At 35.9% G+C, this 72,089-nt stretch overlaps 3 protein-coding genes across 6 annotated transcripts in view; 1 reads left to right on the top strand and 2 right to left on the bottom strand.

Annotated features, from left to right (window-relative positions):
- The window catches only part of LOC126693069 (syntaxin-132-like), a 14,032-nt gene extending 5,011 nt beyond the window's left edge, over window positions 1–9,021 (top strand). For all 3 annotated transcript variants that reach the window (XM_050388933.1, XM_050388935.1, XM_050388934.1), the window contains exons 5-14: window positions 2,236–2,284; window positions 3,091–3,179; window positions 3,266–3,339; window positions 5,931–5,973; window positions 6,065–6,125; window positions 6,236–6,261; window positions 6,345–6,422; window positions 6,528–6,608; window positions 8,528–8,593; window positions 8,733–9,021. In XM_050388933.1, coding sequence (XP_050244890.1) covers window positions 2,236–2,284; window positions 3,091–3,179; window positions 3,266–3,339; window positions 5,931–5,973; window positions 6,065–6,125; window positions 6,236–6,261; window positions 6,345–6,422; window positions 6,528–6,608; window positions 8,528–8,593; window positions 8,733–8,906 — 741 coding nt within the window. In that variant the 3' untranslated portion in view covers window positions 8,907–9,021. The remainder of the gene's footprint in view (window positions 1–2,235; window positions 2,285–3,090; window positions 3,180–3,265; window positions 3,340–5,930; window positions 5,974–6,064; window positions 6,126–6,235; window positions 6,262–6,344; window positions 6,423–6,527; window positions 6,609–8,527; window positions 8,594–8,732) is intronic.
- A 7,062-nt stretch (window positions 9,022–16,083) lies between these two features.
- Window positions 16,084–31,818, bottom strand: LOC126693068 (protein EMBRYO SAC DEVELOPMENT ARREST 30). The gene is made up of 11 exons (XM_050388932.1): window positions 31,656–31,818; window positions 31,262–31,491; window positions 31,064–31,157; window positions 30,775–30,845; window positions 30,605–30,693; window positions 30,266–30,509; window positions 27,672–27,784; window positions 27,291–27,381; window positions 26,877–27,005; window positions 18,173–18,726; window positions 16,084–17,160 (listed from the first exon to the last, which is right to left on the bottom strand). Exons 2-11 carry the CDS (start codon window positions 31,436–31,438, stop codon window positions 16,710–16,712), a joined length of 2,013 nt encoding a protein of 670 aa, XP_050244889.1. The 5' UTR covers window positions 31,439–31,491; window positions 31,656–31,818; the 3' UTR covers window positions 16,084–16,709.
- Window positions 31,819–61,358: 29,540 nt separating this feature from the next.
- Window positions 61,359–68,882, bottom strand: LOC126693066 (binding partner of ACD11 1). Of its 2 annotated transcripts, none has more exons than XM_050388928.1 (8): window positions 68,680–68,882; window positions 68,483–68,586; window positions 68,235–68,316; window positions 65,051–65,122; window positions 64,914–64,976; window positions 63,861–64,204; window positions 62,709–62,832; window positions 61,359–61,694 (listed from the first exon to the last, which is right to left on the bottom strand). In XM_050388928.1, exons 1-8 carry the CDS (start codon window positions 68,683–68,685, stop codon window positions 61,674–61,676), a joined length of 816 nt encoding a protein of 271 aa, XP_050244885.1. In that variant the 5' UTR covers window positions 68,686–68,882; the 3' UTR covers window positions 61,359–61,673. The 2 variants fall into 2 exon arrangements, with proteins under 2 accessions (XP_050244885.1, XP_050244886.1); XM_050388929.1 differs by having other exon boundaries at window positions 63,861–64,201.
- Between the last annotated feature and the right edge of the window lie 3,207 nt (window positions 68,883–72,089).

Here is a 72,089-nt window from a genome sequence, read left to right as displayed (position 1 = left end):
GACAACTCTCTTAAATTATTTATTCATACAAAGTTGCCCTTTGCCCATAGGAAGTCTTAAGATGTAAAGCCCAAACCACCCAGGTCAGGTCTGATCTTTCCTTTCTCTTGTGGGCATGACTCAATTTGCTATTTAATTATTTTTCGACATAATTTCATTGTTGTTGGTTAACTGCTGGTTTGTCAATAATTTTCCCTTGATTAAAGAAAAATTATAGTACTTACTAACAATTTTTCTTTGATCATCTTGAAAAAGAAAAAAACAAAAAGAAAATATCAATCAACAACCAAAAGCAAACTGACCCACATCAACTCTAAACCAGTACCCATACCCACAGACCACATCTCACCTTGCCCAAAACTGACAACCCACCCATGCCACACCAAAACTCTGGCCTTACTTTTATCGCCAACTCGGTCTGATTCTCAGACAAAGACGGAACCCCACAGTCACTGGTGGTTCAAGATTTCTGAAGTCATGGTTGACTCCCCTGGCCCAACTGCCATGTCAACACCAATATTTATACCGGAAAATCTTCTCATGTGTCATTGTCGAGTTGTGTTGAAACTACCACAATGCGCCATTGCAAGGTTCACCACGGCACAAATCTATCGGTCTCATCAATCGCTCTTCAGGTAGTGTTTTGGCAGCTGCCTTGCTCGCCATAGCCTTTAATTTCCACCTGTGCCAATTCAAGCATAGCTTGTATTGAGGTCCATCGCAAAGGACCTGTGACTATCACATCAACACCAATCTTCTGCTGCTTGATTTCTTTTAAACAATAATAAATAAATAACAAATAGGAAGGCCCAAGGCCCAACTGGACGACAAGTGATCTTGGTATGCCCATATGACTTTCTGTATACACAACCCATTATTTTGACATGTGTTTGCCCAAGAAGTCCAATCACAAGATGATTAGTCCAGCAGGCATGATTCAGGACTGCACCTAGCAACATCCAATCTATAGCCCACATCAACAAGTTCAGGTATTGATAACAATTCTTTGTTGGAGTTCATTATACTAGTACACAATGGTGATATGAGAGGCACCTTTGCTTGGTGGTTATGGATTTTCAACATTTGGTTACATGAGATGGACCAATTCTTTGAACAAATAGATTTATCAAATAACAAGAGGATTGGGTTTGCCAAAATAAAACGCAATGGATTACCGGAACGAGATTGAGAACCTTTGCCTTTTGGACAAGCCTGCTCTTACTTATCGGGAAGAAATAAAAGAAAAACTTAAAGTGGAATATCTACCAGTCTTATCAAATGAAATATACTCCCAATCTCATCAAGCTGATTTTTTAGATAAAAGAAACAGTCAGAGACAAGGGAACAAATAGTTAGTAGCACAATTTGAATAAGATAAAATCAGTGTTTGCATAGTTTCTAGTTCTAAGTCTTAGTCTACCATGGAACCAACCCTAGGGAATTTACTAAAGCTGTCCAAGACTTGTCTGCAAAGATCCTCCCAAAGGACAATAGGTAACAATTAAATTACTGATTCCCACACAGGAGACAACTCTGGTAATGAGAACTTGGTGATGAAGGAACATCAAGTGCCTACCACCAAAACATAAGCTGGAGAAGTACACATGCTGACAGATGTTTCTGTAATGCTATAGCAACATAAAGAGTATACCACAAACTCGAAAACAACAAGATGGGATATTTGAATTGTGTGAAGTGGACATAGCCTATTGGGGAGTCACTACTTGATGAAAAGAAATTTATCCAAGAGAGAAAACAATTAAAGGATACACGTGATGTGAAAATTGAGTTTGATGCATATGCTACTAACCAGTCCTCCATGGACCATGAGGAAGAAAAGTTTGATACAATGGTTCTTTCTGTGTATGTATGTATTCTTTTATAAAAGACAAATGGAGGTATTTCAAAAGTAAACAAAATCTTGTATTGCATTGTAATTTCCTCTTCACATAATAGAAAATTGTATGCGGTTTAACTGAGCCTAATGTTTAAAATAGTAAATTATCATTTTATAGTTTTATAGCACATGATAATAGAAGTTACGTAGGGGTAGGGCATTAATGAGAAAATTTGAATCAGCATTAGTTGTAATATCTGATGAGCATCGTATCTTATCCAAAAGAATGCTTAGATGATTAGATGGTGCTACATTCTGAAAATGTTTTCTTTCATGACAAAAAAAAAATCAGGTAAAATGTGCTTATGCTCTTATATTCTTGCAAATCTTGTCTGCAGGATGCACATGAAGAGTCCAAGGCTGTGACTAAGGCTCCTGCGATGAAAGGTAATCTCTACTTGTTGCATTTTTGTTGATATTCATGCAAAGTTTGAGTGTTTCATAATTAGGTATGCATTGTTTTATTTTTACTTGCCACATCTATGCTATACCCCAAAGGACTAGTCATGATTAGGATTTTTGATACCTAATGGACTAGTCATTATTTGAGGACTCTGAACGGTGGATCCTTAACATAAAGTCCCTTTTTCTTCCATACTCTCCTTGAATGGAGCTAATTCTTACCTTCTTTCTCTTCCTTATCCCTCCCTGTTCTAGTTGATCATTGTAATTTGGGTACTTAATTTTTGCCGCTGTAGTACATTTCCAGTGCTATTCTTTAATAAAATGTTCTTACGTTATTTATCCCCAAAAAAAAAAAAAAAAAAAAGTGATACTAGAGGTCTATTTGATATTTACCTTAACCCTAGGGGATCTTTTTGTGTTTTTCCCTTGTTGCTTAGAATAAGCTATGTTTGGATACTTTATTGTGGTTAGCACAAAGCCCAAGTTAATTGATAAACTAGCAATGTGAAGTCAGGTTTGTGGTGTGCATTGATTTTACTTATCAGAAAGATCATATTTTTCATTATTTTATTAATGATTTTCAAGCAGTATCTACTATGTTTTTTGAAGTCAAGGCGGAAATTATTTGAAGTTAGCGATTCTTAGTTTGAGGAAATATGGAATAATTGATTTACTTATAAAAAGGGGATTTATTGTTTTTGAGAATCCATTTTTTCCTTAACCTACTTATCTTTTATTTTTGTTTTTCTTAACTCAATAATTATGATGGTTCCTGTCCTTATGTGTAGCAATCAAGCAGCGAATGGAGAAAGATATTGATGAAGTTGGAAAAGTTTCCCGTTACATAAAATCAAAAATTGAAGGACTCGACAAAGAGGTTACACTGTTTGTTGCTTTTGTTGGTTTTAAGTGCATGGGTTGCTCATGTGATGTCCTCACGCCTCCTCTTTCTTTGTGGTCCAGAATTTAACAAATAGGCAGAAGCCTGGTTGTGGAAAAGGAACAGCTGTAGACCGAACGAGAATGGCAACAACTATGTAAGTTACACTCAAATTTAGCCTCTCTCTCTCTCTCTCTCTCTCTTTTCTTTTTCTTTGTGAGCTATGCTATGATGAGACTTGTCAAAAAGGGGAAAACAATTTTGAACTGCATTGTTAGGAGATCACCAATGTTTGCCCCCAAAACATGCTTGGTAGAGACAGTTATGTTTAATTGGCTTCTTTTTTTTTTTTTTCATTATTTTTATATTATGCAAGGTACAGGTCTTGCAACTTTATGACACCTGCAGGTAGTTGAAACCATCTGATTGGTAGGTTATTCTTGGGGATCTCTCAAGTCTCAACAGATAAAATACCTTAAGTTTCAATTATTTCACCAAGGACATAGGTTTTGCTTGTTCTGTTTGTGAAGTGTTTTTGGTTTTTTTAAATCTGTTGTATGAACTTAACCCCTCCTACTCCTCTCCAAAAAACAAATCCTTTAAGTTAAATTGGATGTCCATACCAAGATTCTTATTCTATGGTTGGATCTCTCTTACTTTCTGCAGTTTTTATTCAAAATAAAAATGTGTTTTTGGTTTCAATAGAATTTTGCTCTGAAGTCTGAACTGGTCTGGATGAAAGTTCTTACAATGCACTGTGTCAAATCAAATGAGCATTCACATAAGCTGTTAATCACATGATCTATTTAATAGTTTTGTTACTTCTTTAAATGATTTAATAAGTCATGTGATTAAAATACATGTGGATGGTCTTATGAACTGCCATGTAATGGGTTGGAGGAGATACTTCCAACCTGATTTGGAGAAAAACTATCCTTTTTGTTTCTATTTGTTTTAGCTTAAAATGCCAACTTATTTATACTGCCAGCTTATGAAAAAAATTTTATGCTTAACTTGTTCTAGGCACTGCTGTACTTTTACACAACTTATTTTTTTTAATAATAAGGGTGGCAAACTTACTTTGTTAAAGAGTACTCTTTCGAGCCTTCCTACCTTTTTATTATCCTTGTTCACTATTCCTCAAGTAGTGACGGCTAGATTGGAAAGGATTTAGAAGAATTTCCTTTGGGGGACTATTAAGGAAATTTTTAAACATTCTTTAGTTGAGTGGGACAAGGTTTGTTTACCAGTGGAGGTAGTTGGCTTGGGATACGGAGGGTTGGGTTGTTTAACCAAGCCTTGCTCTATAAGTGGTTATGGTGTTTTGGGAAGGAAGTTAACAGGTTATGGTGTCAAGTTATAGCAACCAAATATGGAGTGGGTCGTGGGAGCTAGTGTACTAGGGATATTAGAGGAACCCATGGTTGTGGTATGTGGAAGAATATTAGAGTAGGTGCTGAGAGTTTCTTTGGCAGGTGTATGTAGTGGGGAACGGCCATCATATTCGTTTTTGGTACAACCCCTAGAGTGGGCCTACTCTAACGGATCTCTATCCAAATCTTTTTGCCTGCTCTGTCTAAAGAAGCTTGGATTTTTGATTTGGTTGTTTCTGCTACAAAAGGGGGTAATAGGAGCTAGAATTTACAATTCTACCTAGCTTTTCACAACTGGGAGTTGCCAAGGGGTGACAGAGATGATACCTTGACTTGGAAGTTGAATCGGTCTGGTGTTTTTTTATGTCCATTCTTTTTATAATTTTTTGTCTATTTTGTCTGGCCCTCCTACAGTTTCTTTCCCTTGGAAGAGCATTTGAAGTATAAAGGTACCTAATAGAGTGTCTTTTATTTTTTTAATGGACGGTTGCTTGGGGTAGAATTCTTACCATTGGTAATCTTGTTCTAAGAGGTTTATCTTTGGGTAATTGGTGTTGCTTGTGTCATTGTGATAAGGAAACTGTGGATCATTTTTTGCTCCATTGTAAGTATGCTTCTGCTTTGTGGTGTGAAGTTTTTTTGATGTTTGGGATCCAATGGTTGATATCGAAGATAGTAGCCTCTCTTCTTTTTGGATGGTGGAATTGGCTAGGGAAGCACTTTTCTAAAATTTGGAATATGGTTTCAACTTGTCTTATGTGGTTAATTTGGTAGGAACAGAATACTCATACTATTGAAGATACTGTGAGATTTGCAGATGTTTTGAAGTCTTTGCTAATTGGAACTTTGGTTCAGTAGTCTAGAATTTGGGGTTTTACACAATGTATCTCCATTTATGATTTTCTACTTCTGTTCGTATCTCTTGTATTTGTTATAAGCACAAAGTTTTCGCCATCGTGAACATGCTGTTCTTTTTATGCAATAAAACTTTGATTACCTATCCAAAAAAAAAAAACCAATAAAATTAAGCTCATCCAAACACACTGTGATCAGTAAAACGAAAGTAACAAGATAATTATTAGAGTTTGACTAGTAAATTTGATACATAAATATTGAAAAAGAACATTCCAAATGTGAATCCCTAAATTGATTCCAATAGGACCACCCTATAGATGATATGAATAAAATAATGTGCAACTGTTGGATAAGTCAATGAAAGAGTCATTTGTTGTCTTTCTGTTTGAATTTTGCATGATTTATTTTCATGGGGTTGGAATCTTTTTATTCACCATCTTTGATATAATTTCTTGTCTCAATGGATTCTATTAATCAAGACAACCAAATATGACTTCTTGTCTGTGATATTTTGTTACAGTTCCTTGAAAAAGAAGTTGAAGGATAAGATGGCTGAATTTCAGGTTGGTGATCAGACATTTTCGTTGGATGGTATGTTTCCCTTTTATTGTTTTTATGCAATCTCAAATTTACAGTTCTTAAAAATGTATGCAGACTTTACGGGAAGCTATCCATAAAGAATATTGCGAGGTTGTTGAGAGGCGTGTCTTTACAGGTTTGAACCTTCATTTGTTACTGATCAATGGCCATATATCTGCTGTTTGATTTGCATCTTCCATGAAAAGGAGTTAACCTCTTTGAATCTCTTGGTGTCATGATTGTCAGTAACGGGCACAAGAGCTGATGAAGAGGTGACATTTGTTCCATTCTTGAAAATTCCTAGTAAACCTATAACCTTTTTAGGTCTTTTCCTGATTACTTGAACAATGATCAGACAATTGAGAGATTGATTGAGACTGGAGACAGTGAACAAATTTTCCAGAAGGCAATTCAGGAACAAGGGCGAGGCCAGGTTAGTCACTCCTTTTACTTCAAATTTAACAGTAAGTTTCTATGTGAAGATAAATTCGTTTAAATTGGCCACGCCTTGTTTTGTATTCTTTGGTTGTGTTTGCAGATAATGGCCACAGTGGCAGAAATTCATGAGCGTCATGATGCAGTTAGAGAAGTGGAGAGGAAGCTTCTCGACTTACAACAGGTATTATTCATTTTTTGCATTGATCTGTATCAGCGTATTAATTTATATTATTCCACTGCCATGCAGCCCAGATTTCAATGCCAATATGGTTAAATGGGAAAATTTTTGTGACCTAAATAACAATTTACTTTTTGAATTTTGCTTTATTGGGGTTCTCTACCATCTCTACATTGTCAATGATGAGTTTCTTATGCTCATGCAAACCTGAGTTTAGTCAAAGTAGCTCTTGAGCTTAGTGTTTTGTCATATTGTCATCAAGCCCTACCTGGTGGTCAAAAACAGTCATATAGCCTTATTTGACTTTCCAGTCAAACTAGATTGTGAAGCCAAAGTGTTAAAGAGGCTCTTTAGGCAAAGTTAGTGGCCTAAAAACAATCAATCAGGATTTACAGTCATTAAAGAGACTTGAGTTGATTAAAGACATACTACATTTTAAATTCTGTTGTCCAAGTGATAGCAAGCAAGAGCAAAGGCTTGTGGGTGTCCCCTCCAGTCTAGAATTAAGGCCTCAGAATCATTAGCTAATAGGCTTTGTCTCATGCCTTTATTCATTCATGATTCAATGGCTTGGTGTCTTAGGCATAAAAGAGATACATCAATCTTTTTGCCAATACACTCAAGGGCCATAGGTATGGACACAATTAAGGATCTAGCTCTTCCAGAGTGGTTTCTCATTGATGGCTCAGGCCCCCCTGGTAGGAGAAGAGTCAAACAAGGTGGTGCAGACAATAGAGTTTGAAAAAACACAAGATTAAATACCAAAATATTTAAGAACTGTGGTCTAATTTCGATATGATGCTTTTTGGCACATTTCATAAGCTATGTTAGTTATTATTGAATCTTAGTATTAAGAATTATTTTTTTGGAAGCAAAGTTAACTTGGGTCTTTGTTGATAACTATCAATGTTTGTGGGTACATCACCTTGAAACTAAGGGGTGAAAAAACCTAGGACTTCCTTGAGCTGCACCATCATATCATCTATGTTTTTTTGCATGTCTAGGCAGGGCATGGGCTGTCCTATTTCCAGTTCGTAGTACATGTTGAATACTCCATCTGCGTAATGACTGCCTAGTGTTATTTTTATCTTTCTTTATTTCACACTCCATTTATTGTTTTAACACCAAAAAACCCATCAAATATATTCAAGATTCAATCTTTTCTTTACCTAAACCCTTAAACATCAAACCTTATTCAAACGCCTCAAGATATCATCAACAAATCTAATTTAGTGCTGAATCCCTAAAGATCCTTCATCACAAGACCCACCAGAGAGAGAGAGAAAGAGGAACAAAAAAAAGGCGTGTGTACTTCAGCTGTCTAGGTTAGTAATGACTGAGTCAAAGAGTCAATAATAAAGTTGTGCAAGCTTATAGTCACATGGGGAATGTGCGTAGCAGTATTGTTACGCATCTCTACTTGCTTATGAAATAGGAGACTGGAGTCCAAATTCATTCTCAGTCTCGTCAAGGAATCATATAGCTTACTAAAACACAAATTATGTTTTTGTATTGAAGTCATCTGGCAAAGGCTTTCATTGCTTTCTTGGGTATTTTGTAGTATGAGACCTGCTGTGTAATGGATAATGAGCTTTTGTCCAAGTCCAAGAGTAGTGATCCTTTTTAGCACTACTCAATCTTCTTCAAAGTTTATGTTAATTTATTCCTTTCTTTGTTGGCAACTCAAGATTTTTTTTTTTTTTTTAAATTAAATGGGAGGTAACTCAAGTTTTATGATTAGTTGAGAGGAAAGATTATTGCCAGTTTTTAAATATAAGTAGATATGGACCATCTTTTGAAATGCAATAAAATGTAGAAAATCTGTCTATTTGTGCTTATGTTGGGCTTAGCGATTATGGTTTATGTTTGTGGTTTGTAGCAGAATTTCAGATGATAGGTTTATTGAATTCTGTGAAGTACAGATATTTCTGGATATGGCGGTCTTGGTGGATGCACAAGGGGAAATGCTTGACAACATAGAGTCACAGGTAATTGAATTATTCTCTCAAAAAATTATTCTTCCATGGATTTCTTTGAGGAGTTGACAGTTTAAAGCAACATGGAGTGACATTGTTTGGGCAGATAACATAATTAACCATGTATGTATGTCTTCACTCTCCTTTTCAGGTCTCAAGTGCAGTAGATCATGTGCAGCAAGGGAATACTGCCCTCCAAAAGGCCAAGAAGCTACAGAAGAACTCCAGGAAATGGATGTGCATTGCAATTATCATCCTTCTTATCATTGTTGCAATCATTGTTGTGGCCGTAATCAAGCCGTGGAGTAGCAACAAGGGTGCTTAGTGCTTTATCATTTGAATGTATAAATGTATGAGTTGCATACCATAGATAACTTTTTGAAGAGCACCCAGGCGACCCAACATTTTCATCTAATTATTTGCAGTCCATGCTTCAAACCTGCTTCTTGTCATCCATCTATTTTATAATTGATCAAGTGTGTATTAGTTTTAATTAAAAATGTAAAATGTTATGCCCTATATATATATATATATATATATATATAGTATTGATTTTTATTGTGAAAAGATGACTTTCCTAAGGTCAAAAAGGTTATTTGTCCAGTGAAAGGTATTGTGTTGTTTCAATTTGGCATGACTACAGAAATAAAATTCCTGCCAGTTACGTGACAATACTAGGATGATCCCTAGCTTCAGGGCAAGAGAACTGAGTAGGGGCTAGAACGAATTGCGCTGGCTGAATTATGACCTTAAAAAACAAAAATTGGGGATATTTTTGCTATGAATTTATGAAAAGAAAATTGTTTATTTCTCCTTAATGGAGAATTGGTGTCTTATATTTTAACACTACCAAGTCTCTGTAATTCTTTGCGTAGTTGGTGAGCTCAACAACTCACGTGCTTCCTTTGGGTACGACCAAAGGCGATGGCCAGTAGGGGTGTGTAGAAAACTCACCGACCCGCCAAACTTGACCTAACCTAACCTGATCTACCAGGTTGGTGGGTTGGGTTGGGTTACAAAAAAATTTTTTATAGCGGGTCGAATTGGATTTGGGTCATAAAATTACAAATCCGTCACACTTGACCTGACCCGACCCATCCATATTTAATATATATTTAAAATATATTATATATTTAATAATTTAAAAAAAAAAATCAATTGTAGGGCACTTATATATATATATATATATTTAATAATTTAAAAAAAAAAAAAAACAGTTGTAGAGCAGCATTTTCTCGGTTCCTCCTACTAATACTAATTTAATATATATATATATATATATAATATATTATATAATTAATTAAAAATTTTAAATAATCGATTCTTTCTATATTATATAAAAGCCAATTAGTTCACACAAATTCTAATAAATTACTATTCTTGTTTAGTCATTAGTGTTTATTGTCTTTAAGAAGTTACATTGATACTAATCTTTAGGTTTTTTTAATATATTAATATTAATATTTTTTTTCTATTCAATTTAATAATAATAATAAAATTTTCAAATCCATGGGTTCAACCCGACCCATGTGGGTTGGGTTGGGTTGAATTTTTTTTGACCCACTATAGTGGGTTGGGTCAAAAAATTCCCTCAACCCGACCCAACCTGATCCATGCATACCCCTAATGGCAAGTGTATTTCACCAAAAGTCTTGGTAAGTGTCTTTCACCAAAAGTAATAGGTAAGTTTGAGTTTGGGAATTAACATTTTCAATAAATTAGAGGTAAGATTGTATATCATTATTACATTTCTCAGACTTTGCAAAAGTTGAAATTTTGTGCACTAAGTATGACCACCGAGTCAATGTTGTGTGGTGTGCCCCCATCTCCTTTTTATTTTATTGTGTGTGTAAAACTGTAAATACTTACTGCCATTCCGAAATCTTATTAAATAATTGGTTGTGCTACTTTATTATGGTATACTTGGATGAAATAAGCTGAATCAACAAATAGGATACGTTCTATCACTTCAATATCCCCAAACCTAGTTGACAATGCATTGCAATGCAACTTGACATGTTTGAACCCGATGATTGGTGAGCCTTGATAACGGTTTTATATAATACTTCCTCCGTTCCAATTTGTTTGTCCTCTATTCTATTGTCATGTTTCTAAAATTGAAAGTCATTAATTTACTAATGTTTCTATTATGCCCCTACTTTATTTCCAAAACCATTTGAAAAGAAAACCAACAAATATTGGGTTTTTTAATTTTGATTAAAAAGACAAACTAGAATTTGTATTTGAAGTAATCCAAAACTGCTTGGAGCCAATACCCAATGGTTTTTGTATTGTGGTAGTTGTAGATTTTTCAAATTTGATTAAGAGGATAAGTTACAATTTGTGCTGTGTAATTTCAAAAATGCTAATACTAGTAAGGAGCAAATTTTTGTGCCTGTAATTTCGAATTTAATATTCCAATGTTTTGATAAATTTATTCAATGGTAGTTTTGGAAATTTATACTTTTTTTAAGGCAGACAAAACAATAAATAATGTTCCCTTAAAAAGTTTGATTTTTGAAATAAGACAAACAAATTTGGACGAAGTGAATAGCAATTTTCTTCAAGATTACTAGTTTTATGCCTATTCGATGTACAAAGTGATTTAAATTATATTATAAATATAATTGTTAAGGATCTTATAGCTCAATTGGAACTTTTCAAGGTTCAAATCAAATCTCCCTTCCCCAATGTAACTATCGAATAAAAAATAATAATTAATGTAAATTAAGAAAATATTTTACTAGTATCATAGAAACTTAGAATAAATTAACAATCGTAATAATTAATAAACCACGTGATTAAATTATATAATTGTTTGATCCAATATAAAAGTATAATAGTAGACGGTATAATTGTTTGATTTGAATTACAACTGAATTTGTGTTAATTGTTTAAGAATGATGCTATATACGCCACAATTTTTATTTATCTAGTCAGACATTTTCTAGCTGAAGAGTAGCTATCAATTCTTGGTCTTTCGTATTACGCAATGGTACATATCCTCCTTGTAGCTCACTTCTCAATGGGAAAACTTGTTTTTATTCGATTTAGACAATCACTCACTCTATAATTTGCATCTTTTGTTAAATTCTTGGGTGCAATGTTGTAAATAAGTGGCTTAGAAAGAAAGAAAAGTTATTCTAAGGGAGGCTATTCAAATCGGCGTGAATTACAAATAAAATGTCTAGTGATACATGAAAAATGCGAAGAAAGTAAGGGAGTCAATCTCGTACCAAAGGCTGTACCAATTTGGCCAATGAAACAATATATTTCGGTATTGGTCAATACCGGTGTACCGTTTCGGGTTTACCGTTATTTTTTATATTTATAAATATATATATATATGTATGTATGTATGTGTGTGTATATTATAACAAATATAAAAGTTTACCATAAAACATTATCTCAATTCAGAACAAATTTATAGTTTTAGACTTTAGCTTCAATTAAAAGAAAAAAAGAAAAAAATATATAAAAAATAGAAAGCTTAATTGTTCATTGTATACTAAGAAAACAAATAATACTAATAAGTTACCATTCTGTCCTTACAAAAATTCAAAAATTACAAAACTAAAAATAAAAAATAAAAAACTTTTTCTGTACCGGTCAGTATTGCCCAAAATTGACCGGTACGGCCAGTATTTAAACCGGTATAAAATGTTGGTGTTTCAATATTGATATACATACCGGTATGGTACATACCGGCCAGTACCGGTACAGTATTAACTATATTGGAAGCGAGACAAAATATGTCATTGACAATCTGTCCAAAAGGCGCCAAAGAGTAGCTGCTGTTCTTCAAAACCTTGATTAAAATTTCTGAATCTCCCTCAAGGACAATGTTATCAAACCCTAGCTCCAACGATAGTTCAACGGCCCTTCGTGCTGCTAATGCTTCTACTTCAATGACCGTGGATGATAGCTGAATGAGCTCAGATATTGACCATCACCAATCTGTCCAAAAAAAGTTGGCTCTTTTAAAAGAGCCAACTTTTTTTTATTTGTGGCATAGTATTGCACTAAACAAACCAACTATTGTGGAACAAACAATGATGAAAACTATATATCTATAGCATAAGAAAAAAATAAAAGTAAATTCTTTTATTATATATCTAATTTAAAAAATATAAATAAATCCAACGCTCAAATGAAGAAAAATTTGACAATAATAAATCGAATATATGTCTATCTAAAAAAGCAACAAATGACTTACCATTCCCTTAAAAATAATAAAATAATAATAAAAAATGACATGCCATCATACATAAATACCATTTTTTTTTTTTTTTTTCATTTTGTAGCCAGACTAAAATGACACCCAATATAGTATTGATTACTTTACACTATACTATTAAGTAAGAAAACCACTTAGCATCCCGGACTTGCTCCTCAAGTACACTTAATAATTTCTTGCATTTTGACATTTACAACTTATATTTTCAAGGAGATAGAAAAATTCATCCACGTATTAAAATAGGATTACAAGAAATAATAACGAATAATTCTCTATATAATAATTAATATTTTTATAATACTGTCTACTTATAATATTTACAAAATTTATAAATAAAAAACCGAGCAACTAGTAAAGGAAAAAGATTGATAAGAACAAGAGATAGGTTTTATTGAACAAAATCTATTGATGTTTACCGATCAAAGTATCAAACAATGCATTTGCACTATCTTTTATGTCACCGCCAAAATCAAATATCGTACTAAGTTAGAGTGAGTCATTGGTATCCATGAATCATGATATTGTGCCACTAAATCAATTGATTAACTGCAATCAAAATCATAAAACTTTCTGCCATTAGGTGTAAGTGGGTGCTGTAATCTAAGAAAGAAAAAGAAATGCTCAGAAAGTTGCAAACATAAACCAATAATAATTATGGTTGAACTAAAGCCAAGTAGAAAGACTTGAATTTTGATCAAAATTAGAGGATACAATTTGTAATTTAGCCTTTTCTTTTTAATTGTTACACCTTTTTTTTCTTTCTCAAATTCCTAATCATGAAAGTTAGGCTACAAGATATTTGAGAAACTACTTCAACAATTTTTTTTAAAAAGAAAACTTTAATAATTTTATTGGTTAGTAAATTCTCCCATTTTACATTAAATTTATTGGCCGCTAAAGAAAATCCTTATCTCACTTTACATTAATTACAACTAACATCATCCACTTAAAAAAAAAAAAAAAAATTATTGTCAAAACTTTCTATTCATCCTAATATATGGTTTATGTGTTTGTCAGTGAGATTTATGTATTTACCGGGTACTAAAATATATAGGAGTGTGTTGAGACCTAGCACTAAAAATTAAACACTAAAATAGCATTAAAGTCATTATTTTGTGTGTGAGGATGTTCTTTTGTGTGTGTGTGTGTGTGTGCGCGCGCGCGCGCGCTAGATGACTAGATCTTATTACACTACTATTTGTTTTATTGATCAACTAATGTATATATCTCATTGACAAATGCATAAATCCCAAATTATGATAAAATGGAGGAAAAAAATTCATGTGGTTAACCCAATCTAATCTGTCAAGGATCCATAGCCAACCGTAAATTTTGAAATTAAAGTTTTGTTGTTATTTGAAATTTTTACGTTTAAAAAAAAAATAGAAAAACCTTTGAGCATATGCGTAGAGAGTGCAATGAGACTAATTGTAATTTATTTAGATTATCATGTCGCAAATTCTAAATTTTCATATCATGGAATGGCTTTTAGTCGGTGCTGCAATACTTTCCTAAAAAATTATCTTATATTGGATTATCACTTAGGTTTGCAAAAGTAATAGGTATGGTTGTCTTTTTGCATTCTTTTTTGTGAATTATAGGGCTTCAATTTTTCAACAAAAGAACCTTTTGATCACTTAAAAGTATAAACTTAGTGTGTGTTTGGGTTCCGCGTTGCGTTTCTGAAGCTGCGTTTCTGTTGTTTTTTTTTTTTTTTTTTTTTTTTTTTTTTTTTTTTTTCACGCATTTTGTTTTGGAGTAATGCGGTTACTGTTCATTGAATAGTAACCGCAAATGTTGACTTTTCACATGAACAATGTATATATACACTGTTCACATACCCACAAATTACACTTTTCAATAACTTTTTCATTAAAAATGGGTCCCACGGTACTATTCACATATTTAAAAATTATTTTGCTACAGTGTTTTCCGTTTTCAGTTTTCAGTTTCAGCAAAATAAGTTCTATCCAAATAGACCCTTAATACAATAGAAATAAACTAAATTATAGACACCTAATTTTATAACCTTCAAACGAGACAGTATCAAAAAAACCTTAGTCTCACATTGATTGTGGTGATGTGTGTTTGTGGGCTCATATACCGCTCCACGGTACAAACTGCCGAATGCAATTTTTGTACTGGCATGTGGTGTTGAGTTCCATTTTCCCCCTCCCCTATATTGTTGTGAGCAAAAAAAAAAAAAAAAAAAAAAAAAAAAACCTTCAAATGGGACAAGATGGTTTTTTCAAAATGAAATCTACCTTGATCTTATTGTTTTTTTTTTTAATGAAAATCTACCTTGCTCTTACAAACATATCTTTTAAAAATCAAATAAAAGTAATAGATGGTTGGGAGATTCCTTATCCATCTTAGTGTCCAATTTTAAAAATACTTGGACAAAAGAAACATTATTACATTGCAGCTACCCTTCTGGATAAATCATGGGGAAAAAAAAACCTAATTTACTGTCTAATTTTCTTGGATTTGGTGATATTCTAATAGAATTACAAAAATCATCAAAGAACAATTTATGGTTATATTGGAGAGCCACTAATCCAAGAAGATGCTAATTTTATGCTAAGTCCATATGGAAACACATATTTACCACTCACAACCTGCCACGTAGTGAATTATGACAAAAATTGTGTCATTTTATGTGTCCCTAACATTACTCCAAAGCATAATCTGCCCCCCACACCTTCCCCCCTCTTTTTTTCCCTCTATTTTCTTGTTTCTTCAATTGCTATGTTTCTTCAGTTGCTAAATTATAGTAGGGTCAAAGTCAAGAATTATCTTCCTAATAATCTGAAACTCTTCTTCTTTGTTCCTCTTATTCTTCTTCCAACCATTTAATTTTTGTATTAAAATCAACTGGCTTTTAAAAGAAAACAATACTCTGACTCTTGTGGCTTCTAGATTGAGATTCGATGCAATTGCTAAATGCTTTAGCAATTGTACCGTGTAATTCACCCCAACCCCCTCATAATTTTTTTTTTTTTTACTCATTTTTTATATATAATGGTTAAGATTTAAAGTAGCTTTTTGCAACTTTACATCCCAAACATTCATACCAATTGCATCAAGTGCAGTACTCCTCTCTCAAATAAGTCAGAACACAGCTTGGCCAAAACTGTTATATTACTGTTGATTGGATTTTATTCTGTTTCTGTTTTTACAGTATCTACTTTCTAGGGACGTAAATTTTGTACTTGAAAAAGTTATGCTGCAAATACAAGTTATACATTGAACCTGGACTACTTGCTGAGCAACAATGGGAGCTTTATACTGTTGTAAATTGTCATGCCATAAAAACTATTATAAAAATTTCAATACAACAAATACACAACGTTACTTTCAGATAAAACTGACTGGACATAATCCCATATCAACACAACTGGGAGAGAGAGTGCGTGTGTGTGTGTGTGTGTGTGTGTAACAACTGGAATAAGAAAATCAGTATGCCGTTTTCCTTTCTGTTGTGTGCTTCAAAAATTATTACAGAACTATCCAACCCCCAAACTTCCCCTGTGAAGATCTTCAGAAGTAACACATTTTGTTTGTGCTACAAATTGTTATCAGCTTGCCCTAACTTCACCAATCCTTCACCCAATCATCAACTTTGAAAGATTTTTAATGTATGAAGGTATGAATATATTTTTGTTTTCATGTTGCAAGAGATCCATTGAATCTACATAAAAGAATAATTTGAATGCTAATTTCCCTCAAAAGTTTTTATCTGGAATAGTGAAATGAAAAAGAAAAAAGAGAAAAAAAAAATCACTTTTGCATGTTAACCTCTACCTCCAAAACTTATATCCAGAAGAAATCGCCGGGAATGGCATCAGAAATGGTAAAAAGGAAGATTAAATCATCTGCATGTCCAATTTTTTAGTCATTTGGATCCATTTCCTCATCCTGATCCCAGGCCAGAGTGACATTAATTTTGCCACCACTTTCATAAGATTCTGGTTGTTTATCTAGATCATCTTCATATTCCAGGGATTCATTTTCATCCAATTTACCTCCTTCCTCAGCTGACTCAAGGGAAACAGTTTTTTCACCATGTTGCATCCATTTGGGGCACTCATCTTCCCCTCCATACAGAATTCGACCATCATTGCCTTTTACATGAGTTGGAACCTCAGCAGAAAATATTCTACAAGAGCATTCCGGGAGTGGGTGTGAGAGGAATAATGCTGGTTTAGACAAGGAGGACTGCCTTATGAGACCTTCCTCACCCAAGCTTTTGTTAAGATGTTCCTGCACTAGGCGTGTCCAATTATGCTTGGGATGGTACATATTGTCACGTGTAATGTTGAAAAGTTCTGCAAGAACTTTCCTGTTTCACAAACCAGATAGTGTCAGATAATAATTAAAAGCACAGACAAAGCTAACCACTTTTCTTGTATAGAAATAAATAATTGAAAGAAAGATACAAAAATCAAAAGCAAAAAACAGCTTCATAAAGTTTAGATAGCTTGAAAGCCAATTGGTTTACACAAAGAATAGTAACTACAAATTGGCCAAAGAGAAACACAAATTTCTCATATGTAGAGAGTTAAGATTAAAACTGCTAAGCCTTTTCTCACGGATAGCTAATAGCTAAGACTTTTTGCCCAGACAAAATGAACTTTCTTTCTAAAAGAAAATACTATATATAATTTTCCATGCCAATCTGAAGAGGAAGATTTATTAACAGAGAAGTCCAACAGATAAAAGACCCAAACACCCTATGAAAGAAATATAATTGGAAAACATAGTGATGCAGAGTTGCAGATAGCCCATGAAATTTGATAACAAAGTTTACATGTCCGTTTTATGTGCAAACATATATTATATTATATGCAATGCAAAACACTACAAATAGGAGCACAGATTTGCATATAACCTTATCATCAATTACGGAAATATTATTTTCAAAGCAGATACCATATAGGCAAACAGATAAACGTTAGTCAAATCTCAATTGAATACTGAAGTTACAACACAAAAACCTACATGAGTCCATGGAATTTAGAGTGTATTGTAGTTTTCCTGTTAAAAGGTGGGTGACCCCTGAGCATTAAAAACCAGGAAATGACACCAATGGACGTTCAATATTTGAACAAGTCAATTTTATGCTGTTAACTCAGGCTTTTTGCCAACTTGCCTTATGGCTTAATGGCACAATCCATCTCCCATATGAACCTGGGTTCAAATCCCCCCCCACCCCCCCCACCTTCTTGTAAGAAATAAAAATGGGCTTTTAAAAAATCTCAATGTTGTTTTAGGTCACATGTGAAGATGCTATTTCATGGAACACCTTATCAACCCATTAACCAAATCACAATATTAGTTCATGTGGATCTTACCTGTCTGGTCTGTATGTTCTAGAAGAAGCAGTCTCGTACAATCGCTGTCCCATAACTAAGCTTGAGAAATCTGGCAATCCACTGCCATCATTGTTAAAACCAGGAAAGAATGCATCTGCTTCCACAGAGACCATATAATCAAGAGCATCCCATAATAACCTGTGTGCCTGCAGTCTCAGATCCATGGGTGAAGGGTCTGGCTCTGTGTCAGTCTCTGTTATCCAACCATACCAGCCTTCTTTTTCATGTCGATAGATAGGTCTATCAGGAGGTGGAGGAAGGGGCCGAGGCCTGGGACCAGCCTTTTTCCATTCTTCTTTAAGTTTTTTCTCACTTTTGGCTGGAGGCATCTGGAAAAGATTTAGAGGAAGAGGTGTTTCAGGTCCAATCAAGTCAGATAACTCTTTCTTGCTGCAAAGGGAAGTACGATCCACTAAGTTGGCAAACATGCCATGCAGAGGGATCAGAACACGCTGACCACCAAAAGTTTCAGAACCTGCCAGGTATATTATTGTTTTAGGAGGGTAGCCCATGGCACGAAGGAGAACTCCAACCTGCAAAGGTTTTGTCAACAACATATTAAAGCGCTTTAACAAAACCTACTTAAATTATGATAAGCAAAGAGAATGCGTATGTTTGCAATAACATGGGGAGCAATCATACTCTATTACTCTGTTACTTTTGAAGAATTGAAAACCATGAAAGCCACAATTTATGCATAATATATATTTATTCTCGCCACCTTCCAACAAAGTGATAAGTTGCAAGTTCAAGTCCGGGAATCAGCCTCTCCGCAAAAGTGGAAGCTTTGTGCGCTGGGTACGACTTTTTAATAGATTATTCACCCCATCAGCCTAAAAAAATTGTTGCAATCGTTGGCTTTTCTGAGTATTGTACTTTTACATGTTCAGTATAAAATAGATAAACCAACCACTCTCTCTCCATCCATCAAAACCAAATGGTAGACCATAACATTGTTTATCTAGAAAGAATTTATATCAAAACCAAATGGTAGACCATAACATTGTTTATCTAGAAAGAATTTATGATAAATACCTACACCTGTTTGTTCCTTTTAAAAGATTTTATTAGAGTGGAGTCCTCCATTTGTCTCAATTTCCATTTCATTTTTGGGTGAACGTGCAGTTTTGGGCCTGCACTTAAGGGTGTTAGTTTGTGCTTAATATAAATTGCCAGGGCCCTTCTTGACAGTTAAAGCTTGTCAGACAATTGGTTAACCAACAAATCCAAAAGAAAATTTGTGCCTGCGATCTACATATTTGAACAACAGATAGTATTAAAAGATATGAATACAACTGGATATTGAAACAAGCAAAAAAGGAAGCTTTATAATTATCAGAAGGGAGAATGGGGGTAGATAAAGAAGGACTTCTTTCTCTATGCTTTCAATTGAGAAAAAAAAATCATTTGATTAATATAGCTCCACTCTCTAAACTGAAAGAACAAAACAAATCACACCTAAATTGACAACTGCAGGAACATTCACTTCGTAACATTATAAAGAGATTTTTCCTTTTTTTTCTAGAATATGGAGAAAGATTGAAAACTGGCATCCATAACACCACATAAAACCACCATCTTGCCACATTTTGGCATCAGATTTTTTTTATTGCCTAGATCTTTTTTAGTAGTGTTAAGGTGTAAGGGTAATATTGTCTGGTCCTTCTCATTTAGGTCTTTTATGTAAAGTACTAAGTGTCTGATCTTTCTTCTTTAGGTTCTTTCAGGTAAATTCCTTGTCCACAAGTTTCTAATAGCCACTAAATGCATGCAAGCATGAGCATAATGTAACAAACCATTCTCAGGATTGTTATTACCGAAGGGGAGATATTGACATAATTGTTGAAATTCTTTTTATATAACATTTAAATGAGCTTGTTGATTGATGTCAACATAAGTGAGGACACCAAGTACTTTAACAAGTTACTCATACCAGCTTAACCATTTTAATATTAGTGATTACGGGATTGACTCCACTATTTTCTTTTCTTTACTGTCAAAATGCAACATGAAGCACAATTGGATGATTTTACTGTTTTTAATAAGAAATAATATTTATTGAAAACAGAGGAGAGGCTTAGTACACCCAGGATGTATACACTAAACTCTCCTGTAGGATTTAAATGAAAGGAGTTCACACTCTAAAAGAAAGAGAATCTAAGTAATACAACACCAAATGCACATTACTACATCTAAAAGTATGAGACCATTCAGATAAAGATCTCAAAATGGAGATTTAAGCTCAATGGTTGAAGTCTCCACGTTTCAACGTAAAATGTTTTATGTCGGATATAAAGGAAAATTGCCTCAAACCATGAGAACTTCCAAAAAAACCTGCTAGGGATCCATTCACAAGAACAGAGAAGCGAACAGTAGATATGCAAGCCTTAATCCACCCCCTCCACTTCAAACCAAAACCCATACTATTTAACAAATAGAATAAGGCATCCCAATTTACATGATCATAGGCTTTTTCTATGTCCAACTTGCAAACTACACCCGGTGAATGACACTTCAATCTGTTGTCTAGGCACTCATTTGCCATAAGCATTGAGTGCAAAATTTGTCTACCACCAACAAAGGAATTTTGAGACTCCGAGATCAAACTGTCTAACACCACCCTCAACCTATTCACCAATACCTTAGACACAACTTGTAAACACTGCCCACCAAGCTGATAGGCAGAAAATCCTTGATATTTATAGCATTATTTTTCTTGGGAATTAAAGAGAGAAAAGAAGCATTTAGAGACCGTTCAAACACACAGTACCTGTGAAAATACTAAAATACAGCCATAACATCAACCTGTACAACCCTCCAACATTTGTGAGAAAAATTCATGGTGAAACCATCCGGACTAGGGGCCTTATCCCCCTCCATCTCTGTCAAAACCTGTCTAACTTCTTCTTTCAAGAACTCCCTCTCAAGGGACAACCTTTCATCCTCCCCAATACAATCAAAATCCAACCCAGCTGTCTTTATCCCCTCTTCTTTTCTTTTTGATTATGGAAGTATTAAGGTGGATTCTGAAGAAAACTGAGGATAGTGGAATGCTTCGTGGTTTTCATGTGGGACCAATTAACTCTATTGGGGTACGCATATCACATTTGTTGTTTGCTGATGATACCATTTTGTTTTGTGATGCTTCTAGAGAACAACTGTTGTCTATTAGGCTGGCTTTGTCTTGCTTTCAAGCTTTCACTGGCTTGAAAGTCAATGTGGGGAAGAGTGAGATTGTCCTAGTTGGGGAGGTTGGTAATATAGGTGCTTTGGCTAACATTCCCTGTTGTAGGGTGGGTGGCCTGCCTATGAAATATTTGGGAATGCCGTTGGGTACTCCGTATAAGACAACATCCATCTAGAATCCTATTTTGGAGAAGTTGGAGAAGAAACTATCAGGTTGGAAGCGTCTGTATTTGTCTAAAGGTGGTAGACTTACTCTTTTGAAGAGTACCTTTCTAGTCTTTCTTCCTACATACTACCTATCCTTATTTACCATCCTTGTAGTTGTGGCTAATAGGTTGGAACGTATTCAAAGAAATTTTTTATGGGGGCCTTCAAAGGAGTGTTTCAAACATTCTTTGGTGGCTTGGGAGAACGTGTGTTCACCTTTAGAGATGGGTAGTTTGGGGATTAGGAAGTTAGTGCATTTCAATCAAGCCCTATTAGGAAAATGGTTATGGAGGTTTGGCCAAGAAGGAACCCATCTCTGGCAGAGGGTTGTTGCCACTAAATATGGAGAGGGTCAAGGGGGGCGGAATACTAAAGTATGTAGAAGGGCCCACAAGTGTGGTCTTTGGCATAGTATTAATGACAGTTAGGAGAGATTCTCCAAACATTTGGCCCTAGTGGTGGGTGATGGCTCTCGTATTCTTTTTTGGCATGATAGGTGAATTGGGGATATCTCACTTAAAATGCTCTATCCTCAGTTATATGCGTGTTCAAATGACAAGGAAGCTTGCATTTCCAATGTATTGTGTCATTAGGAGGGTGGAAATGATAGATTTTGGAATTTGAGATTTTATAGGGACTATCACGAGAGGGAATTAGAAGCTGCCTTCTCTTTCCTTGATTTCATTCAATCTCAAATTCCTAGGGGTGTTGGGTGTGATAGTTCCCATTGGTGTCTTAATGAGAATGGTAAGTTTGATATTCGGTCCTATTACAATAAGATCCGGGGTGCTTCTATCCCTAGTTTCCCTTGGAAGGGCATTTGGAAAGTTAAGGTTCCTAAAAGAGTGGCTTTCTTCATGTGGACAGCAGCTCATGATCGGATACTTACCTTGGATAGTTTGATGCTCCGGGGTCTTTCTTTGGTGAAATGTGCTGCTGTAACAAGGAAACCGTGGATCATCTTCTCCTACACTGCCCTGTAGCTCACTCTTTGTGGGTGCAAATGTTACAAGTATTCGGGATCCAATGGGTCATACCAGGTTCTGTGGAGAGTTTGGTGTTTTGTTGGAGTCATTGGCTAGGGAAATTTACTTCGGACATATGAAATATGGTTCCTAGCTGTTTGATGTGGGTTGTTTGGATGGAAAGAAATTGACACTCTTTTAAGGCTAATCGCTTGTTCAGTTACAAGCTCTTTGCTAGAGTACTATTTTTTATTGGCCTAGGTGCTGGGGTTCTTCAAATTGTTCTTCCATCATTGAGTTTCTTACCTCCCTTAGAATTGTCCCATAAGTTGCTTTTTACTATCTTTGTTGTTATTTGTTGCTGTTTCTTGTGTTCACCATCATGAACACCTTGTATTTGCATTATTCGTTTTTTCTTCATGATTAATACTATTCTTATTATTTATCAAAAAAAATAAAGGAAAATTGCTTTATTTTTTAGGTTTTTGGTTGTGTTTGAAAATTCTCTAGAAATAATTTTACGGCGTTTGTCTCATATGAAAAAAAAAAAATCCTCTTCTTTTTTTTTTTTTTTTGCATAATTGTCAAATAGCAACTTTAATTCTCTGCTTTAAAAATATAATTTTTTTGATAAATACCACTTTAAAAATATGAACACAGAGCAACTAAAATCAACCTAAAAAATAAGCACAATTAAAATAAGATTGCAACACCAAGGGGAAAAAAAACTATCAAATACATTTACACATTCACATGCTGCAATTCTCAAGTTTTGAAGCATATCGTGGTAATTTTGAGGCACAAGAAACACCAATCAACCACAATAATCCCACACCGTCAAAGATTATCTAGAATAAGAATTTTCCCCCACACTGCAGTCCTCACAAAGAAAGAAAGTTTCAAAGGAACTCTGACCTTCCAAATAAACTTCCAAGGGAAAGACTTGCTGCCCCCATTAGAGAGCAGCCTATAGAAAGACTTGACCTCAAATTCTCCAACATATACGATCTTCAACTTCTGGCCTAATCTTGACAAAATAAAAATTCATAAAGTCATCTAGCATCACCAACTCCCAATCATGAACAGCCCACACAAAAATAATATCCCAATGCATCGACCTCATATGTCAACAAAGGTAATCAGCCACCACGGCCTCTTTATTTAGGGCAATACTGTAGAGAGTAGGAAACAAATCCATCAAAGCCCCATCACTGCACCACCAATCCTTCCAAAACCTGACCTTGTTTCCATGACCTACCTCAAAACTAATGAATCTAGAAAACACCACTCAGCCAGATCTAATGAACTTCCACTGACACACCCATATTTACAGGCCACTACACTCCTCCACAAAGCCTTCTCCGTAGCAAAACACCAAAGCACTTCCCCAAAAAAGCTCTGTTAAACAAAACCACATCTCTAATGCCCAAACCACCTTGTTCGATAGGGACGCAAATCATCTTCCAATTGACAAGATGAAATCTAAATTCCTCACCCCATTTACCCCCAAAGGAAGTCTCTCTGAATTTTCTCAATTCACCGAGCAATGCTAACATGGGCTAGAGAAAACAAAAAGAAGTAGGCATGCTAGAGAGAGTGTGATGCAGGAGATGCAAGAAGATTTTTATATAGCATTATCTATGTTTCCAAGTCAATTGTATTTTTATGTTTTAGGTCCTAGTAGTTTATTAGACTATTAGTGTTTTAATTTTTTGATCTCAATAAAACTTATTACTTATTACTTATCAAAAAAGCATTTTAATTTGGAAACAAGGTTATTTCGTAATAAGGCAATTAGGGTTTCCTATGCCAATCAAAACTAGGGTTTAGCAAGCAAACTATTGTACTTCTTTTGGAGATAGTTGATATTTTATTTAATAAAAAAATGGCATTTTGGTCTGGTGCTGGCTCTAGTTCCACCCTAGGTGCTGACTCCTAGTGGTTTTTCCGCTTGGTACTAACTCCAAGCCAGGCCTAGATGCTGACTCTTAGGTCATATCTATTTATTTTCCTGTTGTTTAATTTTGTTCTGGTTATCCTGCGTCAGAGTGCTTTTAATTAGAGTGAGACAGCCCCTTTAGGCAAATACATCTTCTCCAATCCCACCAATCTCTTTCCATCTTCCCAAAAATAGGGTTCCAAACCTTTGTCAATTTAAATTTAGCTCCCAATGGCAAACCCAAGTACTTCATGGGCAAGTGTGAAACCTTACACCCCAAAATACCAGCCAGCTCATTCATAATTAGAACTACACCTTCAGACTTATTCTTTTTTCTTTTTTTTTAAATCTCAACACAACTTTGAAACAAAGTAAAACACACTTCAAATGCAAAATTTCAGCCAGATTAGTGCCACAAAAATTACAGAATCATCAGTGAACAGAAGATGAGAGATTGTCATAGCATCATTGGTAGTACCAGCCACTTTAAAACCGACAAATACTCCCCCCAACAGCTTTATATAACAGTTTACTAAGAACCTCCATCACAATCATAAATAAGAGTGGCAACAAAGGATCACCTTGTCTCAAACCCCCTTGAACTTCCAAAGAAACTACCCTGACTTCCATTAACTAGAATCGTAAACCAAAATAGTTGTAATACAAAATGCAACCCCTTCACTTCTCCCTAAGGGTTCATTTCGTTGGGGGGATAGAAAATGGGTAGAGGATGGAAAAGTAGGGGGGATAGAAGAGATTTTAGTTTTCTCTTAGTGTGTTTGGTTGGGAGGATGGAAAAATGGAGGGGTGGAAAACTCCTTTGTTAGGTTGAGAAGAAAAGTAAAAGGATAAAAAATGTGATTTGTATAATTTACTCCCATGCCCCTATTTCATAATATAATAAATCATTTATTTTGTAATCATTAAATTAAAAAAAAAAAAAAAATTTTAGCCACCATTTAATTTAAAAATAAATTTAAAAAAAAAAAAAAAAAAAACCCTTGCCACCTGATTTAAAAAGAAAAAATTAGCAACAATGTTAACAAATAGGGACGGGTAGTTTTGGCAAGACCCCTCCTCTTCCCTATTTTCTCTCCTAAAATATCTCCAAATTGGGGGAGATAGAACTTTGTTGGGCCTAGATAGAAAACACTTGGGCCCCACCAAAATCACCTTCCCTTTCTAGGGTAATTTGTTCATTATAGAGGCTTTCATAAGACATTTTTGTCATTTTAGATGTTTCAAGGGTATTTTGGTGATTTTTGGAGGTTCAGGTGACATCTAGGAGGTTGAGGGTATTTGATTATTTTGGAAAATTTTAGAATATTTTTGTCATTTTATAAATTTCTAGGGTATTTTTGGTCATTTTAGATGTTTCAAGGATTTCTTGGTCTTTCTAGAGGTTTCAATGGCATCTTGGAGGGTTTTTTTCTTTATTATTATTTTGGAATATTTCAGTCACTTCAGAGGTTCCTGTTCTCTTGAGGCTGAAAATGTTTAATACTCTTTTGAAAGCGTAAATCATTTTTAGTACCAAAAAGAGTGTTTTTCCTAGTTAATGGAAAATGATTTTGATTTGACTAAGTTTTTCAACCGCCTCACACACCCAAAAATGAATAAAAAATAAAAAATTCCAGAATATGTTTTATGCCGAAAAAACAGGCCTAAAGGTGTTATTGTTCCACCCTCACCATATTCCCCACATTAGACATATGGGAACCATATTCAAAGCGACGGAGCTTCCATGTTCACCAAACCTATTCCTCCATCCAACTAATATCTCAACAACCCTCCTAGGCATCACCCACTAAACCCCAAACATTGAAAACAGGAATAAAAGATCTCAACTCCTGGAAAACAACACAATGCAATAATAAATGATCCACAATTTCACCACTACATTTACGCATGCAACTCCAATCCACCAACATTATTCCTCTCCACATTAGATTGCCCCTGTTAAAATGTTTCCCCAAGTTACCGTCCACACAAAAAACCCACCCTTTTACAACTGGATGATTTTATTTTCATAAAAATCCAAGAACCCTTAATTGGTTACCATAAATAAATGTCAAAAAGCTAATCCATTGCATGTTACATTTACAATATGCCTAATATTTCAAAATTATCATCTGCGTGGAATTTTAAAAAAATAAAATAAAAAGATCATCATCTATGAAACTTTCTTTGCCTAGGATGCTTAAGGACATTGGTTGTTGGGACACAAGTCAAGTGCAAACACTAATTTAAACCATGAAATAATGTGTGAGCTTGTACTTTGGATTAAGTCCAAAGTCAAATCTTATTTTGAGAGGCTATGAAACTTCAATAAGGACCTAAAATGAGTTCTTGGAATAATCAGGAGTATTTTTAATACAAAGCATACCTCTTCAGGCATGAGGGGGCATGAACCATTTTCTCTACGCAAGTGAGAGTCCACGCTTAGTTCCTCATTAACAATTCCTCGCTTGATCATCTGTGCCCTCCGATATTGAATCAATTCAGTGTGAACATCCTACAAGAGTACAAAGTTAACAAGATAAATATGGGAATATGTTTAGTTTTTCTGAATCACAAACGAGGTAGAGATGCATAAGAAATACATAAAAATATTTTTCCCATAAAAAAAATAAAATAAAATAAAAAAAGTCCAAATAATGAATTTCTTATCTAATTTATGAACAAGGAAAATTTTAAACAATACATAGACTTGGGAGTAGAAAATGGAACTTTGACTCTCAGCAACGATACATAAGAAAAGAAACATCCAATCCAGGAGAAAAAGGCTAAAACAGCTAACCTGAAATAGTTCGGCACAACCATGATACGCTAAGGTGTCTCTTAGTAAGCCAGGATGAAAAGCTAGGAAAGGTTGGCCCCATCCTCGCAACCTGTGGAGAAGTACACAATCATATTCCTGAACTGCAGGCAAATAATTTCTGAGACCTGTGTAGTTATGGGAGAATATGCACAATCACAATAATAATTTCTGAGCAACCTTTGATTGAAAACCCTCTGCTAGCAAGCTAATGCATTTTTCGCACACATAACATTATCATGTTATTTCCCCATAACAGCAAAGGCCAGAACAAGTTTTAATGTAAAAAAATTGCAGTCTTCTATAGGTCAATATTAACTCCAAGGCATAAAAGTCAAAGCAGTTTTGAAGGTGGCAAGATACCTCTCCACCATCTGACGTCCAAGAATCTGAATATCTGACCGGAATTGAAGTGCATGGAAGGCAACCCTGCACCTAAGCCTTTGAAACTCAGCCATGCTAGGTGGAAGTATGGACTGAAAAGAAGATGAAGATTGCTTGAAGTAGATTCTTGTAGCTCAATAATGAAGACAGTTAAACAACCAACAACATAGCAATGAAAAACATTAAAAGCATGCTCTCAGACAACCCCACCCCACCCCCCAAAAAAGAGGCATGCATTCTTGACTTCCTAACCCAAATTGGTCAATCGCCGTGACATCCATAAGGCTAGGGACCCGTGAAACTCAATAGAGGTAAAAATGATAAATAATCAAACAAGATTATGACAAAGCAATGAATACAACATCCTCATAACCAACTGAAGGAAAGACTTTTCATTCACTTTTTATTTTTACAAGTTTAACATTATATCTTTTTAGTTCAGCTAAAGCAATATCCAAGAGAGACAATAAAAGGTTAATCAAATACTGGAAATTGCCCAAAAATGCATCACCTGTGTTGAGAGACAGAGAGAGGAAAACATTGAAGTTCATGAAAATCAATTCTATCTTAAACAATCACATAACTTCACTTTCTATCATTTTTTCTCCATAATATCAACAGCAATGAGGAGCATAAAACATCATCTTAGATGTCGAAAATTCAATTAGTGCCATTAGGTGCCTCCTCTCTACATCTCTTATATATATAGTTCAAGATACAATTGGTGTAACTAATTCCTAAATGGCTAGCAATTATATTAATATTTTGACAATATTATTTTTTATAAATAAGTAATACTTTATTAATTAAAAAGGAAAGTAACACAAAAAACCAAAGCACACAGGCAGTGTGCTAAGGACAGAACAAAAAAACTAGAGTGCTTGAAAATTACAACAACCAATCAAAGCAGCTAGACAATCAATAATAAAAAGACCTGAAGCACTTGTCCACTCAAAAAGAGTCTGGAGAAAGAGCCACTTCAGGTCATGAATTGATCTCTCATCTCCTACAAAAGTACGAGCATTCCTTTCTCTCCAAATACTCCACATGAGGCAATGAGGAATCATGGCCCAAATAAAGAAAACGCCAAGCTCCACAACTCTCTAGCTACAATATTTTGACAATCTTATCGTTGGATCACACATTCTCTTTGTACAAAACACACATAGCTAATTTCATATTACTCAGATGTCATATACCATGCAACCCATACATCAAAAAAAATTTGTTTCATATATTTTTTTTAAATAAAACTAAATTTTAAACATTTTATAGATGAGATAGTTCTTAATCTACCATCTTGATATTTTGTAATCATTAAGAGTACAAAGAGACAATATAATCCAATGGTGGGTTTGTTAAAAAAATCATCCAAGTTAAAGTTTTTTAGACAAGTAGAGTTATAGCAGGTAACTCGAACCAAAACTATAATTTCAAGTAATTGACATGTTCTAATGCTTCTTTTTAAACTTGTTCCATTCAAGCCTGGTTATCCCAAGACCCAATGTAAGTTTTTCTATTTTGAATTGCTCTCCTGCCGTGATCAAATGAGAATGTATCATGGGATTGAAGTGAGGGGACAGGGATGGCCATATTTCTGGGAGAAAACTCCAGGAAAATCTGATTATTGAATCAAGTTGGCAAAAGAATACACAGGCTGCAATCTAACCTTCCCTCTAGTTTATTGATCATTTCTTTTCCCCAGCAAGTCCCTGCAGTCTTTATCATACTAAACTAGAAATGGTGAAAGAACAAAATTTACCCTATTTAGATATCAATGAAGAGTTACACTAACATCAAGAATATCAGCATTTTTCATTGGTAAGTTACTCATGTGGCCAGTGGATTCCAAACCCACAACCTATCCTCCACCCATTCATGAATATCAATATTTTTCATAAGCCATTCATGCATATCAACATGTAGCTTGTCACATATCTTGGGAGATCAAGATCACTTAAGAAAGTTTGGGAGAAAGGAAGGTAAAGATAAAATCAATTTTCAGGTCAATAGATGATGTTTAAACCTCAGGGAAAGCTCAAGATATGACCAAAATCACAGGTGAGGCCAGCTAGATATTCAAACCCTTCATTTTAGAGTCAATGGTATCCACCCATAAGATAAAAACATGAAATCACTTTACAAATCATTTGCCCCATTACTAAAAGCAATCTCGACATAATTTAAATCCCAGAATTGACACAGCATCCGACTATGCTAGATTTCAAATTTACTCAACTACAGCTATCAGACCACATATTAATAAAAAAATAAAAAGAGAAGAAGAAAAATGACCCTCAAGAATAGAACAGGTGGACCATGGAACTGTTTCAAAATGAGTTCAGTGATAGAACAGGCAGACACCTTATAGGATCTTAACTAGTTTTTTCTTATGATGGTGTCCTGATAACAATTGGCCCTAATGTCTCACATACTTGACAAGCACAATGAAGAAGAAATGACTAATCAAAATGTGAAACAAAAGTAAGCTAATAGCTAGTCAAAGTGAGAAGAAGACATGTATTGCAAACTGACTCAAGATAATATTGATTATTGAACAACATCTAAAATACCTGCAGGCATCCACCATCCTTAAGCACCAATCCAATAACATTGGCTTTCTTTAACTTTGGTAGAATTTCTTCAATATAATAGTTTGGAGAAGCTGAACTTTTGGGCCTAAAATTAGGAAATTCATTCCTTTTCCTTCCTGCCTTTAGATTGTCAGGCAGGCTCTTCACAATGATTAAATCATTTTTGAGTGATGCTATAAACTCTTCCTCATCATAGAGATATGAAAAACTCTTGAATTTATAACTGTATGAAAACAAAGTGTAAGATCAAGCTCCTACACAATGAATTGCATAGAAAATTAATTTTGAAACAACTGATCAAGTAAGCATGCAGGATACCTAATGCCTTTTGAGCGGGTACTTTCTTGAATCTCTGGAATGACTAGTGTAGCATTTAGAAGCCTAGATATGGTGACCAGATCGCATATCTAGAAAATAAGAGAAATGTTACGAACTCCTCATACAAAATTTTTAGAAGAAATTTTTATACATTAATGAATGAATCATACCGAGGATCTAATCTGGGCAAACCCACCAAAAATTTTTGCATAAATGAAACCATTACTCTGCTCATTTGGAACTGCAAAGAAAAGAAAACATAATTAATCAATTTAGAGATGTAAAGTTGAAGCTTAGATTCTAGACACAAGTAAAAATAAATAAATCATGGCCTTTGAAGTATCCAACTTTATTATATTCACTAAATTTTCAATTGTATAATTAAATTAGATTATCCATCGTCATGAAACAAAAGATAGTTATGATGAAATGGGGGAGTGTTTGAGCAGAATAAATTACCAGGATAGCTGCTGCTGCTTCTGGGGTTTGCATAAGGTTGCAAAGGCTGTAAGGACTGGACAAGCCCCCATATCTTCTTTTTATTTCTAATAATCTGTAAATATATATATATATATATATATATATGAGTAAGAGAGACAGAGTAGGAAGGAAGCAATGAATGAATGAAAAAGAAAACACAAACACACACATACACACCTGTGTTGGTGTTCCTAAGACATTAGCAAAATCGGCACGCAAGGCGGCCATGGCACTGTACTGGACCAAATTGACAGTGGAAAACTTGGTGACAGAAAGGTGGGCCAACAGAGAAACGACGGATAAAGTGAGGAGGGAAAGGGTAACCCATTTCGTCTTCTTCGATTTTATTAACATCTTCTTTTTCTGCTTCTTCCTCTTCTTCTTTTTCTTCTTCTGAGCTCCCTCATCTATCAATCCCAGACCCACAAACAAACAAACAAACAAATAGCTATGATATCATATCATATCATATCATATATTTCTTCTATATAACATTAATAATAATTAAATAAATAAAGACAAGATCAAGAACATAACAATAATAATATGAGAGGAGAGGAGAAGAGAGTACCTGAAAACTGAAATCAAATGTGATTCTTTTTGTTTCCTTTCAATTCTTTTTGGTTTTGGGGGTGTGTGTTAGTGTAAGTCGATGTGAATATATATATATATATATATATATATATAATAGTAAATAAATATAAAAGCCTAGAACAAGAAGAAGAAGAAGAAGAAAGCAAGATCCATATTCTCATTTCTTTCTCATTTATTATTTATTATTAATTAATTATGTTGTGTTCCCAATCACCCTTAAACTGATTTCAGACAAACACGTTTTTTTATTGGGCCCAATGGACTGAACTTATTTTGAGATGATCCAAAGCCCAACTCAAAAAATATAAACTAAACCCAACTCTCAATCTCTCTCTTGGTGCTGAATCTCTCATCACTCATCACCCTCACCAAATGACACAAAACAAAACAAATCTATAGAAGAAGAAAGGCATTCCAATGTTTATATATATATATATATATATATATATATAAATGAGAAGTAATACGTCCACAACATTTTCACAACAAATCATAGGTGATTAGTCGTTATTGGTTCTAATTTGAACCTATTATCGAAATTATTTTTTTACCACACCAATAACAAACTGTAATAACTTGTCACTTATAATTTGTTGTAAAAATATTGTGGATATAACATTTCTCTGTATATATTGCTATTTACTATTCATTTGAAAATTATAAATTTGATTTACCAAATATGGAAGTCATCTGTCACTATAAATATAGAAATTATCCATAGCTTTGAAACACTATTTTTGTTTTTCTATATAGGGTTGTCCAATCCTTCTTTCTTTTTCTTTTGCTTTTGCTTCTCCTTTTTTCCATTTGTTTAGTCATTGCACTCATACAACCATCTATCTATTATATTGTTTGTATAAAAGTTTGAATTCCTAGGATGCATGTTGTGATGACAAGTGTCCTGTCAAAGTCCATAATAATTACATGTGTCAACACACCTATTTATTATCATTCTCATTTGAGCTTTAGGGAAGAAAATTAAATAATTACCATTCTCATTAAGTGAGTATTACACACTTATTCATTACCATATTAAGAAAAAGTGGTGCTCCTCTTTCCCTTAGGCAGTAGAAATGTTGTTCCTTCTAGTCAGGCATTGTAGTTCCTCAAGTAATAGAGTTTACTTGGAGGCTAGTGGGGATTATTTCGTGGGGTTTGGGAAACACATTTAGGTTTTTTTAGGTTATCACACACTACGCCATGGAGAACCTTATGAAACATTGGGGCGAATTATCACTAAATGATAGAGAAGGGGGAGATTTCCGACTAAGTGAAGATAAAAGTGTGAAGGAGTATACCATTGCAGCAAAATTCCTTACAAAAAGGGCTTTAAACACTAAGTCTGTTGTCAGAACTTTTAATGCCATTTAGAGATCTGTCAATGGGTTTAAGGTACGTAATGCTGGAAACCACATCGTATTGTTTACTTTTGACAATGAGGAGGAAGTGGAAAGAATCTTTGAAGGCAAACCATGGAGTTTCAACAAACATTTGGTGTTGATCAAAAGATATGACTATAGCATACTAGTACGTGAGTTAGTCTTCAATCAAGTATCTCTGTGGGTGCAAATGCATGACATTCTCTTTCGCTATCTAAGTCGTAGGGTGGCTGAAGATCTATGTGCAGCAGTGGGGGTGGTAAACAAAAACTCAAGTGATGTAGAGGTTGACAAGGGGTGTGTCATGAGAGTCTAAGTTAGGGTGGACGGATCTCTCCCCCTCTGTAGAGGTAGAGTTATTTCAATGGATAATGGCTCAAAAGGGTGGGTTTCCTTCAGGTATAAACGCCTCCCCAATATCTGCTACTGGTGTTGATGTCTGAACCACTTCGATAAGGATTGCGATCTGTGGTTAGAGAGCAATGCTTCATTGACTCAAGCGGATCAATAGTATGGTCCCTGGATTCGGGTAGCCCCAATGCTAAGCAAAAATAATTCTATAATGGTGGTTCCTGGGAATTACAAATCCAAAAGAAAGGAGTGAGCTGCTGGCAACATGCAGTGAGGGAACTCAACACCGGCGAAACAAGGCGAAGCTCACGGTGCCAGCACCACTGAAACGCAGCCACAAGAATTAAATGCAATGCAGTTAATGGGAAACGTTACTAATGGGGTAACGGATACTCAAATTATGGGTGATAATGACAATGCAATCCCAATAAGGAAGGACACAAAATATTAGGATGAGTGTTTTAATGTGAAAATCATGGAAATTGATTAGGAGTTATTACGGTATGAATTAAGTGAGGGAGGCAATCACTGGTCAGAAGCTGATAAGGAAAAGGTATCAAAATCTGAAACAGAAACAACTAAAGTGGCCATTCAAATTCCACCTGAACAATTAACTCCACAAGGAAAGGATGAGGAGCATGCCAAAGTGGAAGAGGTTGGAGAGAAAACAAAATCACAAGGAACAGGAGGTGTTGCACTCTACCTCCCTCAAACGACCAGGCCCTGAAATTGAAGGAAATGAACACTCTAATAAACGGAGGCAAGTTTACCATGAGGATCAAGATAATCTTTTTGTATTGGCGGAGGTTGTATCCTAGCCCCGCTAGGAACAATGAGTCTTCTATGTTGGAACTGTCATAGGCTTGGAAACCCACAGACAAATCAGGAGCTTGGAGATTTGATCCGAGCACAAGATCCCTCAGTTGTGTTCTTGACCGAAACATGGCTTGATAAAGTGAGGTTAGATGAAATTAGGGTTCGATACAAATTCGGTGGTTTGATTGAAGTCTCAAAAGAAAGTCAAGGTGGTGGTATAGCGATTTTTTGGAAAGCAGAGTATGACCTTTTCATGGATACTTATTCTGTAAATCATATTGATGCAATAGTTAACAAAGGCAAGGAAGGTGAATGCAGGTTTACAAGATTTTATGGAGAGCTGGACACACCTAAGCGCCATGAATCATAGGCGAAGCTGCGGCGATTGAAAAATAAATATTTGATGCCATGGCTATGCATAGGAGATTTCAATGAGATTTGCAGAGCTCATGAAAAATTGGGTGGCCGTTTAAGGCCACTCAAACAGATGGAGGAATTTATAGAAGTATTGGATGAATACGGGTTTCAAGATTTGGGGTTTGTAGGAAATAAATTTACATGGTGCAATGGTCATGAGGAGGGGTATACGATATGGGAAAAGTTGGACAGAGCTGTAGCAACTACAAATTGGGTGGCAAGATTTCCAGCAACAAAAGTCCTTCACTTAGAATGCAGGTCGTCAGATCACAAACCATTGCTCATTCTACCAATGGGGGTACCAAAAAAAAAGGACGGAAGCCATGGCGGTTCGAACAAATGTGGTTAGAGGATGATGGGCGTAGAGACATTGTAGACTCGGCTTGGAGGCAGCAAGTTAGTGGTAAATCGATGGATCAAGTGGAAGAAAAAATTAAGATTTGCCAAGCAAGGTTGAGTAGATGGAGTAGGCTTGCCTTTGGTAATATTACCCGAGCTTTGGCAGAGAAAAAAAAAACCAATTAAAATAGGCGGAGGAGAGGGCAATTCAGGGCGGACCAATGGACAGAGTGCGCAATTTGAAGTGGGAAATAAAGGGGCTGCTGATTAAGGAAGAGAAGATGTGGAAACAAAGATCTAGGACCTTATGGTTGCATGAGGGTGATCAAAATACTAGATTTTTCCACAGCCGTGCTTCTCAAAGATTTAGACAAAACCAGATTGTGGAATTGGAAAATTCAGAGGGGGGTAGTTTATTCGGATGAGGAAGAAATCACCAATATTCTGGTTCATTATTACCAGTCCTTGTTCACTTCGACCACACCTCAGCACTTGAAGGAAGCATTGCAGCAGTACCGGAGGTGATTACGAACGAGATGAACTCCATGCTCATGGCAAAATATGCACGAGATGAAGTGGATGAAGCCTTAAAGCAAATGGAGCCTTTGAAAGCACCTGGGCCCGATGATTTACCTCCCTTGTTCTTTCAAAAATTCTGGCTGAATATAAGGGAGAAAATTTCTCAAACAGTGTTGACCTGCTTGAACACAGGTTCTATCCCACCCTCAATAAATCACACTTTTATTACGTTAATTCCTAAAGTTAAAAGTCCAATTAAAGTTTCAGAATTTAGACCCATTGCTTTATGTAATACTATCTATAAGATTGTGTCAAAAGTTATTGCAAACAGGTTCAAAAAAGTCCTTCCCTATATCATCTTCGAATCTCAAAGCGCGTTTCAAACTGACAAGGCTATCTCAGATAATATTTTGATAGCGTTTGAGATGCTCCACCACATGAAGATTCAGAAGTAAAAAAAAAAAAAGAGCAGACTTCATGACACAAAAGTTGGATATGAGCAAAGCATACAATAGAGTGGAGTGGCGATTCTTGACGAACATCATGAGAAAGATGGGTTTTTGTGAGACTTGGATAAACCTCATTTTTAATTGCATTAGTTCAGCCTCCTATTCAATTTTGGTGAACAGTGAACCAAAAGGAAACATAGTCCCCACACATGGCATCCGACAAGGTGACCCTCTCTCTCCATATTTATTCTTATTATGTTCTGAAGGGTTGAATAGAATGTTACAAAGGGCAGCCCCAGACAACCAGATTTGAGGACATTCCTTGTGCAAAAAAGGTCCCAAGGTTACTCACCTCTTTTTTGTAAACAACAGCTTGCTATTTTGCCGGGCAAGATTAACGGAGTTGGAATTAATTCAAGACATCTTGGTGGTGTATGAACAAGCCTCGGGGCAAAAAATTAACTAAGGAAAAACCACACTCTCTTTTAGTAAGGCTGTTGCTAAAGAAACAAAGGAGGAGATCATTAATTTTCTAGGAGTGCTGGAAATAAAGGAGTATGAAAAATACCTTGGACTACCTGCAATAGTAGGGAGAAAGAAGAAAGCAAGTCTCAATTATATAAAAGAAAGGGTGTGGAACAAGCTACAATGATGGAAGGAGAGATTACTTTCCCAAGCCGGAAGAGGAAGTTCTTTTAAAAGCAATAGAGCAGGCCATACTCACCTATGCAATGAGTTGCTTCAAGTTGCCGGTGGGTTTATGTCATGATATTGAATTGCTTATTCAGAAATTTTGGTGGGGTGAGTGTGGTGATCGTAGAAAAATACATTGGAAAAATTGGGGGACACTATGCAAACACAAATCTGAGGGAAGGTTGGGTTTCAAAGATTTGGTCAAGTTCAATGAGGCGATGTTGGCCAAACAAGTGTAGAGGTTGCTACTGACAGGTCCTCGCTATTTTATAAACTGTTTAGCACTAAATTCTTTCAATCAAGTTCGGTGTTCATAGCAAAAAAATCACAAGGGTCTTATGCATGGCAGAGTATATGGAAGGCAAGGAAGGTGATTGAGAAGGGAATGCAATGGAGAGTTAGGGATGGGAATCATATTCAGCTATTCCATGACAATTGGATACCGGGTCAATTCCCAACAAAAGCAATTCTGAGCAAGGTAGAAGCCCTCAGTAAAGCCAAAGTCTCCTCCATGATTGATCCGGAATCAAGAGAATGGAATGTAGAGCTGTTGCAAAATAGTGTTGCTCAATTTTTATTACACAAAATTCTTTCCATTCCGATTTGCAAAAAAGCCCAAGATGACATGCTAGTCTAGCCACGCAACAAGGATGGATCCTACACAGTCAGAACAGGCTACCTAGCCTAAGTGTTTATTTATTTGATGAATAACCACTTGTGATGTATAGAGCGTGTAAGAGTATTCGCATTACAATGCTTGTGCAAAAAATCTTATCTACTTTGGCATAAAAACTTACATTTTCTATTTTACATATTCATTTTTCAAAACACTCCACATCAGATTATTTATTTTATATTAAATTTTATTAAAATATCAAATTTTCTTATTTTTTAATTGTTTCTCTTTTTTCACGCATAACAACCAATATCCATCCTCTTACGTCATCCTCGAAATATGTAAAGAAATTAAAAATAAAAAATAAAATAAAAAAACTAAATGCAAAATTAAGTATCAGTGTAAATTTACACAATTATTATAACAAACTTGTAAATTTACATAATTATACACTGACTAATGTAGGTCATTTTTAAGCAAAATTGTGTAAATTTTACACTTTTTTCTATCATACACCCACTAATGTGAGTGCTCTAAGTATTATTTACTAAACACTTTTAACTTTAGTTTCAGTTCATGAGAGAGAGAGAGAGAGAGAGAGAGAGAGAATTGACTACTGATTACTAAGATTCTAGATCGGTAGGTGAGTGGTGGCGGAAGATCGAGCGGAGACGTTGGAGAACGATAAGCAGACAAGTGCGGAGGTCTATCCGTTTAGGAGAGATCTGGAGTTGGTGGTTTACATAGACTTTTTGTTGAAATGATGGGTACCAAGAGTTTTAGTAAAGGTATTTTGAGGAATTGACCCCTATAAAATATGGGTTATCAAAAACGTGATATTTGCTTCAAATTGGTGTGAATTTGGGGAGGGATAGTATTTTATTCTATTTTTTGTTGATTTTTTTGGGCTGATTATTATTGTTGCTGTTTAGGAAAGTTTTTGGTTCAACCCAAGATTTCAAAGGGGTTAAATTTTATTTTTAGTGGACTCAAAAAAAAAAAAAAAAAATTAAGGTGTTCAAGGTTTTTTTTTTTTTTTTTAAAGGTGGTCAACAACCCATATAAATATAAAATTGTAATTTATTTTTAGTGTATATAAAAGTTTTTTTTTTTTTTTTTTTTTTTTTTTTTTTTTTGTTGTTGTTGTTGTTGTTGTTGTTGTTGTTGTTGTAACCAAGCATCATAAGCTACATTCTCTAATCCTACTACGTGGGTTAGTCTTGGGTCCATCACTCACATAAGAAAAATTCTATGACCACATAAAATGGCACAACTTCTGCTACAACTGTCCACGTGGCAGATTATGAATGATGGAGAAAAAGTGATAGGTTCATGTAAAAATAACAGAAAGCCAATTACAATCTGACACGTAAGATAATTGTGGCAAAAATTGTGGCAATTTATGTGGTGCTAGAACTATTGCTCACAAAACAATGACTTCAAGATTCTCTCTTTAAAATCTTATCATATCATGTCTGCCGTTTATTCTCAAAAAAAAAAAAAAAAAACTTATTATATCATGATTCATGATTGCAGCCAAGGTTTACAATGAAAATTCTTAGATATTCTTGGAGAAGTTGTGTTCCCTCCTCTTATATTCATGGTGGATCCTACCATGAATTTAATGAATAAACCCTATTATGAATGTGAGAAAAATGAGCATCATTCTCCATGTTTAGGAATACCTAAGAATTACCAAGGTTACACATTGTGTATGGATTCTCTGGAAAGGGATTGTCATATTGCAACAATCATCAACTTTTTTTATAATGGAGCTATCGCATATACACAAATTCATTTGTTGTTTGATGTCAATGATGGGACATTCCTAAACCCAGTGATATGGTTGTGGGAGAATTACTTAGAATATAGTCTCTCATGCTAACTTTTCTCATCAAAATATTCAAACTACCCCCATAATCATGCTGAGATCTATTTCCCTCTTTCCCTCGTAGATCAATTTCTCTCTTGCAAGTTGCTTCTCCTCGCTCAGATGTTGCACCGGCCACTCGGCGCTTGTGCTACACTGCCACTACCATTCTTCCTCCCGTCTTTTTTTCTTTCTCCCTCTTTTTTTTTTTTTTTTCCAAGTAGAAGAGGAATTACATTCCGAGCCGAAACACATTTTTCAGTCAAAATGATTGAAATTCACCGAAAATACCAGTACAAACTGGAATGCTTAGGTATTTAAAATGAAACAAAATAAGGGTGTACCTGTACCAGATTGTTCATGGGTATGAAAAATACCGGCTGTACCGGCTAGTACGAAACAGTATTGACTCCCTTGCTTTTGAACCAATTGTGGCTGAATTTGTACAATTTATTGCGCAAAGATGCCCTTATAAATTTGCTTTTGACTTGAAATATAATTTATTGAGTATTTCTTTCTAATTTTGTGAACTTACTTTATGGTATTGCCGACCTCCATTTCGGCTGAGTAAGATATCATTGGAAAGGTTATAATATCTATTTTCTAAAGATGCTTGCTTTATTGTCCAAATCTTTCAATTTGCATCCTAGAGGCCTTAGAAAATGGTGGAAAATCACATTTTAATATAAAATTCTCACTTTAATACTTTTGTGAATTCTCTTTTATTTAAGTGGGATTCTTTGGCCATCCAAACATATCAAATCAAAGTTTATCATGTGACCTTTCCAACAACTCCTCACTCGAACCAATTGATGGTCGTTTGATTATAATTTAATTGAAATTAAATTATAATAACATGTCGCAAAAAAGACTAGGCTTTTAATTCAAGATTTGATGTTTTCACAATATCTAATGTTTTAACCCCCGTATGTGAACGGTCATCTTAAAGGAAAATTCATGATCTTTAAAATGGGCACAAATTCATTATGATGGAACCATTGGATTTTTGGTCAAATTCTGACTAACACAGTTTAGGGTTAGTCAAAATTGGTCAAACTTAACCAAAAATGTCAATTTTGAGATTTTAAGCTCTTGGACCATCAAAGTGATTTATCTATCTGATCATGATAAATCAAATCATATACTATATGATAAAAGTTGGACTTAGAAGCTATAGTTGCACCAAGTGGTTGCACCATATTGTAGAAATTTTTTTAGATTTTTAAAAATATATATAATTTTTCTTTCCTATAATTTCTAAGTTGATAAATATCTTAATTTAATTACAATTTCAATTCTTCATCTAACCCATCTAATTCTTATTTTATTACTATACTACATGTAAAAGAAAACATTTAAATATATATATATATATATATATATACATATAAAATTAAAAAAAAAAGAGGTAGCAACGTGTATTATAAAAAAAAATATGTAATTTTTCTTCTCCTATAATTTCTAAGTTGATAAATATCTCAATTTAAGTATAATTCAAATTCTTCATCTAATCCTCATTTAATTACTATACTACACGTAAAAGAAAACTTTTATAATTTTTAAAATATATATAATTTTTCTTCTCCTATAATTTCTAAGTATATAAATATCTTAATTTAATTACAATTCAAATTCTTCATCTGATCCATCTAATCCTTATTTAATTACTATACTACACGTAAGAGAAAACATTTATATATATTAAAAAAAAGGTAGCAACGTGTATTTAAAAAAAAAAAAAAAAAACCAGTAACGTGTATTATAAAAAAAAAAATTCAGCAACATAGTGTAATCTAATCTTTCTCAAATTCTTCATCTAATCCATTTAATCATGATATAAATTTTTTTTAAAATTAGCAATATGTACTATAACAAAAAAAAAAATGTTGAATTCAATTCTTTTTTATGCATATACACAAACATGTAACGTGATTTTTACTCTCAATTTTTACTTTTGATTATATAATTGTAATTCATTTAGCTATTATTTTTTTTAATAAAATTATATGTTTTATGAGTTTATACTCATGGGACTTAAACTTCAAGTTTCAGTGTCTTCTCTCATGCTTTCAAGGACAAAAATTAAATTCTCATGTGAATCTCTTTACTTCACAAATTTAAATATTTAGTAATTTAGATTGTTCTTAATGATTGAATTGAGGTTTCCACTTAAGTATGATTTCAATTGTTGCTTTCGATAGTATTTAATTATTAAATTCGAGGTTTATCCATTTAAATACATGTGATTAATTGAGCCTTAAAGTTCAATGTATTATTGAAAATTATTTTTTTATTTTTTTAAGTATTTCTACCATCTTCCATTCAATTATATATATATATATATATATATATTTATAATGATACCTTAAGTCTCACACAATATACATTCATTATATAACTTAAAAGTAAAATATTCATTTATTTTTATTATCTACTTTTAAGTAAATTAATAAAAAAATTATTTACATATGAATTTTAATTAAACCATGCATCACACGAGCAAAACGCTTATTGGACACTTGCTAAAAAGAAGGAAAGATTTTGATGAACACAAAAATTTAATAATTTAATAATAATATATGAATCTCTTCTTTGGATAGAAATAGACTTCTCTTAAGGGGGAAAAAAAAACAATTTGTATAGACACACGACTACTTCAGCTTTTTTTTAATATATATAAACTTTAAACTCTACCTTTGTATCTTCATATCAACTCTTTCTCTCCACCATTAATTATCATTCTCTTAAAATTCCTAGATAGAAAATTTTATACATTCTCTGTTTGTTTGTTTTTTTTTTTTTTTTTTTTTTTTATGTAAAAAATTTTATCGGAACACCATTATGATATGATATGCTTTAATTGATATCCAAATTGCAAAATATTCATTAAATTTCTCTTTAAAAAAAATTAATTTAGTTGGTTGGTGTCACACAACCACTATACTTAAGGGAGACCTAATCATTGTAAATTATCTTAATCGGTATCAAACTTTTTTTTTCTCCAAAAAACTGTATATATCCCCCCCTCCCCCAACCCCCCCCCCCCCCCCCCCCCAAAAAAAAAAACATTGTTGGTGAAGATACAAATTTGACATGTAGAAGAAAAGTTTGATACATATGATATAAAATTAGGTTTTTTTTTTTCTTATAAAAATTTTAAAAGTCCCATAAAAAAAAGTTTAAACCAAAGTTTAAACCAAAAGAATTAGAGTCCCACATAAATTAATGAGTTTTTTTTTTTTTTTGAAACCCTGTAAATTAATGAGTTTGAATAGCACACATAATGGTATGTAGCATATGATGATATATATGGAGTGCAATATTTAATTTTTTGTTGTTATCTAAAATTTTTTGCAATTTGGTTTCTTAAAAACTCTATATTAACATAGACTTCAAGAAGTTTAGGATATATGATTTTTACTTGGTTTCCTTTTAGGTGAAGTGTTTATATATACACAGTTATTAGGTGTTTTTTTGTTCTCCAACCTATTGTATGGTTTTTTGGTTTAGTCTTTCATTCTTCTATCTACAGCACCTACAAAGGTATGTATTTGTATACTATGATTTTTTTTTTTTAATAATCAAATTGAATAGGTTTTTGTTTAATTATTATAACATGTTTTACTTCTTAATTCTCATCATATCTCAATGCTAATGAAGTTATTTACTTCTCAATTCTCATTTCTCATCATATCTTAAAAGTTTTTTTCAATTATCAATGCAAACTTATTGCCAAGTTTTTAACTTTTAGTTTTTTTATTAAAAAAAATATTGAAGTTTTTGTGTATATATAAACCCTCTTTTTTCTTTTGTAGGGTGAAACTCACCCAAGTTTTGGTGTCTCCTCCCCATCTTTCAAAGACAAAAATTAAATTATCATGTGAATTTCTCCACTTTCATTTTTGAAGTTTAGTAATTCAAATTGTTCTTGACTATTGAATTAAGGTTACAACCATTTCAATTATTATTTTTGGATTGTTTATAATTATTGAATTCAAGGTTTGTGCATTTATATATGCAATGGTGAGTACTTAAGCTTTAAAGCTTAATATATATTATGCAAACTCCCTGAATACTTTTTTTTTCTCAGAAAAAAAAAACAAGTAATATAGTTATTTTAGGGCCAGGGAACTTATGATCCGGCCTCTATTAGGGCCCGGGGCCTGTGCCGAGGAGGGTATTTGCCGAGGAGGGTATTTGAAGTTTAGTAATTCAAATTGTTCTTGACTATTGAATTAAGGTTACAACCATTTCAATTATTATTTTTGGATTGTTTATAATTATTGAATTCAAGGTTTGTGCATTTATATATGCAATGGTGAGTACTTAAGCTTTAAAGCTTAATATATATTATGCAAACTCCCTGAATACTTTTTTTTTCTTAGGAAAAAAAAAAAGAAGTAATATAGTTATTTTAGGGCCAGGGAACTTATGATCCGGCCTCTATTAGGGCCCGGGGCCTGTGCCGAGGAGGGTATTTGCCGAGGACAAATGGGGAAAGACCGAAGTGTCGAGTGGAACAGCCAAAGATGACCCTGTCCTCGACACTCCAGGACTTCAAAGGGAAGAGTAACGTCTCGATGATGGCTGCCCCCAAAAAGCCCCCTGAAGGAGATACGAGAAGAATGGGACCCACGTGGGGGTACGGTGCGAAACTGGTTTAGGGTAAATACGTCCCCTCCGCATTAAATGCACCCGCCAGTGTCCTGACCATGTTAATGAGAAAAGACGCCTGGACAGGGTGACTTCGATCATCGCAACTAGTAGAAAGCAACGAGGGATAGCTGATGGGACGGGTACAGAAGTAGGCACCTGCCTGATCAACAAGTGGAGGGCTAAGATCAACCAAGAAGGGTTATATAATGTGAAGGTTAATGCACCAAAAAAGTGGCTGGGAAAAATGGCAAAAAACCAGAGCCTCCCAGCCCGCCTTTAGGAGAGAAACTCCTAGAGCGAACACGATTTAATTATGTATGAACACCACGAAAAACTACTGTCTGGTGACCAAGGCCTAGCCTTTCAAATCCACGCTCTATAAATGATATTGTTTGGACCTTTTTACGTGCGAACCCAACATTACTATGAGTCGTTACAAATTGTGTCCTTACAATTGGCGCCGTCTATGGGAAAGGCTTGTGTCTTGGCACAGGTAGTGGGTTGGGACAATCCCTCACATCATTTCCAACAACTGGATGTAGTGTTTTAGCGTAAAGTTCCACTAGGGGCTACGTTTCTTCATTAGGGGCTGCGCTTCGTAGCATCAGCAACCCGGATGGTCCTAGGGGCTTGGCCAAGGAGCTAACCCCCCTAAACCAAGGTCCCACGCCACAGTCGAGGGGTTAATTCTCCCAACTACTTAGAAATCAAGTTTTGGACAGAACCAAGGTATTGCATGATCCTCGGACTCAAACCTATGGGGAAACCAACTACTTAGAAATCAAGTTTTGGATAGAACCAAGGTATTGCATGGTCCTCGGACTCAAACCTATGGGGAAACCAACTACTTAGAAATCAAGTTTTGGACAGAACCAAGGTATTGCATGATCCTCGGACTCAAATCTGTGGGGAAACCAACTACTTAAAAATCAAGTTTTAGATAGAACCAAGGTATTGCATGGTCCACCAAGTTGGCCCTAATGGCACATATGGCATTTCAGGTGATGCCTATGTTCCCGTTGAAATAGGTCCAGACACGAGTTCAATACCCTGTGGGTGCGGGCTTGCTACTATTCTGAAACAGGGTCCTAAACAGGTTATATGTGCAACCATGCATACATGTTACGATAATTAGTTAAGAAATCATAAACAGTAGTAAGTATCGACGAGGGCAATTGACAAGTAACCAAAAGGAAAAAGGAAGAAAAGAATTTCATATATATGGTCAACAAGTTCAAATTACCAACAGAATACAAAGTCTTGTCAATAAAAAAAAAATTAAAAAAAAAAAAAAAAAAAACTAGCTAATCATTAAACTAAAAACAAATACGAAGCCTGGCCGGGGTTTCTACTTCTTTAATTTTGCATAGGCCACGTCCTGGGAAGGTGGAACGGGATCAGCTTCAACGCCCTGGAGGACAGTCCCTTTGGGGAAGACTGAGCAGGATCGGTGTTGGTACTCTTGGGGACTATAGCAAGGGGAATTGCTTGTAAGGGCTGGGCAAGTATGGCTGGCTCTTCGGCATTAGGCATCTGAGTGCCGACCACGGGCTCAGCAACCTCTTTGGGTACCTCGGGATCCGTACGCTGAGATGCTTCTATCACATCTTGAAGCTCTCCCTCTTTGAGCGGCTCACCAAGAGAGGCGCCGACCTGTACGGTTTCCGACTAAGTGACCCCTCCCTTGTGTTGGTCGCTCACAGCCTTGGAGCTGGTGGAGGTGGCCTCACGGATGGCTGTAGGGTAGAATATGTTCTCCGCTTTCCACAAATTGGATGAAGCATCCACCCCAGCTCGCTTCAAGGCCTCTTCCCAAAGCTGGGAACAGTAAAGCCTGCATACTCTAGGAATTTGGGCTTTTAGGAAGGCTTGGGTGTCAGCTACCCCCGCGTTGTAACCCTCATCCTTGGCCGTTTCCTTGGCAGCCTTAGCCTCGTTTCTGGCAAACTCAGCCTCCTGCTTGGCCCTCAAGGCTTCGTCGCGGGCATACTCCACCACACCTTTGTCATTCTCTATCGTGATCAGTCTTTTATTTAAATCATTGATCAGCTCCTTGACTATTCGCAACTGATCATCGGCTTCTAGCAGACGTTTTGTTTGCTCCTCGGCCTGTTTTTGGGCGCTAGCTAAACCCGCCGATGCGCTATCCCTATCTCAGATAGCCTCTGTTAAGGCAGTCTTGGCCTTGGTGAGGTCATCCTCGGAAGCTTTGAGAGTCCGCATGGCCTCTAAGCGCTTGGAGCGTTCATTCTCGACCGTCTTACTCTGCTTGTTCACCTCTTTCTCCATCCTATAAGTGGCCTGGAGAGTCTGTCAAGGGAGATAAATACATCGTGAATGACAGACCGGGAGTGAGAGCTAATAAAGTTTTAGGTTTCAAGAGCCTTACCATGCCCAAGTACCTCTTCGTACTGAGGAAGACCTCCTGCATCCTCATTTTCTTCAGCCCATCCACGTCGGTGGGAAGTAGCATGGTTCTCCCCAGTGCGTCTGCCACGTAACCACCCTCGCCATCTCCAAGGTCCCTCATGGACGCAGTTTCCAGCAGTGGCCCCCCGTGAAGCATTGGGGCAGGAAGCCAAGCACTTGGCAAGGATTGGGCCTCGATCCCCTTTCCCTTGCCTTGGGAAGATTGGGCTTCAGTCTCTTTACCCTTGCTTTGGTGCCCAATCTTCAATTGTTTCGCACGCGGGGCTTCCTCCCTCTCCTTAGAAGGTTGGGATTTTCCCCCATCCATGGTTTCCTTGCCCTTGGGGCTCCTCTTTCTCTTTGAATCAATGCTTTCCGGCCGAGGAGGCAGAACTGGTTGGGAAGGAGCAGGAAGTTTGGGGCGGGGGGATTGTGGCTGTGACTTTGTGGAGGATGACCTAGTCTGGATAGTCTGGGGCTGAGGTGGTGGGGACGAAGCATTGGATTGCAGCGTTCCCTATGCATCCTTCCCCAGTTGACCCTCGAGGAGTTCGAATAAGCTGGTCGGGGGCTTTCTCTTGAGTCTCATCTCGGCTTGAGAAGATGTGCTTACTGATGACAATTCCGCCTCGGACAAGGCTGGGTCACCTATATCACCAGGAGGATCCTCGGATTGGTTAGCTAGGTCAAATACCCCAAACCCTTCCTCGGGCTGATCTAACTCGCCTTCGTCCTCCGCTACTTGATGAGATAAGGAGAGGTCCACCAGTGGGATGCTCTCTAGGACAAATGATACTTCGAAGATTAAAAATTCTGACTTGACCACGGTAATTTTTGGAAGCCGAGGACGGCTGGCGCTGATCACGTGCCTAGGGTCGGCAAATGACTTCTGAACGAGAGCGTACCCTAATATTTTGTGAGCGGCTCGGACTTGACCATCTTCGTCATTTACAAAAACTGCCGCTTGTAGAACAGTCTCCAAGTCCACCCGGTTAACTAAGTGAAAATGTCGTTGATAAGCGTGTGGATCTACAAAAGAAAAACACATATGCATGGTTAGTTACCGAACCTCATCAGATTAGAATGGCGCAAAAGGTCGGTGCCCTTCCATTCCCTATACCCCACCTGGTTCTCCTTCTACTATGGGGCACAGATTTCCATTATGCCATTCACCGGAGACGATAAGGAATCCTTATTTAATCCCTTGTTGGAATCAGGGAGGCATTGAATTAGTCGAACCCTTTCGTCTCTCGTCTTCATGTAGTAGGATTTCCCCTTCAAATTTTGGAGATTATAACACCAATTCACGTCATGGTGGGTCAGTCTTAGCCCCATCTTTTCGTTTAAAGCATCCACGCAACCCAGAATCCTAAACATGTTGCCAGTGCACTGGGTGAGGGCTAATTGGAAGTGCCTGAGGTAACCCCTCGTTACCGGCCCCACAGGGATTCTCATACCCCCTCTACAAAGGCGAGGACGGGAATTACTACCTTGCCCGTTTCCCTCCTATAGTGCCACTCCCCCATCTTACAATGCCTCAGACTTACGTTGGGAGGAATCCTGTAATTGGCGATGAACTTTTTCATCGCCTCTTCAGTATCGACTAATTTCCTCAGTCTCAATTTAGCCATCTCTATGATTTACTAAACAAACTCAACCAGCAACGAGAGAAGAAAGGGAACCAGAGAAAAATAAACCCAGAAAAGAAAAAGCACAAGTTAATGGAGGCAGGGAACTTACATAAAAGAGGAAAGACGCTTCGGACAGGCTTTTTGTGCTGGAGATAGACTTGAGTTTCGACGAAAGTTCAGATGAACCCAAGGTCGCGCTAGAACTCTTAAGTGCAAAATTGAAGAGACAGATCCGTTCCAAAAAATCATTTATACTTCCTAGGGTAACTGCACAAATTTTCCCGCCCATAAAGACCAAGGAATCACCACCGTTTGATCTTCATCATGCCGTAGAACGTGGGAAACACAGAGTCGCCCGTATTTAATGAGGCCACGTTTCACCTTCCAAGGACTCTAGGAACGTGTCTCGGGCAGACGGAAAGTCTCGAAAACCGATAGGTGACAAGGATTGACAGACATTGACAGGTGTCTGATGTCATCAAAACCCTCCTATCCGTCCGAGGAGTCGGATAGCAGGATTTTGAGGGGCTATTGTGGGGCCAGGGAACTTATGATCCGGCCTACGCTCTATTAGGGCCCGGGGCCTGTGCCGAGGAGGGTATTTGCCGAGGACGAATGGGGAAAGGCCGAAGTGTCAAGTGGAACAGCCGAGGATGACCCTGTCCTCGACACTCCAGGACTTCAAGGGGAAGAGCAACGTCTCGATGATGGCTGCCCCTAAAAAGCCCCTTGAAGGAGATGCGAGAAGAATGGGACCCACGTGGGGGTACGGTGCGAAATTGGTTCAGGGTAAATACGTCCCCTCCGCATTAAATGCACCCGCCAGCGTCCTGACCATGTTAATGAGAAAAGACGCCTGGACAGGGTGACTTCGATCATCGCAACTAGTAGAAAGTAAGGAGGGACAGCTGATGGGACGGGTACAGAAGTAGGCACCTGCCTGATCAACAAGTGGAAGGCTAAGATCAACCAAGAATGGCTATATAATGTGAAGGTTAATGCACCAAAAAAGTGGCTGGGAAAAATGGCAAAAAACCAGAGCCTCCCAGCCCGCCTCCAGGAGAGAGACTCCTAGAGCGAACACGATTTAATTATGTATGACCACCACGAAAAACTACTGTCTAGTGACCAAGGCCTAGCCTTTCAAACCCACGCTCTATAAATGATATTATTTGGGTCTTTTTACGTGTGAACCCAACATTATTATGGGTCGTTACAAATTGTGTCCTTACAGTTATCTATCATCTTCCATTACTAGACTTATATTAGGTTTTGCATTTATATATGCAATGGTGAGTACTTAAGCTTTAAAGCTTAATATATATTATGCAAACTACCTGAATACTTTTTTTTCTTAGGAAAAAGAAAAGAAAAGAAAAAGAGTTATATAGTTATCTATCATCTTTCATTACTAAACTTATATTTGATTTTTTTATTATTATATAAAAACCTTAATCTTACACAATATGCATTCATTATATAACCCAGCATAAAAGATTACTTTATTTTTATTATTTAATTTTAATTAAATTAACAAAAAAATTTGTTCAGTTTACACATTATTTTTTATTAAGCCATGTATTGCACGGCCTTAATTCTAGTTATTCAATATAATTCCTTTTTTTTTATATTAAAAATGCAATTTTTTTTTTTTTGAGTTAAATTGGTGTTCTAGTACGCAAATCTAGATCAGAAAAAAAATACGGCAATAACTTTAAAATAACTTTGCAAGCATGGCCTTAAATTTACCTCAGACATGCATTCACCTCATAAATTCAGTCGACACTCTCCTGGTTTTGATGAGCATTAATTAATAATCATATAAAAATTCTACTATTCCAATTTCGGAATAGCCAAAAACTTTTCTTGTTCAGAAGTTGTTAGAATACAAAATTCCTACCCCTCCGTCAAGTGTCCAAAGGATAAGAGTAGGTTCAGTTTAGGATATGCCTTACGAACTCATTCTTCGCCTGATCATAATTACCTCCATTGTAGATGTTTAGAGCGTTCAACACTCGACAGAATAAAAATATATTAGAATTATTGCCCAAATAAATCCACCTAAGCTCAACAAGTGTATAACTACTACTACTACTACTACTTCCACAACATGCCCCATATTCTTTAAGCTCAATCATTTACATAATCTTTATCATTGGATTTAATTAGCTATACTAACGTCCATCTTCATCACCAGCACGACGCCGTTCCTCTCTCTCTTTCTCTCAATGTGTCGGCACAACGTCGTTTAGGAAGGGACAGTGTTGCATGATAGCTATAGACTCTTTCAGTCGCAGGCAGCACCACACCACAACACTCATCTTGGATCGATTTCTTTCTTTAGTGTTCTATCTAGCCTTTCTTTTTCTTTTTCTTTTTAATACTTTTAATTAATGGATTTGGGCTGACAAAAAGAAAAAAACACAACAGAGGCGATTTTGTTGCATGTTTGGGCTCAGATAGAAAACAATAGCAGCTGCTGAGAAAGATTTACAGGGGATTTAGTGAGGCAATTACTGTATCTATAGTCTTTGATTTTATATCCCCACTTTTTCACCCTCTAGCATATTTGTTGTTTTGTAGAAGGATTGAGAGTCTATGTTGTAATCCATTTCCTTTAATAAGAATGTGCATTTTTAGTTATAATTAATGTAATTCTTTTGTGTCATGGTAAACTACTACTTCTTCTTTGGGCTTCTTTGGGGGAGATGTCGGTGTTAATATTTGAGTGTATCATTTGTTGACAAAGCTTGTTTCCAAATCCATTATTCTTTCACTTTCAACATTATTTACCATTTCCTTGGATTCCAGCAATCCTATGCAATGAGATTTACAAATTATTATTATTTTTTTTTTTAATCGGAGTTTCATTAAGGTAGTAGATGGCCAGCCTACATTGCCATTCACAAGCTTTAATAAAATCGTCCCATTCCAGTTTCATGTTTGTAAGTGGTTAAAGTAAAACGCATTGACTCCTATTATTGCAAACCCATTAGGGATTTAAAATAATAATAAAAAACTCATTTAAGGTATCATTATTAAATTTATAATCCATCATAGAGCAGAATAATCATAAAACAATCCATCACTAATATATGAGCATTTCTCATTGAAATTTCTTTGCAAATTTTGTTTTTACAAAAATAAATGTATACAATTTAGCAGTAATGTGACCATCTGAGAAATCATTCGGGCTAACTTAGAAAAGACTAGAAAGAAAAAGAAAGTAATTAATTGATATTAGTAGAAATCAATAGGGTATTTGATGTTGTCAATAATCCAACCACCCGTGATGTAGGACAAAAATAAAAGTAACAAGAAAATTAAAGATAAACCTAAGAATTAGCACTTAGGGTTGCTTTGAATCAGAACCAATCAAAACTTAGGCATTAGCACCTAAGGTGTTAGGAATCAGAACTCAACTATTAGAAAATCTCCAATCTGAATATCATTAATCAATCAATTGTCTATTCAATCATAAACTAACTTTATAGAGCTAGAGCTTCCTAAAAATAAAGAGATAAAAAGATAACAACGTACCAAAACTAACTCTAACTTAACTCAAATATTAATACCTATCTAATTTCAAAATAAACAATGAAATCTTAAACTAATACACTACATAAGAAATTCAATCGACCAAGGTGTGTGGTCCTCATCAACCTGTAAAAGAACTCCGACAATCATCAACACCACTGATTTTTATAAGCACATCGTCACCAAATGCACTTGTACAGCTTAATGCTAGAACATATAATATGCTTTTGTAGCTAAAGCTTGAACACATATAAAGACAACACTTAACTCAAAAGACTTAAGCATAATGGATATGAGCTCAACTATGTTATATTAACTACTCATCCTTCTCATTATTATTAAATGTGAAATTTTACTCACACGTGTACACCCAACAATATCTCCTTCACGTGTGAGTCTTTACCTCTCTCAAGACCTCTATGTGGGTCATGAACAAGTCCTACTTGCTCCCCAATGCCTAATGGGATTTTTCCTTCACTTGTGCATCATCCATGGGCCTTCACATGTCAACCCCGCATGTCTTTTATCCATAGGAACATTGCACCTCACCGTTGTCTAGCACTATTGGCAATAATAATCCTTCCTAAATCATTTGTGTGGGCCTTATAAGCTTGCCTGGTGCAATATACTGTCCTCGCTCCAACTACGAAAATGACCTATCCCTGCTCCATTTGTGAAAGAGCTCTAAGTACACGCACCTCCGTCTCTGCTCCAACTGCGAAAGGGACCTAGATAACCTTGTCACCTTTTCCCCACATCACTATCCATAGGCTCTAGTACCACTTGTTGGGGAGATAAATACTTTGGGGAGACTTCTTGAGTAGTTAATATAACATATAGAAACATTACTTAACTCAAAAGGCCTAAGCTTAATGGGTATGGACTTTAACTATGTTATATTAGCCACTCATCTTTCTCATCATTGTTCAATATGAGACTTCACTCACCCATGTACACCCAACATTATGTATTTAGCATAATTTGTGTCAAAGCACTTTTTTTTTTTTTTTTTTAATGTAATTAAGTCTTAGTTTAAGTGTGTCATGTGGCTATGAAGCCCACAGTTTATTTGTACTCTTTTTTAGGAATAGCCCACAATGGGAGGTCACAAGATGGTTTTGGACCTAATGGTAGAGGTTTTTATCAATTACATGATGGTTTCTTACACAAATATGATTGCCCGAGGAGGATCCCAAGCAGCCAAGGTGCTCTTTTTAGTTTCCTGAGTTAGATAATGATTTTCGAATACTGACCAGCTTTGTTCTCTCTCTTGCTCTTGTGTTTTTCTCTCCCCCAAAATGTTCAAAAACCCACCTTTTTCTTTCCCCCTCCCTTTGCTTTTATACCCTTGCTTTAGTGGGTATGTCATGATGAGGGAATATCCTGCATGTATGTGGGTCCCTCCAATCATGGAATTTGGGTGGCTTCTTGAGCCTTGGTCATTGTTCTAGAGTGTCTAATCATACTTCAAGGGTGGGATCCATAGCCCTACTGTTGAAATAATTTTCTAGTAACTTGTGCCTGGCACCAAATCTTGTGTTTGGCGGGCGAATTCTCCCAAGGCACTACCTTCCTTCCTCGGGGATAGTGGGTTTTGTTTGGACACTCTGGCCAAGGATACGTAGTTCTGTGTTGCAGCTCGGAGTTTGTTAAGATTGGGCTGAATCCTGAGCTTAACAATGCTTGGCTTGGGCTCAGTGTGGGCCAAACTTTTGCCCTATACATGTTTAATTTTTTCACAAGTGGTATACTTTGAAGACACAAGAAACTACTCAAGAAGATTTATTGAAACATGATTTCATACCTCTCGATACCTGTCGATTTATCGAGACTTAATGAAGCTTAATACTAGGCTTGACACCTATCTATCTATCGATTTACGGGAATGCTGAACAGTAAATTCTATTCCACGGATTTATGCACCAAGGTTCCAAAATATATAAAATCTATAATTTTAGGCCATTATCATACACGAAGAGAGAGATGCATCCTGTGAAGCTATTGCGACGTTTATGTGCCTAGGGTTATGTACTAAGTACGTACCAGTTCATCAAAGCATGTTGTTGTGAAGAACTTTCCACCCAAGCAACAACAATCACTGATTGCTGTCACAGATAGAAAATTCATGCAAATGAGAAGTTTGCTACAAAATGTCCAATTGAATTGGAGCTAAGCTTCCTTATAGATTAGTAAGTTATATTATAGATAAGTATTTCAAGATAGGATAAGATTCATTATGCTAACCGTGGCTCATGTTAGTAGATTCTTTAGGAGTGATGACCTAAATAATCACCGTGGGGTTTTTCCCGTGAAAGATTTTCGCATTGTAACCATATTGCCATGTCAAATTATTTTCCCCTGCCTTTAACTCTAGATTGGCAATTTGGGTGTGCCTTTAATTGAATCTTGCGTGCAATTAAACTAATTAATCAACTTGGGTAATTGGTTGATCAATTGGAGTCAAATTATAACCCAATAAGTGGTATCAAAGCAGCACCCTAATTAGGTTTTTAATTTTTATTGTGTGATCCTTGACCCCTATTTGTCATGAATCATGGACAATCACTTGTGACTTCATCTTATTTTGATGGTAATAAGTAATAACTATGTTTATTGGAAAGTTTGCATAAAAAAATTTTAAAAATCCTTTGGATGGAAAAAGTATGGTTGCCTATTGAAATTGTTTGGAAGAAACTTGATGAAGAATCGGCTCAATGGGACGGTGATAAAAACTAGCCAACTTTAACAGTAGAACCCTAAATGCAATTTTTAAATATGAGCACTATACAAATAAAATCCTACGTATGTTTTTCTCTAACGTTATTTCTCGTTCAGTTATATATTGACTTCTTCAAGAAGATATATAAATAGATTGGAGGAATTTTACTCGTAAGGAGTTATCACTGATAACCCATATCAAGATAATCTCTAGTTGAGATCTAATAACAGCCAAAATGGTCATATACCATTGTTTGGGAAAATATGTATAGATCTACCACTGTTTGTGAAATATTTAGCAATCTACCACCTTTTTAAAACTTGATTTTGTGGAAATCGAGTTTCAAAAACAGTGATAAATTGCAAAATATTTTCAAAAACAGTAGTATTTAGCCATTTTGACCTCTAATAACCATATGGATGTTTCATGGGTCTTGCGTGGCTAACCCAATTGCCCACAAACCAGATATCTTGCTTGCTTTACAAACTCTCTCCGTGCAACTTTAAGGTATGGAATCCCTTTGTATCTATGGACACTGGAGAGGAAGAGGCTACTAGTCTCTACGAAATTTCCAAACTCCAAATCCTGGGGTACGTTGATGATCTTTAAAGAGATAGCACAAAATAGAGGAGCACTGTACCCACACATAAAAAAATAAACAATAAAAATTCCTATGTATATTGTTCCATCTCTAATTCCCTTTTTTTTTTATAAGTAAGAAGAGAATATTATTAATAAAAGAAAAACAAGAGAAGCACAAAGAGTTCACAGTAGTGAACAAAGGAAAAAAAGAAACAAAAAAAAAAAAAAAAAAAAAAAAAGCAACCCCTAATCTATTCTAATAGATGAAAGAAAATCCAAAAGGGTAGAATAATCTGAATAACCCCAACATTGAGACCAATCAAAGAGGGTCTGCTGGCAATACTCTAATAACTGAACCACAGTTTTCTCCTCATCCTCAAAAGACCATTGATTTCGTTCAGTCCAAATAGTCCACATTAAACAACCTGGAACCAAATCCTAAATATCAGAGCTATGTTTCCCCAGCCAATGATACCAACAAAATAATAAGTCCACAACTGAACCTAGCATGACCCATTCAATCCCAAACAACCGAAGCATATACATCCACAAAGAATGAGCTATCGAACAAAACAGTAACAGGTGATCCACAGATTTCGTGTTGCTACAGCACAAACAACAACGATTTGCCAAAGGGCGACCACGAAGCATAAGATGATCCAAAGTTAGAATCTAACCATGGTTTGTTGTCCACATAAAAAAAGCCACCCTTTTAAGAACCTTAACTTTCCAATTCCTTTCCAAGGGAAAGTGGAGGGAGTTGCATTCCGAATCTTATGATAAAAGAACCGAATATCAAACTTTCCACTGCCATCAAGATCCCAACAAAGCCTGTCACACTCTCCATCCCTAGGAAGACGGGTTTGAATGAAATTAAGAAAGGAGTAGGAAGTCACCAACTCCCAATCATTAAAGTCCTTGTGAAAACTTAAGCTCCACACTCTGTCATTATCACCCACTGGAGGGCTTAACACCTCAAAAATACAAGCCTCCTTATTAGCTGAACATAAAAATAATTGAGGATATAGAATTTTGAGAGGAACATCACCAGTCCACTTATAATGCCAAAAAAGAATACGAGAACCATCTCCCACCACAAAAGAGACATGCTTAGCAAAAGTTTCCCACCCTTCACTAATACTCCGCCCGCCATAACCCACAACCATAAGCCCTACTACAAGCTCCAATGCTCCAACCCCTTATTCCTTCCCCATATTTCATGGCAATGACCCTAAGCCACAGATGTGAGGTTTCATGGCCATACCTCCAAAGCCATTTCCCTAATAGGGCCTGATTAAAAGGCACCAACTTCCAAATACCTAAACCACCCAATTCACGCGGTAAGCAAACCTTTTCCCAAGCCACCAATGGATATTTGAAACACTCAACTAATGAACCCCACAAAAAGGTCCTTTGAATGCTTTCCAATCTAGATACCACAGCTTTAGGGATAGTAAAAAGGGAGAGGTAATACGTCGGGAGGCTTGAAAGGGTACTCTTCAGTAAGGTGAGTCTACCACCCTTTAACAAATAAAGTTGCTTCCAACCTGAAAGCTTCTTTTCCATTCTCTCAAGGATTGGATTCCAAATAGAGGTTGTTTTGTACAAAGTACCCAATGGCATCCCCAAGTAAATCATAGGCAAACTGTCCACCCTGCACTGAAGGGTATTAGCCAAAGACTGAATCTTACGCACCTCCCCAATAGAGACAATTTCAAACCAGTAAAAGCTTGAAAACAAGTCAAAACCAGCCTAATAGAAAGAATTTGCTCTCTAGAGGCATCACAGAAAAGAATGGTATCATCAGCAAATAGAAGGTGAGAAACACGGATATCAGTAGAATTAATAAGACCCACATGAAAACCCTAAATGAAACCCCCTTCCTCAGTTTTCTTCAGGATATGACTTAAAACCTCCATGATCAACAGAAAGAGAAGGGGAGACAAAGGATCGCCTTGTCTGAGACCTCTAGAGCTACCAAAGAAACCAACAGGAGATCCATTAACCAGAATTGAGAAGCGAACAACAGAGACACAAGTTTTTAGCCATCTCCTCCATGTATCCCCAAAGCCCATCCTCTCCAATAGATAAAACAAAGTGTCCCAATTCACATGATCATAAGCTTTCTCAATGTCTAACTTACCACCCCCGGAGTACGTCACTTCAGTCTACTGTCTAAACATTCATTAGCAATAAGCACTAAATCCAAAATCTATCTGCCACCAACAAAAGAATTCTGTGATTTCGAAATAAGTTTATCCATCACCCGCCTCAATCTATTAGCTAAAACCTTAGATAACAGCTTAATCACACTGCCCACTAGGCTGATAGGCCTAAAATCTTTGATATTTAAAGCATTATTTCTTTTGGGAATCAAAGAAAGGAAAGAAGCATTCAAAGACCGTTCAAACTCTAAGTTCCTATGGAAATGATCAAAGAATGCCATGACATCTATTTCTACTACACTCCAGCATTTTTGAAAAAAAGCCATAGTGAAACGGCCAGGACTTGGGGCTTTATCACCCTCCATCTCATGAAGAACCTTTACCACTTCCTCAGAAAAATCCCTCTCTAATTCAAGCCGATCATCCTTCTCAATTCTAGCAAACTCTAAACCATCCACAGAAGGGCACCAAGTATCTGACTCAGTGTACAAACTCTGATAAAAATTGACCACCATAGACAGCACCTCTTCCTCATCCTCACAAAGGACACCATCCACCTCTATACCCCGAATATGATTAGTTCTTCTATGGGAATTAGCAACCCAATGAAAGAAGTGAGTATTATTGTCTCCCTCCTTCACAAATAAAATCCGGGACTTTTGTCTCCAAGAAATCTCCTCCAAAGAGGCAAGATGAGCAATCTCACCTTTAATCTGAATACGACGAGTTTGATCATCTTGAGAAAGACCAGACAAGTCCTCCCTAGCATCCAAACCCAGCAATTCAGATAAAAGACATTTCTTCCTAAAGGCCAGATCCCCAAAATCCTCCTTATTCCACTTTTTCAAGTCCTCTTTAAAAGCTTTTAATTTATGATCCAGAATGAAACTAGGAGAACCCAAAAAGCAATACCCATTCCACCATTGCCGAACCCTCTCTACAAAACCCTCTTCTTTCAACCACATATTCTCGAACTTAAAGGCACTCCGACCTTTATTGACACTACCCGCCACCACCAAAAGAGGGCAATGATTAGAAACTACACGAGACATGTTTCCAAAGTGATCTACCCAATCCACCGATGCCAAGGTTCTATCAATTCTTGACATACAAACTGACCCCGAATCTCTAAACCAAGTAAACGAAGCCCCTTCAAGGGGTAAGTCCACAAGGTAATTAGCCTCAATAAAGTCTAAAAAAGCAAACATAGTCGGACTAAAAGCCTCACAACCAAATCTCTCACTCGGATATCGAATGGTATTGAAATCCCCAAAAACACACCAAGTCGTATTCCATCTGGAGTGCATCCCAACAAGTTCTTCCCACAGCACACCCCGCTGATTATCCTCATTAGGCCCATACACTCCTGAACAAGCCCATACAAAATCATCTGTAACCCCCTTCAGTAACACATTAACAGAAAACAGACCAACAACACAATCAACTTTTTCAACAACTCTCTTGTCCCAAACCGATAGCACCCCCCCCCCCCTGCTGTATTGACTGCATCTAGAACAACCAAATCTAGGAACGGACTACCCAAAAGGCTCCGAATAACAAAAGAATTTAAAGAAGACAACCTAGTTTCTTAAAAGCAAACTATGTCACACTTCCACTTCTTAAGAAGATTTTTACATACCTCTCGCTTTTGAGGATTATTTAATCCCCTAATATTCCAAGATAGTAGTCGTAAACTCATTTAAAACTAGTAATCGCCCCTGTACCTACTGAGAGGTCTCTGTTCCTCCCATTAGAAGCTACCCCATCATAATTAATAGAAGAAAACAAGCCCTTGAGTTCCCTTAGCCCTTTTTGCTTAGAGTTCACAATACCTATAAAAGACCCAACACTAACAACATCAACACAGTCTTGTTCAAGAAGACGGAACAGAGCCAGGCATTGATCTTCATGCTTAACAATAGGAAAACTCACAATTCTACAGAAATTTTTCATCAGGCTACAAACCCATTTCGAGTTTTTCACCATTGACCCTCGAACCTCTCCCTCACCACCTTCCTAGATCACCTCCAACTCCTTAAGATCATTGGGATCCCATTTAGATAAAGGAGAGCACTCCAAAGAACCATTCTCGTCCTCTCCCTGAAATAAACCACTAGGATTAACTTCACTATGCTTCCACTGAATCAGAGGATGCTTAGGCCCAACCTGAGCCATCTCATCCCCATCCAAATGGCTTGGCGACACTGGCTCAGCAATAGGATTACTCCATTTTTCTCCCTTCTCACCTAAAACCACCTTGGAGTCATCTCTCTCTCCAAAACAGAGACCGTCCTCATAACCCAGACCTAACAGAGGAGAAAAAGAGTTATGGGTAGCTCTTTGATGCCGAAGATCAGAAGAAACAACATACCCAGGTCCCATCAGCTTCGTCGTCGACCCAACCTTCAAAATACCAGCTATCAAAGTCTGGGTCTCTTCCTTCAACCTCCGATTTGACTCCTCCACACCGGAAAACCCAAAACTGGACCCCTCCGTTGCACTCGCCAGTGCCACCGTTGTCACCGGCGACACAGAAGCCTCCGTCGCACTTGCCGGCACCGCTGTTGACACCGACAACCCAGAAACTAATCTTGATCTCCCTCTCAAGCTCTCCTCTTGTACCCACGTAATTTGACCAAAGTACCCTTAAGTGGAGATACAATCTCCACAGGATGGGCTTTAACAAGCCCACCAGACTGGTTTATCAGTTCAGGCCCATCATTTAAAGCCTTGGGCCAACTGAAATCCTTTGTACCGAATCAAGTTACAGAACGTTTCCCGCTCTTAGGTATACACACTCTCAAAGCCAAAAGATCAAGAGTCGGCTTAAAAGTGAAAGCCCGCGTGGGTCTATCATTAATGACTGAAACTTTGCCACTTAAAACTGAACCATTTACTGGAGGGACTCCAGGAATCTCGTTCTGCCCCAAAATAGCTCCAAATTTTTCAAATTTCCTGAACTTTTGCTGATGACCATAAGCAGACAAAAGTTTCCCACTCTGGTCACCACCAGCAAACTAACCACCTCCACCACCACCATTTTTGGAGGATACTTCAGCCAAAGAAACCGGTTTAGCACCAATGAAAAAATTCCTCAACTCTCTCTGGAACAAAGACCAACTTGCACGGTTGGAGGTTGCTGGTATCATAACACACCCTCGGCGAGCCCCACCAAAGTATTCAGCTACGACCACAAAAACACCAGTCTTATTCGACCTCCCACAAAATTCCAACAACTTATTATTTTCCCGGAAACGTTTGCAAATGGAAACATTCCTCGAAACCCAATCGCGAATATCAGCAAAACAAGAAAGGATCCACTCCAATCCTTTACGTCCTACCCAAATAGTGTGCTTGACATGCCGACTGCTCTCATGTATAACATACGAATCATGTCGCCCACCATTGAAAGAAAAAGAGAAAAGCTTCGCATCAATACGGAAAGGAATCTCCCCCCGCCCCCCGCCCCCCCCCCCCCCCCCCCCCCCCGCCCCAAAGAAGTTGGAGAGGTAATAAGGTTTGAGGCTGGTTTGGTGTCAATTTTAAGTAAGGAGATAATGGGTAACAGTGGAAGTGTAGGCACAGAAGGTTTAAAAGGCAATGTGGATGGTTGTAAGGGCTGTGACAGTGGCATAAACTAGGAGGGGTAAAGGGATGACAAAAGGTGTATGAAGGCAAACCAAAAGGTGGGAGTTGAGGTGGAAAAGAAAAAGGATAAGGAGGGAGGGATGGAATATGTGGGACAACCGGTGGTAGGAAGGGGAAGAGAGACGGGGATTGGGTGGGGGGGGGGGGGGGGGGGGGGGCGGCGGGGGGGGCGCGTTGGTGGTGAGGGTGAGGATGGGGGAGGGAGAGAACTCATAGGATTTTCCTTCTATCAGACTTTTAGATTTCTCTAATTCCCAATCAATTACATCCTAACAACTATAGGGAGATTTATAGATAAATATGAAAGGGGTCTCTTTTATAAAGAATTATCCTTATTAGATAATCTCCAATTTAAATTCAATCTCAAACTTTCATCTATCTAAAATACCCATGTGAATGGTCCATGGGTTGGGTCAAACCAACCCAATTACTGTCACCTTCAATTCGTTTCTCATAGCTCCTTTGCTTCCATTGACATTTCCAAAACTTTCCTACTATCAAAGATAGCTTGTTTCCCATGTTCCATATTAAGGTAATTTCCCTAGGGCTCAATCCTGTTTCTTTTTCCACTTCCCTTACAAAAACTTTCAATGTAAAGAAAAAGAAGAAAAGGAAATCAGAAGCGAAAGGGGATGATTAAAAGTGCCAATCATACTCCTTTTGGATTTTTAAGTTTCACCTGTATCTTGTCCTAAAGATTTAAGCTTCAATACTAGATCGTTCGAAACTCTAAAGGTTAAAAAAATATAAAAATAAAATAAAAAACCCCAAAAAACAAAAAAAGAAGGGAGAAATGAAGTCTAGTGGCAAAAAAAAGAAAGAAAGAAACATTCTGCCACAGTTTTAATTCTTTTTAACTTTAAAGTAATGTAACAATTGCAAAATTTACAACGATAGTTAAAGCTTCTTGATGAAATCGAATTAAAGAGAATAATCATTCCCAGCGAGAATGATGTTGTCATTGTAAAAGAATATAACAAATACAAAAATATTGAAATACATAACTACACTCACACATCACACATTCTCTACACCAAGCCGGCGACCCAACTTAAATTCCAATGCAGCACCCCCCCCCCCCCCCCCCCCCCCAAAAAAAAAAAAAAAAACTATCCCAATACCTTAATTGGTGATAGAGCAACATGGCAATGCATTCATTATCAAAATCCAACTACTGTCTTCAACACCAAGTCCCTGGTTTAAGCTGCAATTGGAGGTTCCTGCATTTAAGGGAGGGAAGGGTCTAGATGAACTAGCAGGTAACAAAGTCTAAATGTTTGGACTGTTATGATTCATGAATGGAATAAGTAAATAAAAAAAGAATGAAATGAAATAGAATTCAACTTCTTTGGATGTTTAAAAATAAATAAATAAATAAAAAGAAAAGAAGAAGAAGAAGTTAGTACTCATGTTTAGGAATACCATGAGAAGGAACGGAAAATAATTGTTTGATAACAAGAAGTTATTTGTAATATTACTATTAAAAGTATAGCGCTCATTTAGTGCTAGCCAACAAGACTCAGTTACAAAAACTGAGGTATACAAAAAATAATGAAGTATGACTAGGAAAATTGAGGCAAACAATAATAATTGGGTAGTATAGGAAATTTGTAACTATAAACAGCCATTATGGACATTTCGATCAGAGTTTTTATTAAACTCCATTCAATTCCTCCCAATTTTGGGGAATGAAAAATTGGGCTTTGGAGCGAAAAGGAGTGAGAATTTTCTGTCCTATCATTCTATTCGCTCCTAAATAAACTTCCAAAGAAAGAAACAATTTTTCTATTTCCCTCCTACTTAACCTCCAAAACAAGGGAATGGAAGGAATATACTAAAAAGATTCTTTCCATTACATTCCTTTCCACCCTCTCCCTCCACCCCTAAAGGAGAGGAGAAAACAAGCACTAGGACTATATACTATTTTATAGGACATAGGAACATATGTCTTGTTTAAAAGATACATAATATGCCTAACATGATAATCAAAAAGTTTCCAAAGATTGCAATTGATTTACAATTAAATTTATAGGCACCATTTTTCTGAAATTTCTTAAACACTGGATACAAAAAGGTGACGGTGATATCTTTCAAGTCAAACATACAGGACACCATGATTTCATGGCCCTATGAGGTAAGGTTAAATCCATGCCTGTAACATAATTTCATTTTCACTTACTATTCCATTAATCACTTATCATAATTAAGCAAATATAGAAAGGTTAAGAATCTACCTTTGTGGTCAAGTTTGACACCGCCAAATGGAACTTCTCTCTCGTTTTTGTACCTGCAACATGCCCTGCCTTTGCCACCTTACTAAAAGCACCATTGAACCAGGCTGCTCCGGCAGTAACATACCTATCCAGCACCAAAAAATAGTTCATGACTAAAGTTATTTTCATTCTATTATCATAATTAGAAATGAGTTTGCAAGAAAATGGAAATACTCAAAAAGTCATGCCTGAGACTTTTTCATACTATCATAAATACTTTTTTTCTCTCATTCAAAAGCATGCATGAGACTTTACATGGTTCCTAAGTTATAAAAGAAAGAATAAATCATCCTCTTTCTTTTTTTTATTACCTTCCTCATAAAGGTAGCAGGTTGAATCCATTCAATTTCTATGAAGGAGTACTAATCCTTAACTTTTTGAGGAATTCTTTATTAGTGGTTGTGAATAGATTTTCTCAATCTTTTTGACCTTTGGTTCCATAGGGGCAACTAGCAAGTCAGAAAGACTGAGAAATAGAACTATGCTTTGCACTGATGTTTCAAACCCAACTATAAATATCTATTTTCTTTCTGTTTTTCTTTTTTTTCCTTTTTTTTTTTTTCAAGTGAAAAATCAATACTGGAACAAAACTAACTACTCATAAAGCTAGTCCAAATACACTGAAGGAGAAGAAACTGCACAAAGTTAATATATATTCATGATACTTGGAAGCCAGAACTTGAATGAATTAGAGAATGCAACTTAATGAGCTCAAACAAATAAAAAGCATTGTTTGCTACGCAACTTCAGGGAAAAGTCTTTCTTTTGAAGAAAAAGGAAGACATTTGTAAACTCATGCAATCAAAGAAGATGCATTAGGAGTTTAGAAGGAAACTTCTTTAAAGAATATTACAGCATCTTTCTTCCAAGCTATCTAGGGAATGCTGGATCTATGACATGAGTTACACTAACATAATTGACTGACATGTATGGACTTGTTCTTTCACTAGCATTATTAATGGAAATTATGTAAATGGCAGCCATAGCAAGTGTGATGCAATAATATGCTTGCCCCCTCTCTTTATCAGCAAGCTAATAGCTTAAATTGCTAGAACTGCTGGAAATTGCAACCCAGAACATAAATGATATTTATTTGAAGAGTTAGATTTATACCTGCTTGTTTTAACAGCTGATCCCGTGTCATTCAATCTCCTCTCTGCTGCAAATATTGCAGCCATCGTTTTATCTGACACATGAAGCTTTTGATCGACGGACTTGACTTTTTCATTGACCACAGAGATCCCAACTGTTAATTTCTCTGTAAGCCTAACTCTCCTGTCAAAGGAAACAACCTTCTCTGATGCACTAGCTGTCAACCGATGCTTCTCATCAAATGCTTTAGCCTTGTTCATGGCATCTTGTCCAATAGCTGATCCTTTTGCTAGCATACTTGCAACTACATCCTGTGCTCTATTCACATACATTCTTCCATTGTTTGGAAGGTTAGAGCTGTCCTGCTAACAGACAAAGATCACCCTAAGCCCTTCAATCCCAAGAGAATAATTATAGGTAGCAAATGACTAGAGAATGGTTTTTTTTTTTTTTTAAGTAAACGACTATTGACTAGAGAATAGTTTAAGGTTTCAAAAGCATTCAATCCTAAATCATTACAGGAGCCACTATGGCAGTCATATCTAATACTTCCAAAAACCTGACACAGTGCATAGGGTCCATCAATATCCATGCTAATAAATTATATTTATTATATATTTCTAACAAAAATAGTTAGAAATTCTTCAAAAAAGAAAAAGAGAGAAAGTATTGAAGGGAAGAGTTAGTAAGGCACAAATATGGTCACATCACATTTTAAAAAAAAATTGGCATCACTCAAATTTGAAATTTGGGTTAATAAAAAAATAAATAGAAATGAGAAGAAATAGTAAGAGAGAAAAAAAGATAGTTTAAGAGGATCTTTCTTCCAAGCAATGGACTTAGTAAAAGCCAAGGTGGCCAATTTAGCCTCAGCATTCTGTTGATTGACACTATCCAACTGAGAAGTGTTGCACCCCCTTGAAATAGGTGCATGTGCAGCAAATCAACAGTGGATTAAAAACCGTGAGTGAACTCTTAGCATTGCCGTGGAGGAAAAATTGAAGGTGAACTCTTGACATTGGAGATTGATTAGCACTATTACTACTGCAAGTGAGATGTGACATTATTCCGTACCTCAACAGTTGAAGCGTTTTCAGCAGGAGTAACACACAAGGCATCGTCCACCAGCTTTACTTCCTGCACGAATTGCGCTAAATGAATATAAAATTTAGGACAGAAAAGTAATTGGAAAAACTTGTCAATGAATTTACCTGTGTCTCACGTTTTGCTACATAGTTGTCAGCTTGAGTTATACTCACAATCTGGTCCACTATTGTTGCTCCCTGAAACACAAAATACAAAATTTTCACTCAGCCAGATATATGCTAAATTTGTGCATACGGGTTGTCCTAAACAATTAATAAAGCCTTAAAGCAAGCAATACTTATTTAGGAATTGGATTGCAAAACAAAGAGTAACAATAGCTCCAAATTTGAAATTATGATGAATAGCAATAGAACTTAACATTTGATGTCATAATTTTAAATCACTTTATTTAATTTAATTTTCAGAATGAGATAAGAATAGGGGGGTGTTATGGGTATAAGTTAGGGGCAAAGTAGTAATATCGGGGGGAGCTATTATCTAATCCTAATAAATATCGTCGTCTGATTAGTAAACTAAATTATCTCACAATTACTTGCCCAGAAATATCATTTGTAGTTGGTGTTTTGAGCCAATATATGAAAAATCCTCATCTTCCACATTTGGGAGGCAGATATTCGAATTGTAAGGTATCTTAAAGCACATCTAGGCCGTGGTCTTTTGTATAAAGCTAACGGTCACATACGGGTAGAAGCCTATATTGATGCTGATTGGGCAGGATCACCTTCATATAGAAAATCCACTACTGGGTATTGCACCTTTTTGGGAGGAAACTTAATTACTTGGAAAAGTAAGAAATAGACTATTGTTGCCAGATCTAGTGCAAAGGCTGAGAATAGAGCCATGGCACACACATCATGTGAGCTTATGTGGGTTAAACATTTACTTGAGGAATTAAAATTTGTTGTGAAGGTGCCTATGACCATGCATTGTGATAATCTATTCACGTTGCCTCCAATCCTATGTTCCATGAGCGAATCAAGCATATAGAAGTAGATTGTCATATTCATCGGGAGAAAGTAGAAGATAGTGTAATTGCTACTCCATATGTTTCTACGAGTCCAAATTGCTGATATTTTTACCAAAGCTTTATGTAAGGGTTTGGGTTTATTATGTAACAAGCTAGGATTGTATGATATATACTCTCCAACTTAAGGGGGAGTGTTATGGGTATAAGTTAGGGGCAAAAGTAAAATCATTGTACTTATTCTTTTATATATAAATAATATTTTATGTGTTAGGGTTAAGTTAACAAACCAACACACATTTCCCTCACAACAGGGGGGGAAATAATATTCTAGATGAAAATTTAGGATAATAGCAGTAGGAAGTACAAAGAGTGGAATTCAATTCCTAGAGAACAAAAATGCCTATTTCACTACCTTGAATCAAACATCCATAAAGAGAGAAATTTTGGGAAATGCTATTCACACAATTGGACAGTGTGATGTATAATAAATAACAACAATCTTTCTTTAAAATTGATTAAAATCAAATTTTAACTACTGCTTATTTGACAAAAAGCTAAGTTTCTTAGGACCAACTATCTTAGCTTTGGTTCACATACACACACAACAAACCACAAAAGTAGAGGATGATGCAGGACACAGACAAATGACAACAACAAACAAGGAACTAAGATGACAATGAGGAGGATGAATGGAAAACTCAAAGCCGGTGCGGCATTGGCAGGGATTTTTCCATATGTGGGGATGTACTACCCTTAATTTCATATTTCATTTTCAGATTGTTTCTTTTTCTTTTACCAGTTGACTTCCATTTGAAGATCTATTTTTATTATAATTGAGGAGGTTACATTGCATTTATTGTTGATTGTAATCTGGGGCCTATGTAGAAGGCAGACATTATGGAGGCAATGTATTTTGGAATAAGGATATTTTCTTGATTTGAGTTAAGCTTGGTGGTGATGACAAGCGCCCTTTAGGTGTTGAAGCATAGGGATTTTGTTGACCAGCACCCTTTAGGTGTTGAATCATAGGGATTTTCTGTTCTGTTTCTTATTCTTGTTACCAAGAAACACATCCTACACCAAAAGCTTATTTCAATTCTCTGCATGTAATCTGGCATAATGAGTTACAAGCTTCTCCCAGAATCATAGCTTATGTCCATCGAAACTACCGCTTATGTATCACTGCTTTTAAAAGAATTGCCATCAACAATTACAAAAAAAGGAAATTTATGACAAATAACTTGGTTAGCTGCTTGGCTAAATACCCTAATCTAGAAGCAAAATCATTTCAACAATTAAAATGATTCTTTTTTTTTTATAGGAACAATTAAAATGATTCTCCTAAATAGTAAATACAATTGGTTTGTGAAAGACGTGCATCTGGGAACAGATAATAAAGGTCCTGCCTTCCAAAAAATTCCTCCCAACAAATACTTAAAGAGAGAGTAAAATAGGAGGTGGCATAACCCTAGGGGAAAACAACTCGGGGGTGGTCCAAAATCCAAAAATAGTATCTGAGGGCAGTGTTTCTTAGAAAAGAAAAAGGCGTTCCTGGAGCAGATTCTATCTCTGTTAAAGCTTCTTAATACCATCCAACAAAAGATACTATGAATCTCAGGGGGAATACGACAACCAAGCATGGCAAATACCCTTCGTGCTCATTTCATTGCACAAATAATATTTTTCACAAGCTCATTGTAACAGGAAAAACAGAAAACAAAAAAATTAAAAAATTAAAAGTTGTGCAAATTCTGCACCAAACCCATCGGATAGTGACACACTGACAGTCACTACTAACAGTTAAAAACTTAAAATAATGAAAAGCATGAAGCGTATTAGAGAAACTGTCCACACATTGTAACAATATCACCCCAAACGAAACTTAGGCCTAAATTATTAATACCAACTCCAAACAAAGATATGAATATGTACCAGACAGAAATACATGAAAATTTTTGGCTGGAATCCATAGTCATTATAGGTAATTTTAAACTATACATGGTACATAACATCCAATAATGAGACAAAACTAATTTATTCAAAAAAAAAAATCGTGCACATTTAATGATTCCATTTAAACTAATTATAGGTATCATTTGGTTTGCAAAATTTGTCTTAAAGTATATACACACAAAATCTGAAAGTAAAAAAAAGCACTGATTGTAACAAATCCAAAGTCTTAGTAATGAACAAAGCAGGTACACCCAATCTAAACTCTAAATTCAATTAGAACTAAATTTTTCAAAACAAAACAAGTAAGACATTGAGGAAAATTAAGAAGACAATAAAAGCAATGAGTTGTGTAGTTAGACAGTGCATACCGATAACAATAATGCAATTTCAAGGGCTTTAGGGTCTTTGAATGTCACAAATGCTGTCTTTGATTGCTTCCCGGAGGACTCACTGCACCCAAAAACCCAAAAAAAAAAAGCAACCCAAATTATTTATATTGCACACATTTCTTTTTCTTTTTTCTAAACAGCCAAAAATAGTAACAGATGTATAAATTTGGAATAGTTTAGTTGTTCCTTCTTCTTCTAAAAATAAATAAATAATAAAAACGAAATACCGTTGGATCTCAATGTGTTCGATTTCTCCGGAAAATGAAAAGAATTCGTGAATCTCTCTCTCACCAGCTAGATCTGAAAGATGCTTCACTTGAACCGTTCTCGTCTGATTTTTTTTATAAACAAGAGAATTAAAATAAATATATATATTTTTTAAATAAATAAATAAAATTGAAATTACGAGCATAACATAACCGACCTGCATTGGCGATCACAGTGTGTGTGTGAAGAAGCTCCGTTGTTGTTGCTGATTGATGCTGCTACTCTGCCAAAGGTAGACAGGTGTGGAACAGGTTGGAGGTGAGTTTTGACAACTTGGACCAGAGAGAGAGAGAGTGTGTGTGTGTATGTGTATGTGGGGGGAAGGGAATGTCAAATGTTTTTGTACTACTCTTCTTTTTTTTCCTTTTTTTTTTTTTTTTGGTGAAAAACTTTTGTACTACTCCTTAATGTTTGGTAAATGGTGACTTCGATTTAATTTTAAATGCCCCCGGCTTCCTAAATTAAATTTCCCGGTTTATCTAAAAGTTTTAAAGTTTTAACATTTACATCTGAATTTGCATACCAATCGTTATTTTACCATCTAAGATGTTACGTTAAGTATATGGATGAGAAATGTTAAATTCACAATATTTTTAAAAAAAATACATTTCAAAATTTTAACTAAAAATTACGAAAACAGAGAAAGAACTATAACATGTTTATATTTAACAATTCGTTATAAAAATTTAGAAATATTAGTCATGCAATATTTTGGAGATAAATGCATTAATTCAACCTATTACAATCATATAGAAAATTCTCTAAATTTTAATTTGAAATAATCTATTTGATAAAGAAAATTATTTCAATAATAATAAATAAATCAATGATAACACTAATATCCATCAAGGAAATAATAATAGAATTACGTATCAAGTAGTGTTCTAACTACTCGAAGATTCAAAATAAATGATCTTTACCTAAATGAAAATAATATAATAATCTTTTTTAAATATTTGCTATCGGTTTATTTAGTTGAACCCACTAACTATTTGTTTCTTGAATATATTAATTCTGATTTTAATAAAACTTTTACTATTCATTCCATCAATATAAAACTTACTAACAAATTACAAGTAATTAAATACATTGTACAATAATAAATTTAATAAGAAGGGATATAAATATAATAATAATAATAATAATAATAATAATAATAATAGATAATAAAAGAGATTCAAGGGCAAACGGTAAAAGAGTGGAAGACATATTGCACCATGAAATTATCACTTAATGAAATTATCACATAACGTGAGTTAATAAGATAATTTTTTCAAAAACTTTTTTTAACTTTCTAATTTTTTTATCCATCAACTTTTACAGTTTTACTTTTATCTCTCAAATATCATAACACACCACCCTACATATAATATAAAATGAAAAATGTCAACGGATTAATTTAGGGCAATGGTTAACAATTTATTTTAAGTAAATTTTTATGGAAAAAAAAATTAATGTTTTGATAGCTTTTTTTATTTTTCATATATTGAAGTAAGCTTAAATCTAGGCCCTTTTGGTAGAGGAGTTTGAGTAACGTTATTTAAAATGATGTAAAAAATGTGGTTTAAAAAATGTTGTGAAAAACACGTATTTATAGTATTTATAGTATTCATAAAGCAAAAAAATGTGTTTGACACCATATTTCAAATAACATATTTTAGTGTTAGAAAAATAATTGTGTGTTTGGTATGTGTGTATTTATTTTTTAAAAAGCAAACAACGGGTACAAATTTAAATTTATTATATCAAGAGAGAAGACAAGTGTCTGGAGCTTCTGAGGCCTTCTTTTTCCTTTTTTGCCACTAAAGCTTCTCATTCCTTCATGAGTAGCAACTAAGGCAAACAACGTAGATGAAGATCCGCAACTTTTTCCTTTACTTCGCATTCCTCATCTCCATCGACACAGACAACGATCTGCAACTAGGCTTCACTTTCCGTTGGATCTCGTTGATTCCTGTCAGTAGTCCATGATCCAACAACAACCAAGGGTTTGCTTGCCGCCAAAGCCAGGGGAAGAAGGTCCCACTTCACCACCGAAAACCCACGAGCTTGTTGCAAATCTAGGTTTGAAGAACACTTTGACCTTGGTTCTTAATGGGTTTTTGTAACAAGATTGTTGTTTTCCTTCTTTATACTTTTAATTGAAAAACTATGTCAATTTAGTGAAAGGTGTTTTGTGAGATACCCAGATGCTTTAAACCACTCCATGGGGAGAAACCACCGAGCCCCAGTGGATTCAACCTTTGAAAAGATACCAATTTTAGGGTTATGGGATATGAAAATAAAGAAGAAGATTCGTATAAATAGATTATTTTGTTGTAAAACATGAAGATGAGAAAGTGGGAAGTAGATTGCTCAAGTATACAACCAGAATGTACTACTATCATTAAAAATAAGTTCACATATAGTAAGATCATTGTTCCTTAGCGAACTAGAATGTCACCCCACTAAACCATACAACCAATACAACAAAAAATGGTTCTAGTGATAATTAGCCTAATACTACGTAAGAATAGAAGCAGCAGTTGCAACCCCACAAAAAAACGGCCTAAACTCACCCCCTTTCCTTAACCAAGTCCCCTACGTTAAACTACTTACTAAATCCATCCAGCCCCTTCTTCTATCCGACCTCAACATGATGAAAGCAACCTTACTATCAGGCTTATGGAGTTCATTAAGGACCTTGAACATGGTGTAATCGTCAACATTTTCAATATTGTTAAGAATTGTGACAGCTTTGTCCATTGAGAACCTATCACCCACCGGTGCAGATTCAACAGTTTCCTTTTGACTCTCGCTATCCTTATTACTATGCCTTTTCCTTGACATGTTTATGAACTCCATGATAACATCGGTCATATATTCAGTGGACCCTCATTTCCTTTTATTCACTACTGAGGTCTTTGAGTGAGATGGCTGCTTTCCAGCATGCTTGCTGCCTTGCCCCGCAATTGGGGTGGGTAGCTCCTCCACATCGTCTCCATTATTGGGTTCAACATTAATGTATACTCCATGCGTTAGGAAAGCGGCATCCCATTCTTGCTCCTCATCGCTGTTAAGGGCTAGTTGGGCGGAGGAAATTTGTAGAAATCCAATTGCAATGCCTGCATTGAACAACTGTCCTAGTAGGTCATAGTGATCTATCCCCTTTTTACGAAACTCTTTGCACTTAGGGTTGGCCTATCCAGATGTGGTATATATGGGATTATTCACGTGGTATTTATTTATATGAATACTATGAATCAATGGCATGGAAATTATAAAGCAAACCTATAACACTCACCGTCGTTGCCTATGCCCAAGCCACGTCACTACCTATGATTGTGTTAGTGACAAAATCTCATCCCATTCCGGTTCAACTGATTAGCTGGGAAAAAACTTGGTGTCTTTGCTTTAACTTTTAATATTTCTGGCGTGATTGATCTTTGTGATAGGTTTTTCTGTCTCATCGATTGAACTCGTTTTAGACAACTATCCAAACCCTTTTTTTAAATTAGCCACTAGGCATGTTCTCTTTGGCTTCTTCTTCAACCAAAACATCTATGAAGTGCTTCTCAATGGGAGGAG

Source organism: Quercus robur, chromosome 7, assembly GCF_932294415.1.
Source record: "Quercus robur chromosome 7, dhQueRobu3.1, whole genome shotgun sequence".
Taxonomy (NCBI): Eukaryota; Viridiplantae; Streptophyta; class Magnoliopsida; order Fagales; family Fagaceae; genus Quercus; species Quercus robur.
This window is presented reverse-complemented; position numbering and strand designations above follow the sequence as displayed.

Bases quoted from the DNA above. Each gene is read 5' to 3' on its own strand.
- LOC126693068 (XM_050388932.1), bottom strand. From the start codon at position 31,438: ATGTTAATAAAATCGAAGAAGACGAAATGGGTTACCCTTTCCCTCCTC. The intron at 31,158-31,261 runs GTGTGTATGTGT...ATATATTTACAG, and splicing joins TCTTAGGAACACCAACACAG to ATTATTAGAAATAAAAAGAA. The intron at 27,006-27,290 runs GTTAGCTGTTTT...GTACTCTTGTAG, and splicing joins GTTGTGCCGAACTATTTCAG to GATGTTCACACTGAATTGAT.
- LOC126693066 (XM_050388928.1), bottom strand. The intron at 62,833-63,860 runs GTATAAATCTAA...GGTGCTGGATAG, and splicing joins TCAGCTGTTAAAACAAGCAG to GTATGTTACTGCCGGAGCAG. The intron at 61,695-62,708 runs GTAGATTCTTAA...CCTTAAATGCAG, and splicing joins TGTCAAACTTGACCACAAAG to GAACCTCCAATTGCAGCTTA.